The 66039-nt window shown below is 40.1% G+C and overlaps 1 protein-coding gene and 1 pseudogene across 1 annotated transcript; both read right to left on the bottom strand.

The window, feature by feature from the left end:
- Nucleotides 1-10213: 10213 nt before the first annotated feature.
- On the bottom strand, nucleotides 10214-48614 carry gfpt2 (glutamine-fructose-6-phosphate transaminase 2). The gene is made up of 19 exons (XM_052100214.1): nucleotides 48483-48614; nucleotides 46735-46842; nucleotides 44164-44259; nucleotides 41934-42059; nucleotides 40854-40912; nucleotides 38986-39120; nucleotides 28822-28883; nucleotides 19112-19191; nucleotides 18188-18308; nucleotides 17646-17809; nucleotides 16112-16207; nucleotides 15715-15812; nucleotides 15471-15591; nucleotides 15005-15162; nucleotides 13345-13459; nucleotides 13104-13231; nucleotides 12536-12703; nucleotides 12252-12413; nucleotides 10214-11636 (listed from the first exon to the last, which is right to left on the bottom strand). The coding sequence occupies exons 1-19, from the start codon at nucleotides 48487-48489 to the stop codon at nucleotides 11592-11594; spliced, it is 2049 nt and encodes a 682-aa protein (XP_051956174.1). The 5' UTR covers nucleotides 48490-48614; the 3' UTR covers nucleotides 10214-11591.
- A 10169-nt stretch (nucleotides 48615-58783) lies between these two features.
- Nucleotides 58784-66039, bottom strand: part of LOC127625375 (putative monooxygenase p33MONOX) — a 9434-nt pseudogene continuing 2178 nt past the window's right edge.

The raw sequence follows: 66039 nt of genomic DNA, 5'->3' as shown, positions 1-66039 counted from the left end.
CTCCACACTGCAGGTCATTCACTCATAGGCCATCATTGTAATCTGGGTTTGTTCTGGTTCCTCTGGGTCCATAACATCACCATTTGTAATGCGCAAATTGACCTCAACAAGCAATTACCTAAACTGAAAAGCATGAATTCAATTTTTTGAAATTATAATTCAAATACTTTTTTTTTATTTAAAATTCAAATACTTTAAAGTGAGTGAAAATACTTTCGCACTTACATATGTAATATACAGGCACAACAGTAACAGTTAGTTATAATAATTAAAATTATGTTGAATTGCATTTAGAAGCAACTCTCCGAATAGAAACTATGTGAACTTCTGTTGGGTATTCCTTGTTATAGATTAAGGTGTTCAACTCTTAAATCATAAACTAAACTAAAGTTTACAATTTCAGACTACTGTCCTTCTGATAAGCATGGAAGATAAAGACACTTTAAGAAATACAAAATTGTTGATTCATTTCGGCATATGGCAGTTCCTCCTTGCAGGTTTAACACATTGGCAGCATGCTAAGGCAGCTGACTTAATTGACTTCAATTCAAATTAATCAGTTAAAGGCCAGTGTTAGGTAAGTTCCTCAAAAGAAGAAGAAAAAAAGTAATTCACTGCAAATAACTGATTACTGCTCTAAAATTGTTACCAGTTTACTGACTTTACAGATTATTTCATTGTAAAAATGTACTTAATTGAAAAAGTTACATTACTAATTACTTTCACATTACTTTCTAAAAAAAAAAAAAAAAAACTTTCACAGAAAAGCTTTTGTTTTTCTGCTCAACAATTTCCCCAAAATGCCTTTGTTCCTCCTAGTTCATTTCAGCTGTCACAGAAGAAAACAGATGTAACATATTAACATAATTCATGTTTCAAATGTATTCTACATATATATTACATTGTTTTAGAAATATGCATAACCCTAGTAAATATACTGAAAATCAATAACTGTAAAGTGATTAAAAGAATCTGAAATGTAATGCTCACACAACCTTTTTACTAAGAAGTAATTATATTTCAGTAATTCATTACTTCGTAATTAGATTACACAAAACAGTTTAACCAACAGTGTTTTTGTATTAAGGAAACTAGTCTCAAAACTAGTCTTATTTTCATTCTACAGCCTTTTTCAGCTTTCGGATGCAGCCATAATCAACTAGTGGTTCTCCAAACACTAAAACTCTACAAAGAAACTGTGCCTATTTCTGATGGCAGATGGCAGTATGATATTGAGCTGTTGCACTAGGATAAGCTTGTGTTCACTTCACTTTTGACAATAAAATGTCTGTGTCAAAAACCTGTCATAATAATATTATATATTCATTTTATTTTCTATATTATTTTCCACTATCACTGAAAACCAACATCAGTCCTGATAACTACCAAATATTCATTCATTTTCAGGATTTTAACCATTTAAATGCCAGCTTGTTTACTTAATGCCACTGTTGTTTTTTTACAAACACACACACACACACGCACACACACGCACACACACGCACACACACGCACACAAATTTCTCAGTAAACACAGTCATTCAATCACCGATTTTATATAGGAAATCTTCCTGCACATCCCTACAAAGCAAACGCCATACACATGTAATTATTTATTTTTTTAAAGTTTGGAATTTTTCCTGTTTCGTGAAAGCCCGAGCGAGTAATGTATATAGTCTGTCTACTGTAGGCCTATATAAAACATTATACACCGCTAACAAATATAATTGGCGAACAAATCATCTTAATGTAAACAAGATAACTGAAACTGAGGTAAGATACAAACAAACATTTTCAGGCTTATTTATTGTGATAATCAAAGTGTTTTTCAGAGCTACTTGTTTTATGTTTTTATCAAAAAGTGCCTTGTTCTCGCGTTCACTTGAGCGCGCGCTCTCTCTCTCCCTCTATAACACGCGCAGCGCTTGAGAGAGACACGCAAAGCAAAATTGGTTAAAAATAAACTGATGACAGAGAGCACTTAAATGTGAAAACAAGCATATAACGGGCATTCAAGGATTTGGAAATTCCAGTTTGACTTTTTAAAGTCCCATTTGATAGTAAGGACGTATTGTCACCCTAAACAAGCAGATATTACAGCTTTTCTACATTACAACTTGTGGACAGGGGTCTGCACTGATAGACTGAACACCGGGGAAGGTGAATGCTCTGACATCGCGATCCACGCATACCAGACAGGGTTGCCCATAAATCCCTTTTTATTTTGTATTATACACAGATCCTAAGCTCAATGGTTAATCAAAATAAGGCTCTGAAAGTTATTCGAATTACAGATAAAGAAGTACAAATTTCCCAGTTTGCAGACAATACCACAATTTTCTTAAAAGATCAACACAAAGTTCCCAAAGTATTCAAAACTGTTAACGACTTTTCCCAAGTTTCTGGTCTTCATCTTAACATTTCTAAATATATTGATCGTTCAGTCATTTGTGGAATTCAGATTAGAGATGTAATTAATTATTTAGGAGCATAAATAAACTTAAATACAAATTTGGTCCTTACAAATATCAACTTAAACCCCATGATGGAAACCAATAAAAATAAATTCAATTCATGGCTTGCAAGAGATTTATCTCTTAGTGGTCGAGTTTTGTCGTCAAGGCAGAAGGTCTATCAAGAGTTTCATGTATCTTCTCTGAAGTGGATTGTCCCAAGTCATCATGATCTCTACTAGATAAACTTATATCATTTTATATAGAAAAACAAACCACATAAAATCAAAAAAGAGGTCTTAAAAAAATAGTATTAATGACAGAGGATTGAACTTTGTTGACTTTATGCTGTTCAAATGTTATAAAGTTGAATTGGTTTAAAAGATATATATATATATATATATATATATATATATATATATATATATATATATATATATATATATATATATATATATATATAAAGACTCAATATGGAATTTTTCACTGATTTTATATTTTAAAAACTTTATTTTACACACTCTGTTAAGTTGTCAAACTTTCACAAACAAGCTTTGTTGTTATGGTTATTAATTTACAAACATAATTTTTCACCCCATCGGTGCTTTATATTGAATGATCACAGCACTACATATATATATATATATATATATATATATATATATATATATATATATATATATATATATTATTATTATTATTATTATTATTTTTTAAATAGTATTAACAATGTTAGTCATTTATTAGATGACCAGGGTCAGTTATACTCCTTTTCAGATTTTTCAAATATTTTTAATTTTGGGGCTTCACCGTAAGAGTATAAAATTATAATAAAGGCCATCCCTAGTGGTATCAAAACTCTTCTGAAAGCAGTGCAACTTTCTAAATCCAAGTCTTTAAACAATACCGTTTCACTAGAAGGTGTAATGAATCAGGAGAAGGCAGACGGGGGGTGTGGATCCAAACGCGGTTTATTCAAGAAAGTAGAGGGAACAAACATTGGAACAAAATAAAAGGGTCCACAATGGGAAAAGGAAACTAAATACTAAATAACACACTGCAGGGGTTACACAGGTTGGGAAAGACATCCACGAAGGGCAGGGTAGAAACATAAACGGTAACCATGAGCGACGGTAACCATGAGCGACGGTAACCATGAGCGACGACAAGAAACATCAACATTAGTCAAACATCAAACAACGATCGACAAGGACTGAACAAAGAACCAGGGTTTAAATACAAAAGGAACAAACAAGGGAATAAGGGACACCTGGGGGGAACAATCAGGGAAGAAGCAATCAGGGGAACACCAATCATGAAAAGAAACTACAGAGGACTACAAAGACCAGACAGGAAACAGGAACTAAACTAAACTTCAACATAAAAACACAAAACAAAAGACAACAGTGAACATGACAGAATAAAAGAAACTACAAAAGGACTACAAAACCAAAACAGGAACTAAACTAAACTTCAAAATAACAATACAAAACCAAAAGACAACAGTGAACGTGACAGAATCCCCCCTCAAAAGGACCGGATTCCAGACGGTCCTAAGAAACAAGAAAATAGAAAAAAATAAACAAATTTTCAAGGAGAGAGGTGCTAGAAAAGGGGGAAAACAGACAGACAAAAGGGAGCACAAGGACAGTCCAAGGAGGCACAAGGGGAAATTAAGCAGTCCATGGGCATAATGGGGGCAATTAGGCAGTCCACGGGGACACAGGGGGCAATTAGGCAGTCCACGGGGACACAAAGGGCGGGCAGGCAGACCAGGGAGGCCAAAAAGGCGGGCAGGCAGTCTATGGGGGTGTGTGTAGGAAACCGGGTCAGGTGGCCTGGGGGGCGTCCACAGGGTAGGTATAGGCATAGCAGGCCAGGGAGGTATCGACCGGGCAGGGACAGGTTTAAGTGGTCTGGGAGATGGCCGTAGATCAGGGGCTGGTTCAGGGGGCCTGGGAGGAGGCCATCGGACAGGGACAGGCCCCGGAGGCGGAGCTGAGAGGGGCTCTGGAGACGAAGTTGAGGGAGGCTCTGGAGGCTCTGGAGGCTCAGGAGGTGGAGCTGAGGGAGGCTCTGGAAGCTCAGGAGGCGGAGCTGAGAGGACCTCTGGAGGCTTCGGAGGCGGAGCTGAGGAAGGCGGAGCCGAGGATGGCTCGGGAAGCGAAGCCGAGAGAGATCCAGGAGGCGGAGCCAAGGGAGGCGGAACCAAGAAAGGCTCTGGGACCTCAAGAGGTGGAGTCGAGGGAGGCGGAACCATGGGAAACTCTGGAGGCTCAGGGGGCGGGGCCGTGGGAGGCTCAGGAGGCAGAGCAGAGGGAGGCACAGGAGGCAGAGCAGAGGGAGGCACAGGAGGCAGAGCTGAGGGAGGCACAGGAGGCTCAGGGGGCGGAGCCGAGGGAGACTCAGGAGGCGGTGCCGGGGAACGCAGAACCATGGGAAACTCTGGAGGCTCAGGGGGCGGGGCCGTGGGAGGCTCAGGAGGCAGAGCAGAGGGAGGCACAGGAGGCAGAGCAGAGGGAGGCACAGGAGGCAGAGCTGAGGGAGGCACAGGAGGCTCAGGGGGCGGAGCCGAGGGAGACTCAGGAGGCGGTGCCGGGGAACGCAGAACCATGGAAAGCTCTGGAGGCTCAGTGGGCGGAGCTGAGGGTGGCTCAGGAGGTAGAGCCGTAGGAGGCTCGAGAGGTGGAGCTGAGGGAGGCAGAGCCCTGGATGGCTCTGGCGGCGGAGCCCTGGATGGCTCTGGAGACGGAGCCCTAGATGGCTCTGGAGACGGAGCCCTAGATGGCTCTGGAGTCTCTGGGGCCAGAGCCGTAAGAGGCTCGGGAGGTGGAGCCGTAGGAGGCTCGGGAGGCGGAGCCCTGGATGGCTCGGGAGACTTGAGAGGCGAAGCCCTGGGAGGCTAGAGAGGCTCGAGAGACGGAGCCCTGGGAGGCTCGAGAGACGGAGCCCTGGGAGGCTCGAGAGACGGAGCCCTGGGAGGCTCAGGAGACTTGAGAGGCGGAGCCCTAGGAGGCTCAGGAGGAGGAGCCCTGGGAGGCTCGAGAGGCGGAGCCCTGGGAGGCTCGAGAGGCTTGAGGGGCGGAGCCCTGGGAGGCTTGAGGGGCGGAGCCCTGGGAGGCTCGAGAGGCGGAGCCCTAGGAGGCTCAGGAGGAGGAGCCCTGGGAGGCTAAACAGGCTTGAGGGGCGGAGCCCTGGGAGGCTCGAGAGGCTTGAGGGGTGGAGCCCTGGGAGGCTCGAGAGGCTTGAGGGGCGGAGCCCTGGGAAGCTCGAGAGGGGCCCTGGAAAGCTCGAGAGACTTGAGGGGCAGAGCCCTTGAAGGCTCGAGAGACTTGAGGGGCAGAGCCCTGGGAGGCTCGAGTGACTTGAGGGGCAGAGCCCTGGGAGGCTCGAGTGACTTGAGGGGCAGAGCCCTGGGAGGCTCGAGTGACTTGAGGGGCAGAGCCCTGGGAGGCTCGAGTGACTTGAGGGGCAGAGCCCTGGGAGGCTCGAGTGACTTGAGGGGCAGAGCCCTGGGAGGCTCGGCAGGCCAAGCCCTGGAAGGCTCGAGAGGCCGGAGAGGCAGAGCCCTGGAAGGCTCGAGAGGCTTGAGGGTCGGAGCCCTGGAAGGCTCGAGAGGCTCAAGGGTCGGAGCCCTGGAAGGCTCGAGAGGCTCGAGGGTCGGAGCCCTGGAAGGCTCGAGAGGCTCGAGGGTCGGAGCCCTGGAAGGCTCGAGAGGCTCGAGGGTCGGAGCCCTGGAAGGCTCGAGAGGCTCGAGGGTCGGAGCCCTGGAAGGCTCGAGAGGCTCGAGGGTCGGAGCCCTGGAAGGCTCGAGAGGAGGAGCCCTGGGAGGCTTGGGAGGAGGAGCCCAGGGACGGTCGAGGCTAATGGCGCAGGCTCAGGGACGGTCGAGGCTAATGGCGCAGGCTCAGGGACGGTCGAGGCTAATGGCGCTGGCTCAGGGACGGTCGAGGCTAATGGCGCTGGCTCAGGGACGGTCGAGGCTAATGGCGCTGGCTCAGGGACGGTCGAGGCTAATGGCGCTGGCTCAGGGACGGTCGAGGCTAATGGCGCTGGCTCAGGGACGGTCGAGGCTACAGGTGCTGGCTCAGGGACTGTCGAGGCTACAGACGCTGGCTCAGGGACGGTCGAGGCTACAGGCGCTGGCTCAGGGACGGTCGAGGCTACAGGCGCTGGCTCAGGGACGGTCGAGGCTACAGGCGCTGGCTCAGGGATGGTCGAGGCTACAGGCGCTGGCTCAGGGACATCGGGGCCTAAGGGTTCTGGCTGGTTGGCCGTGGCTGAAGGGGGCTCAGGCTCGCTGACTGTGGCTGACGAGGGCTCTGGCTCGCAGACCGGGGCAGGCGTGGGCTCTGGCTCGCAGACCAGGGCAGGCGTGGGCTCTGGCTCGCAGACCGGGGCAGGCGTGGGCTGGGAGGCGGAAGCCCGTCTTCTCTTCCTCCTCCGGGCAGACGAGGTTGACCGTGTGGGTTCTGGGGAAGTGACTGGCGTGGGGGGGTTTGCTCACTGACAGGTGGAGCTGGTGTGACAGGGAGTGCCAGGGATGGCTGAAGGGTCTCCACTGTGGGTGGTGAGGTAGGGCCCTCCGCAGCAACGCCCACAGTGAGTGGTGAGCCGCACACCAATAAGGTCTCCTCAAGGAAGTCGTAGAGAGTCCAGCCGCGCGTGTCCTGTGGCAACCGCTCCTTCAAGGAAGCGTTCAAATTACCCCTGAAGAAGGCCACCAGGGCTGAGTCCGGGAAGTCCGAGACACTCGCCAGCTCGAGGAAGACGCTAATGTGGTCTTCAATCAGATGGTCTTCTTGTCTTAGGCTGAGTAGGAGAAAGTTAGCCTGTTGAACTGCTGGATCCATAGTGTGGTCGATCATTCTGTAATGAATCAGGAGAAGGCAAACGGGGGGTGTGGATCCAAACGCGGTTTATTCAAGAAAGTAGAGGGAACAAACACTGGAACAAAATAAATGGGTCCACAATGGGAAAAGGAAACTAAATACTAAATAACACACTGCAGGGGATAAAAGGTCCACAATGGGAAAAGGAAACTAAATACTAAATAACACACTGCAGGGGTTACACAGGTTGGGAAAGACATCCACGAAGGGCAGGGTAGAAACATAAGCGACGGTAACCATGAGCTGTAACTGCTACAAGAAACATCAACATTAGTCAAACATCAAACAACGATCAACAAGGACTGAACAAAGAACCAGGGTTTAAATACAAGAGGAACAAACAAGGGAATGAGTGACACCTGGGGGGAACAATCAGGGAAGGAGAAGCAATCAGGGGAACACCAATCATGAAAAGAAAAAACAGAGGACTACAAAGACCAGACAGGAAACAGGAACTAAACTAAACTAAACTTCAAAATGACAGCACAAAACAAAAGACAACAATGAACATGACAGAATAAAAGAAACTACAAAAACCAAAACAGGAACTACACTAAACTTCAACATGAAAACACAAAACAAAAGACAACAGTGAACATGACAGAATAAAAGAAACTACAAAGGACAGACAACAGGAAACAGGAACTAAACTAAACTTCAAAATAACAGTACTAAACCAAAAGACAACAGTGAACGTGACAGAAGGAATGTGTATTACTGATGACAAGTTTTACAATTGTTTTGTTCATAGTCTTCTTAATAGAAGGTTTATTCCAGCATCTTCCTTTCAATGGATGGCATTATTTGATATTAAATTGGACTCTAGTTTGGTCTCTTCCCCACAAATATTTATTAACTAATAAGATTAAAGTAGTAACATTTAAAATATTGCACAAATGTTATATTTGTAATAGTAAACTTTCAAAATATATTCAAACTGTGGAGAACCAAATTTACTTTTTGTGACAAGAAGAGACAGCTTTGTAGTGAATGTGTTTTAAAACATTTTGGAACAAGTTATGTACTCGCCTCTCAGAAAAAACAAAAAAATATTAACTTATGTATTAACACTTTCAGTATCATCTTTTTCTATCATAACACAAACCCTCAGATTCAGTATAATATTAATTAATTTATTATTCTTGGAAAATTCTTTATACATAAATGCAACTTTTTCTGTAAGACACCACATATTACATCTATGTTGGGCACAAATAACAAAAATAACTAACATTATACAACCTCATGTAACCTTATTGTTTCTCTCTGGGTTTTTTATCTTCTTCTTTTTTCTGTTATGTGATTCTTCCATCATCTGTCTTGTTAAACATTTTTGGCATTAAAAAAATACTAAATACTTGAGCATACTAAGATGGCCACTCAAACACTTCCGGTGGCTTCACATTCTACTGGCAGTTTACCATTGAGTCTGTGATCCAGTTCTATATATCAGTGGTATAAACTGTATATATCACATGGTAAGACCTGACTTGTGACTTCTACTGTGCTTGTAGGTTTTGGCAAGGACAGTATTCTTAATGCAGATATTATTAGGTAATAATTTAAAATCAATTTAAGATTTTCTAAATAATTTCTTTGTATTTAACCAATTCTATATTTTGTACAGCGTATCCTAAGAGTCTTCTTTTAAAATAGACCATTTTATTTTGAGGATGATCCACCAGTTAAACTAGTTATTCTAAAAATGTAAAATGTACTTTTACTCACTCATTTACTCACCCTATGTTGTTCAAAACCCAAATGCTGTGTTTTACTTGGAACATAAAAACAGATATTTTAAGCAGCTCTATTCCATATAACAGTTTATAGTGAGCAGGATCTGTTGAGTTTCAAAAAGGACAAATACTATAAAGCACTATTAAAGGTGCAGTATGAAGACATCATAACATATGACAAGTGAACTATATTCCAAGCTTTCTGGGGCCACACAACAGTTTTATGTTGTATGGACTACTTTTACGGTATTTTTATAATAATTTATTTTCTCTTAGGACCTTGAGAGGAGTGGTCAATATGAACTGTTTTTGAATGGAAAAGAGCAGCGTTAAGATTCTACAGGAAGAAAAAACAATGAGGAGAAACTTGAGGGCTGTAAATGAGCATTTTCATTTTGCTAGCCAGCTGACACAGACATGTCATTTTACAGATACATCAATGATGATGTATCTGTAATCCTTTCTTTGAGATAGCACAAAAAACGTAAGAGAAGATGACTGAAACAGGCAAATTGCTAGCAACGCAGACACAGAGTTTGTCTTGTACTGTGTGCAATTTAAAAATACATGTATCTTTTTGTGGCAGCGGGGGCGTGGTCAAGCGCCCGTCCGGGAGAGGAAAGCGGTAAGGGCGCTTACACCTGAGCTAAATTATGCCTAACACCTGTCTCTAATTCCAGTGAGCACAAGGTAAGCTTTTTAATTCCCTTAGTTTCTCACAGTATTACTTTCACACACAATACAATACAATACAATACAATACAATACAATACAATACAATACAATACAATACAATATCAAACACTGGGTTTGCTTGTCGTCTCTCTCTATGACTGGAGGCTCTGTGTCTGCTTTTATGCCGCTCTCCTCGTGCTCACTGGAATTAGAGACAGGTGGTAATTTAGCTCAGGTGTAGCGCCCTTACCGCTTTCCTCTCCCGGACGGGCGCTTGACCACGCCCCCGCTGCAATTTTTAAAGATTGATGTTAATATTAAATCGTGTGCTTTAAAATTTTACAAGCACCCTGCAGTTATTAAACTACATCTTTACCATCTTTAAAGAAATTAATGGATAAATCAAAACGAACAGAACATACAATGAAACTGGAGTGATTCAAGAAACTGCCTCTGCTGCTGGTTGTATTTCATTGGATTTATTTATTTATTTATTTTATTATTAGTGATCATGATAAAGAAATATAAGTCAATATGTTTCTTCATACTGCATGCATTCTACAAACCTCAACCCATAACTTTACAACTATAAAACTGATTTAAAATGGACATACAGTATATGACAAATACATATACTGGGAGAATTATGATTTAAAACCAAGCAGGGACAATCGTAAAGAGTTTTATCCCAGCAAGATAGTAAAAAAATAAGTTATGGTAAGGGTTTGATATCTAATTTCAGCACAACATAGATCATGAAACATAGCTGAAATCATAAAAAAAGATAATAATATAATCAATAACACAATGATTGTTCCCACAATGAGTACTTCACAGTAAACTCCAACAGTACAGTAAATCTTCCAGTAGACCCCAGTTATTTATATTATTATTTCTTTAAATCCATTGAATGCTTTAAATGAGTTAATGTGATTAACACTTCTTCGTTCCAGCTGCAAATCTGACATAATTTTCTGAAGTACAGAGAAATGTGTGCAATGTGCTAATGATAATGAAAATATGGAAAATAGCGCTGTGTGGTTTTAAACCGTAATTTGGTCCTTCAATAAAATGTAGGTTTAGAACAATTCATCCTTGACATTTGTCAGCATTAATTATACATAAAACATTCACTGTCTATCACTCCCTTACATACTCTAAATAAAAAAAGGTATTTGGTTCCCATTATTTCAGGTACATTTCTTGGACACACAGATCAATTGTGCAGATTAAAGCATTGCACTTTGCTTTGTAAGACGTAAACATCAGACTTGTGATCCTTCAGGCACAGTTAAGATCTAAGAGAGGAGGCTGTAAGGCACATTTGCATTTGAATACTCAGGCATTAGGCACATCTGGAGCAAAAAGCATTTCTCCCCCCACTGGTTCCATTTAGGTCTTGTGGCCTTTAGGGTTTTGGTCATAATTTATAAATACCCAAACTCTCACATTCACACACAAACACATTCACACACACGTTTGTGCAGCATTATGAGGACTTTCCATAGACATAATTATTTTTATACTGTACGAACTATAGATTCTATCCCCTAAACCTAACCCTCACAAAAAACTTGCTGCATTTTTACATTTTCAATAAAACATCATTTAGGATGTATTTTTTTAAGCAATTTGAATTATGGGGACACTAAAAATGTCCTCATAAACCACATTTACAGCCTAATTACCAGTTTTTGTAACCTAAAACAATAGTCTTCGTAAACCACTTAAACCTGCCCACACACACCCACACACACACACACACACACGTAATTGCACTTTGTTGGCAAGTCTTCTCCTCTTCCACGTTGGTTATTTCACATTTTTACAAAGAGTTACTCCACTGTCACAGATTTGGCCAGGTTTCTTGGACAGTCCACCTGAAAGAAAAAGGGCAATTTTTGTTGACAAAACGTAAACAAAAACTACATGTAAACATTTCCTTAACTAAAATAAAAATAAAGGTTTTTCAAACACAATTGGAAAAACTGAAAATAGCTTTTCAGAACGCCAAAACTAGCTTAAATAATAAAAAAAGGCATGAAATATTTTTTGTTTTAGATAAACAGTATATTATAAAATGTTTAACTTTTACAACCTGCCTTCATCCATAAACATGAAAATGGCAAAAGACAGTGATAGCACTGATGACCCTGAGAAATGTTACAGTATTAAACATATTTAAATGATTTCGGTTATGTATCTTTGGCAGCCATAAATACTAGCAGTCAGAAAATGAAAACAAGCTAAAACTAAACTACACTGAAAGGACTAATTAAAAATAATTGTAATAAAATAATAATAATAAATACAATAAATGAAGCGCCCTAAAAACACTCTCTAGAATAACAGATATGTTATTATAAATACATAAATACATTATTTTCAGTTTGAATATTACGTAACTGTATCTAAGTAGTTTAAAAAAATAATAATAAACGGATATCTCTGGATAACAAGTTAATAAATAAATAACTCTGGAGAGATAAGCGTACATCATATCCTCTGAGCACAGCCAGATGGAAAGATATGAGCTGCAGTGGAATGACACTGAGGATTCCCTGCAGACAGTCCACCGTCTGAGGCAGCTCAATGGTCTTATATGCCATTTTACTGATCTCTGGGTCGTCCTGGCAACATAGGATGATAGGCCGACCCTAAGAGACATACACAAGATATTAGTCATCATAAATTGATGAATGTTTGGACTCCTGCTGATATATTATATTTAGGGATTGGCTTTTATCATTACAGTATGTAAATTCCTGATGTTGGTTACCTGTCTGGCCATGACCTGTTGCAGGGCATTGTGGCACTTTTGATAGCAGGCATCTTTCATGATGATAATGATGACTGGCATGTGCTTGTCGATCAACGCCAGAGGGCCGTGCTTCAACTCTCCAGCCAGAATACCTTCAGAGTGCATATATGTGATCTCTTTAATTTTCTACAGGGAAAACACAGAACAGGACATAAAAAAATGAACACTATTTCACATTCTGCGAATGTTCAAAAGCTTAAAATGGATTTAAAGTGTGTAATTTTTCAGTGTTAAAATACATTCTCCTATCCCACCTAAACATGCAAATACAACTACAAGTAAGCCATTTGTGTGCTGAATTCCCAAAAAGTGTCTCTCTTGTGCAATCGAATCATTGCTTTCATGTTTCTTCAAGCATCTTGACCAGCCCAAAACAGCAACATTGGCTCAACCGCTGGTGTGAGTTTGGGAGCATGACTTTTTAACAGACGATTTGCAGATGGGGACATTATTTTTGCAATTGCGTATGGTGAAATTACACATTTCAGCTTTAAGTATTGACAACACTATATTACATTCTACTTACCAGTGCCCCCTCTAGACACGTGGCATAGTTGTAGCCTCGACCCATGACCAAAAGAGACTTCTGATGGTGGAGCTCCTCAGTTATGCTCTTGATCTTGTCATCAAGAGCCAGAACCTCCTTGATCAACTCTGAATGGCAGACAATGTCAAAATTAATATTATCTAGAGCTTCTTGTTGAATAAAGGCAAATGCTGAAAAATAAACATGGCTTATTACAGCATACGTGTGATTACACACCCACCTGGCAATTGTTTGAGGCCATCGATGATCTCCAGTCGCCTGTTCTGCTGTGAAAACCTGTCTTCACTCATTATCAGACCAAACATGATCAGAGACACAAACTGACTGGTGTAGGCCTGCAGTTGATCAAAACACAGAGTCAGTGTACAGTACAAGCAATAGATAATGCTGAAGAGACAGAGGAAGAAAGAAAGAAAGAGGTAGAGACAAACAACATGAGAAGGTACTAAACAAGTTTACATAGTCAGTGATGCACTCTCTTATTGTGGGCCATAACTACTATTAGAACTATTCTCATTTGTAGAGCATTTGGCAGGGTTCCTACACTTTTTTACCAATTAATTTCCTTTCATGGAATTTTTCATGACCTTCTATGTCATTTGTGAATACTGGATAAGAGTTTTAAAAATATTATTCAGATTTACAATTATTATGGGGTGTTTCCTCAACTTCAGGCCATTTCATATGCCAGGGGTTGATTTTCATTAAAACAAACAAAGATTTAAACCTTTTCTGTTATTTGAGGGTCTCGTTAAAACGGAGTTAGCAACTTTTCAAATGCCTTTCATGCACAAATTTGACAGTTTTAGCCTTGTCCCAAACCCACTCTTTCAATACTACATTTAGAAAATACCTTTGAAAATTCAAATTATTACATATTTAAAATTAAGCGTGAAATAAACACAAAGCCTTTTAATATTTATTGTATGAAAAATTATTTTTACCAATTTGTTTTATGACCACAAAAATTACGACCACATCAAACAATGTTGCCCCTTTTAAAGTTTTTATTTTTTTTAAGTGAATGTACTTGTTAACCAAGTTGACAAAACTGTCATTAAAGAGCATTAAATATGAGACAAGTGATGTTTGAAGAAAAAAAAAATATTCAAAGTAAATATAAATGGAATTTTAATATTTAATTATAATAAAATAAAATCCAATAACCAAATAAATCATAATAATAAAAAAATTATCTAAAAATGGCCAGTAGAATTACAGGCCTTACATATAAATTCCTCAACTTTTGTATCGAAGAAAAAAAAAAAAGAAAAATCACTTGTAATTGTATTAAATTGAATTATATTATTTTTAATAAATTATCATTTATTTTTAAATAATTATAATAAAATATTAATAAAAATAATAAGGTAAATGCAAATTTAAGGTAAAGAAAATTCAAGATAAATATCACTTGTGAGTATTTGTATTGGCCGTCATTTCCAGTCAAGCTATAACTTTGCCAAACTATGCAAATAGTGTGAAAATATTATTTAATTGTGTATTTAGGATACAAAAGCTTTGACGTCAGCTTTGAACTGAGCATTAGCAAGACAAAAAGGCTGCATTTTATTTAAATCAATCAGATATCACCATGGTTTGCAAGCGAGTTTTACTCTACACAAGCTGACATCTAGCTGATGACATATTTTAGAGCAGAACATAGCTAAAAAAATCTTTTATCCACTTTTAAAATTCTCATGACTTCTATTATTTAGAAGATTCTATTAATTAACTTTTTCAGGCCTTTAAAACAGGTGTTCCATGACTGTGGCAAACCTGGTTTTGAGACATTCACAATTTAAATATGCAACTCTTTTGTAGTTATGGAGAACAAAGAGTGGCCAACATGTTTAGTTTCATTTGGCTCTGTATAGTACCTTAGTGCTGGCCACTCCGACCTCAGGCCCAGCATTGATGTGAACTCCACAGTCTGTCTCCCTGCAGATGGAGCTGCCCACAGTGTTGGTGATGCCAACAGTCAATGCGCCACGCTGCTTACAGTAGCGTAATGCCATCAGAGTGTCCGCTGTCTCACCTGATCAAACCCACACACTCAATCAAATAACTTATCATAAAACCGATAATTTAATCAGCACTGCTGGCATGCAAGTGTTAGTCTCATCAATATTATAACCTGTAGCATCACTGGCTATTAACACTATTTTACTGTACTCAATAAAAGCAATGAGTTGTATTAATGTGCCACATGTATCTGGAGATTATCTCACATCATGCCTTTGCAGTTGTGTAATTCAGTCTAATTTCAAGCACAAATGTCGTCATTATTATCAATATTTTCTGAAATATGAAACATGAGAATGACAGTTAAGAGTTTTACTTTACCCGACTGGCTAATGAAGAAACAGACGTCATCTCTGAATACGGGAGTGATGCGATCCAGGAAGTCACTGGCCAATTCGACCATAACGGGAAGCTCGGTCAACTCCTCAAGGATCTGACGTGTCTGCAGAGAAAAATCAGAGATCATGTGTTTAATGAAAAATAACAATTTCGTTTTCATCCATGAAAGGAATAAAATGACAAGTATGTTGAGTTCCAGTCAGAAAAAACAAATGCAAAAACTCACTGCTACTCCTGCATGGTAACTGGTTCCACAGCCAATCATGATCAAACGTCTGCATCTCTTTATCTCCTTCAGATGGTCGGACAGGCCACCAAGAAGAACTACACAGATAATACAATTGGTTGAAAGCAAGCTGATTGACCAGGAATGAAATTAAGATTATTAGACCCAATCGTGTATGCCATATTGCTAAGATGAGGTAATTTCTATGCATTATAGCATCACTAAATGGAATTGCAAAAATAATGGTTGTTTTCAAACAGGTTTTCAGAACACTCTCCCCATCTGCGAAATTAAAGAGTCAGACAAATTCTAAATTACTGAAGCATATTTTAACTGTGCAGAATTTACAGCAGGATCTCCATGTAATGTTATGGTAAAATGTAAAGTCATTCTATACCTGTGTTGCTGTCAAAACATATTCTGCCTCTCATGGTGTTGAAGAGAGATTCAGGCTGCTCAAAGATCTCCTTCTGCATGAAAGCCTTGAAGTTACCTGAAGATGTGAAACAGTATTTGCACAAAACCTCAATTTGCTGAGCTAAGAAAGTCAAGTGGAGGTGAAGTAGGGTGCCATACAATGTCATGAAAATGAAAGACATAATGATCTTCTATGTCTACCTCGCTACAATAACCAAGGAATTTATGCAACACAGTGGTATATCTGATTCTGGAGCCCAAAAGCAATAGCTAAGTGGTTTCTTAGTTTAAGAAGGGTTCTTACACTGTCATGACTGTCAGAGACATCTTAATGGCCACTTGGTTTCTATTTATGTTGTGTCGCCCTAGGCAGTAAAATCTCACTGGATCAAAATGTCACTCCTTATTGATATTTTAAATATCAATAAAAAATATTTTATTTGTTGTGATTTTATTGCATTTCGGTATTCCGCATCATTCGCACAAACGTTTTCATGTGAATTGTTGTTTCACACCGAGTAAGAACAAAGTATTAATTTTACAGAGTTATTGTTATACATTTTAAATGGGTAGTTCACCCAAAACTGAAAATTCTCTCATCATTTACTCACCCTCATGCCATGCCAGATATGTATGACTTTCTTTCTTCTGCAGAACACAAATTATGATTTTTAGAAGAATATTTCAGCTCTGTAGTTAGTGAATGGGTGCCAAAATGTTAACACTCCAAAAAGCACATAAACGCGTCATAAAAGTAATCCATATGACTCCAATGTTTAAATCAATGTTTTCAGAAGTGATAAAATAGTTGTGGATGAGAAGCAGTTTAATATTTAAGTAATTTTCGGCTTAAAATTCTTCTCCCTGCCCAGGAGGGGGCGGTATGCATGAAGACTGTGAATCACCAAAAACACAAGAAGAAGAATGTTAAAGTAATCCGTTTCTCACCCACACCTATCAAAATGCTTCTGAAGACATTGTTTTAATCACTGGAGTTTCCTGGATTAACTTTATGCTGGTACATGTGATTTCTGGAGCATCAACATTTTGGCACCCATTCACTTGCATTGTATGGACCAAAAGAGCTGAAACATACTTCTAAAAATATTTTTTTGTGTTCAGCAGATAAAATAAAGTTATACACATCTGAGATGAAATAAGGGTGAATAAACTATGAGATAATTGTAATTTTTGGGTGAACTAACCCTTTAAAATGTACACTACAGAGTTCACTATCGACATCTGTGGTTGAAACTTTGCAAGTTACTCGCAAAGACACATTGTTTTCTGTTTTATGTCAATCGTGCTTCAGCACTTATCTTCTGCGTGGATGAATCTGATGGTTTGAGATTTAAGTATGGTTGCCTGTGATCACCATATCAAAATTTGACTAGCTACACCAAGAATCACTGACAGGTGTGGTACTAGGATGTAATCCTTGGGCAACAGTTTATCTCTTTGTTGTATTTTAGGGGTGTTGTTTAATGGTGATGGTGTTTAGTGTGATTTGGGACCTTTCATGATCTGCTGGAGCTCCATCTGTAAAGTTTGAATTGCACGGACGGGGTCCTCTCCTGCTGTACGCTTAATTCGGTGCACATACAACTTCCCCTCCATCACCACGGCTACATCATCATCCTCCAGATAGATCACCTTATTGGTGTGCTCAATGATAGCACTGAGAGAGAGAAACCACAGAAATCGATATACAAGCAAGATAAAGCACCAAAAACAGAACAAAACTGATCATGATTACTTTTTTATACCAATTCTGTGTGTAGTGAATTTTGTGACCACCAGGGTGCAGTGCTAAGCTGACAACATTTTTAGCATAATTTAATCACAATTTCTGTTTCTGGTATGACTGGCATGACCGGTTTAACCTCCTAGACTTCTGTTGCATCACTGAATTTCTATCAAAAAATATTTAGGCTGTGTGTAAAAATAACGTCAATTAGTGTGAAACAATGACGTCAATTTGCTCTAGAGTCTAGTGTTACATACTGTGTATATATATATGTGTGTGTGTGTGTGTGTGTGTGTGTGTGTGTTTTACCTTGCATCAGATGCAAAGTAAAACTCCACTGCCATTCTGTCATGGACTGAGTGCAGGGCATTGGTGCTGCCCTCTTGGTTACGGAGGTTTTTCTCCTGGAGTCCATCTCTCCTGGAGTCACCTATAAAAAGAAAATAACATGAGTGTCTTTAACTTTTAAATATTCATTCAGTCAAATATTCACATCTAGAGAATGACTGCTAAGAGCAAATAGAAAACAAAATGCTGTAAAAAAATTTTTTTTTAAATGTCAGCATATTTCAGTTTACACAAAATTTCAATGTAACCACACCAAAGAAGTGTTTAATCTTCTTATACTAAGAGTTTTAAAAATGTACCACTTACCTGTGAAAATAGTTCCAAAGCAATTAAAAAGAAACAGTAAACAGAAACAGCTGTCTTTGCCAAATAAATATTGTCTATAAATACAAGTACACAATATAATACATCATAAATCATACTTTTATTACATGTTGCCCGATTCATATAAAGAGATAGTATCAGAGGATTATGATTATCAGAACTCAGCCATTACGATGACGTCTGTCGCAATAACTGAACTGGATTTTTGGCTGATACTATAGTTCTATTTCAAAGAACCACATTCCAAAGTAAGGCTTGGGCTAGATGCTACATTCAACCCACCTTTAAATATGTTCCCTTGTTCCCTTCAACCTTGTTAATTTTCATACCTTTTCAATACCTCAGCGCAAACCATGCCAGAGGTCATTATGGTTACATCAATGCTGTCTTTTGTCATTTTTCTACGCTTTTATCAAACAACAGAGGCCTGATCATATTCTTTGCTTTTGGGGCAAAATAAAAGAAGACACAAAGACAACACACTCACTTCCAGTGAGTGGAACTGGTTTGGGGAGATGTACAAGCGACAAACTGAATGGGAAAATCAAAGGCTGAACTTACCGCAGTTGTACTGGACAGGGATTTGTTCTGTGGAAAGCTCATACTGACAGCGTACACCGATTAGCAGCGGACTGCCCCGCCTGTTTGAAAGAGGGAGAATTAAGGGATAGATTTAATTGTATTTAAAGGTTTTTTTGTGTATGTACATATGAACAACAAGATGAAATAAGAAAAAGGATAGTAATCTTCCAAATAAGACACTCAATCTTTCTTTTCAGAGGACATGGACACATATCACCAAAAAAATGACTCATTCTTGTTTCTACAGGACAACAGCACACCTGCAGGACTTTGCCCCAGTTTAAATCCAACTGTGGCTGCTTGCCCGTTGGCTCGCCCATCTCTCTCTCTCTCTCTCTCTTTCACTCTAATATCCTTGTTGAGATCCGTCCCCCTCCACTCTTGTTGAGGAAACATTTCAGACCTATATTTGCATGCACCACCTATCTTGCTTGGCTCAGCCTGTGATCCCTTGTGCTAACGTGCCAAATAGGCACATTGGAGCAGCTTCTCAGTGTTTGCTTTGTTCAAATTGCTTGGGCAGTTGCCTTTCAGTGTGCAAAGCCAGCTAAATGTGCACCACCTGTGAAGTGTATTTTGGATTGGAACTATGTACAGATTTCATAAAAAACGAATGATTTAGCTTTAGTCTCACGTGCAGTCAAATGATAAGCAAATGAAGTTAAGTGTGAAGATAGACAGGAAGTATGAGAATATAGAAGTGATTTGAGTTTAATCTTTTGTTAATACCATTGACAAATCCCTTTGGGATGAATTCTTCAAAGAGCACATGAAAGACACACCCTTGGAATTTAGGAATGGCCAAGAAAAAATAATGGCTAAAAGTCAAATTGGATTTTGAAGAGAATGTAAGTGGTGCATGCTTTATGTCCAGCTGCTGCCACAATGCTAAGGTGTTAAGAGAGATCAAGGAGAAAGTTTCCAGAAGAAATATCTACACATCATTAAATCAAGATTTAAATGATTGAGTAAGATAAGACTGGTTCCCCTTCTGTCGCTCTCTCCATGTTGTGTCGGAGAAGCGACACTAGGGGTCTCTCTTGAGCGCCGATATCCACCTCTGATCTATGAAAAAAGGCCAATGAGAGTTGGCAGCCAGTATTTGCATGTCCCGCCCCCTGACATACGGGTATTTAAGCGGCGCAAATACGGGAGTTCATTCAGAAAATTTCTTCGGAGCCGATGGTCTGTCTGCAGTTTGCTGCGAGTTTACACACCACTATTACGTTCCTGTTTCCTCTGACGATCTGCATGCTGTTGGATTTGACGGCGCACAACAGCGGCTTTCTCCTACTTTGCACGGCGTGCATTGTTGCCCCTGAGCGCTTCGACAGCGCAGACTCACACACATATACTGTGTATTAAAAGAGTTATTTCCCTTAAAAGAGTGAATTTCTCTAAAAGAGCAAAACACAGCGGCGTTGAACGTCCTTTTCAGGCCGCGTCTTTTTCAAGATGCCCTTCCGCCCCTGTGTTGTTCCTGGATGCGGTAGAGTGCTCTCCGTTTCAGACGGCCACAGGCGCTGTCTCGTGTGTTTGGGCCGCAATCACACCGAGGCGGCGTTTGTGGATGGCTCATGTTCTCACTGCGAGAACATGACCATGACCACGTTGCGGTCGCGGCTTGCTTTCAACAGAGAGCAAGCCACCCCAGCTGCACCCCGCATTGCTCCTTCTTCCCACGGGATTGAGGACAATGCGGTTGGCGCTGGGGGCGATTTGGGGTCGGCAGCGGGTGCAGTTTTGCCGGGTAGCCCCCCGCGAACCTCCCGTTCCCCGACACGCTCGCTGGTCCCCGTCCACGCTCGCGGCGATAGCGGCTCGCCTCACAGCCTGGCTGTCTATCCTCCCGAGCCCGAAGCAGATGAGCTCGCCGCTGCATCGGAGAGTGTGATGTCTGATGCCGAGGACTCCCCTGGACTGCCGCCTTCGGGCCAGCAGGCCCAGGCTGAGGCCGACGCTCAGATGTCTGACATGCTTTCCCGGGCCGCCGTGAGCGTGAGGTTGGATTGGAACCCTCCATCCTCCCCACAGCCTTCACGGTTGGATGACTGGTTCCTGGGGCAGCGCACCGTTCGCGGCTACGCATCCCCCCGGTCCCGTTTTTCCCGGAGGTGCATGACGAGCTGACGTCTACGTGGAGAGCCCCGCTCTCCGCTCGTCTAGGTGCCACCCGCTCCACTCTCACCACCCTCGACGGCGGAGAGCGCCACGGATAAGGGGCAATTCCCCAGGTCGATAGGGCAGTTGCGTACCATCTATGCCCCGGTAGCCCTACCTCCTGGCGTGGCCGCCCCATACTCCCATCCAAGCCCTGTAGGACAACATCCTCACTCAACGCGAAGGCCTACAGTGAGGCTGGACGCGCTGCCTCCGCCCTGCATGCGATGGCCCTCCTGCAAGTCCACCAGGCCAAAGCACTCAGAAACATGCACGGGGGTGGACCTGATCCTGATGTGCTGCAGGAACTGCGCTCAGCGACCGACCTCGCCCTGAGAGCGACAAAGGCCACAGCGCAGGCACTCGGACAGGCGATGGCCACCCTAGTGGTCCAGAAACGCCATCTCTGGCTCAATCTGGTCGAGATGCGTGAGGCTGATAAGAACCGCTTCATGGACGCACCTGTCTCCCAGATTGGCCTTTTCGGTGACACCGTCGAGGACTTCGCCCAACAGTTCTCCGCGGTGAAGAAGCAGACGGAGGCCATCAGTCACATCATGCCCCGCCGCAGACCTGCCGCTACGGGCCCCGCCCCGTCTGCCCGCCGAGGGCATCCCCCTGCGAAGAAACCAGCTCCTGCTCCGACTCAACCCTGGCCCAGCTCTAAGCTCCAGCGTCGAGCACCCCGCAGGCATCGCACGCCCCGTCTCACGAACCCCCTCTAGGACCCGGAAGGCTCCCAAGCGTTCCTGAGACAGCCGACCCAGAGCCAAAGACGTTAGCTCCGGAGGTGGTAAGACCGCTCCGTCCCCCAGTGGAGGGCCGGGAGGAGAAACCTTTGTTTTTTCATTTGCCACACCCCCTAACGGGGGCTGTTTTACCCACATTCTCAATAAAAGAGCTATTTCCTTTGCCTCTGGGTCACCTGGCCCGCAAATGCCGTTCTCACGGCAATCTGCTTTCAGATTATGACAGTCCCGGTACACCGGATGCGGCGATCCCGCCTTCCGCCTGCCCACGACTGTCCCCCGGCCGGCCGGTTCAGACGAGTCCAGAGGACGCCAGCATCAGACCTCCTCCTCAGTCACGAACCCGCCCCCTGCCGGGTGCGCGGAGCAAGGTAAGTGCTTTGAGTCTATTCTCAGCACCTCAGCATCAGGCCGCAACGAAGCAGCCCGACGCTGCACTACCTGTTCCGCCCCGCTGCGAGGCCCCGCCGGGTACGTCCAAAATACTCGTCCCTTTGGTGCTCCTAGCACAGAGCTGGGAAGCGTGGTTTTCGCTTCCCAACGCATCACGCTGGCTGCACTGGACCATTCGACTCGGTTACGCAATTCAGTTTGCCCGGCTCCTGCCCCCCTTCAGGGGCGTCCGCTATTCCGCAGTACACGGCGAGCATGCCAGTTCCCTGCGCACGGAAATCGCGACCCTCTTAGCCAAGGGTGCGGTAGAGCCCGTCCCTCCAACCGAAATGAGGAAGGGTTTCTACAGCCCTTACTTCATTGTACCCAAGAAAGGCGGCGGCTTACAACCAATCCTGGACCTGCGAGTTTTCAATCGGGCCTTGTTAAAACTCCCGTTCAAAATGCTCACGCAGAGAAATATTCTGGCTGGCGTTCAGCATCTAGATTGGTTCGCAGCGGTAGACCTGAAAGACTCGTACTTCCACGTCTCAATTCTGCCACAACACCAACCCTTCTTATGGTTCGCATTCGACGGCCAGGCGTTTCAGTACAAAGTCCTCCCCTTCGGCCTGTCTCTGTCCCCTCGCGTCTTCACGAAGGTCGCAGAGGCAGCCCTTGCCCCGCTACGAGTAGCCGGCATCCGCAGAGACCAGGTGCTCCGGCAACGCAGCCGTTTGGGGCTTCAGGTGAACTGGGAAAAGAGCAAGCTCACTCCGGTTCAGAGCATCTCTTTTCTCGGTTTGGAGTTAGACTCAGTCTCAATGACAGCACGTCTCATGAGCGAGCGTGCTCAGTCGGTGCTGGACTGCCTCGCTTCCTTCAAGCCAGGCACAGTGGTCCCTCTAAAACTTTTCCAGAGGCTCCTGGGGCATATGGCGTCCTCCGCGGCAGTCGTGCCGCTGGGGTTGATGCATATGAGACCACTCCAGCACTGGCTCCAGACTCGAGTCCCGAGACAAGCATGGCACCACGGCACGCATCAGGTAAGGATCACCCCCGCCTGCCTCAAAACACTCCGACCCTGGACAGACGTGCTTTTTACGGGCAGGAGTGCCCCTGCAGCAGGTGTCCTGACGCATTATGGTCACAACCGACGCCTCCCGGTCCGGGTGGGGTGCCGTGTACAGCGGGCACGCAGCAGCGGGCCATTGGAAAGGGGCCCCGCTGCGTTGGCACATCAATTGCCTGGAGTTGCTGACAGTCCTTCTTGCTCTCAGGAAGTTCCTCCCGTTAGTTCGGGACAAACATGTCCTCATGAGATCGGACAGCACCACGGTGGTGGCATACATAAATTGCCAAGGCGGCATACACTCCCGCCACATGTCACAACTCGCCCGCCGTCTCCTCATATGGAGCCAGCAGCGACTCAAGTCGCGTGCCACTCACATCCCCGGCAAGCTCAACGTCGTAGCGGACGCGCTACCATGACAACGCGATGCCCGGCGGGGAGTGGAGGCTTCACCCGTAGTCGGTCCAGATGATTTGGGAATGGTTTGGCAAGGCCCAGGTAGACCTGTTTGCCTCCCAGGAAACCTCCCACTGCCCGCTCTGGTATGCCCTAACAGAGGCTCCCCTCGGGACAGACACGCTGGCACACAGCTGGCCCTCGGGGCTGCGCAAGTACGCATTTCCCCAGTGAGCCTTCTTGCACCGGTGCTGTGCAAGGTCAGGGAGGACGAGGAGCAAGTCACGTCAGTGGCCCCCTACTGGCCCACTCGGACTTGGTTCTCGGAACTCAGTTCTCGCGAAAGCTCCTCCCTGGCAAATTCCCCTGAGAAAGGACCTCCTCTCTCAGGGACGGGGCACGCTCTGGCACCCGCGCCCAGACCTCTGGAACCTCCACGTCTGGTCCCTGGACGGGATGCGGAAGAGCTAGCCGGCTTACCGGCGACCGTTGTGAATACAATCAACCAAGCCAGAGCCCCCTCTACCAGGCACCTTTACACCCTAAAGTGGGGCTTGTTCGCAGATTGGTGTTCTTCCCGAACTGAAGACCCACAGAGATGCGCAATCAAGTCAGTGCTCCTGTTCCTACAGGAGAGGCTGGACAGGAGGCTGACCCCATCCACCCTCAAGGTGTATGTTGCCGCCATTGCCGCCCACCACGATCCTGTAGATGGCAAGTCTTTGGGTAAGCACGACCTGATCCTCAGGTTCCTGAGAGGCGCCCGGAGGTTGAATCCCTCCCGGCCAGGCCTAGTTCCCTCCTGGGATCTCTCGGTAGTCTTGGCAGGACTCCAGAGACCTCCCTTCGAGCCGCTTGAATCAATTGGACTCAGGACCCTCTCTCTCAAGACGGCCCTGCTGATCGCGCTCGCCTCTATCAAGAGGGTCGGGGACCTGCAAGCGTTCTCTGTCAGCGACACTTGCCTGGAGTTCGGTCCGGCAGATACGTCTGTGATCCTAAGACCGCGACCGGGCTATGTGCCCAAGGTTCCTACCACACCCTTCATAGATCAGGTAGTGAACCTGCAAGCACTGCCCCGGGAGGAGGCAGACCCAGCCCTTTCGTTGCTATGTCCAGTGCGCACCCTGCACATTTACCTGGACCGCACACAGAGCACCAGACGCTCTGAGCAGCTCTTTGTCTGCTTTGGGGGACGGCAGAAAGGGAATGCCATCTCCAAACAGAGGCTCGCTCACTGGGTTGTCGACACCATCACACTGGCTTATCACACCCAGGCCGTGCCGCTACCCTTGCGGGTCCGAGCTCACTCAACAAGGGGTGTTGCGTCCTCGTGGGCACTGGCCAAGGGCACCTCCCTAGCAGACATCTGTAGAGCCGCGGGTTGGGCAACACCCAACACCTTCGCGAGGTTTTACAACCTCCGCGTTGAGTCGGTTGCGTCTCGTGTTTTCTCAGGTCCGAGCCCGTAGAACTCGGTAACACGTAGACCGACCGGCCGGGTGGATCGCTTGCGCCCAGCGCCCTTTTCCTGACGTCAAGTTAAAGTAGTGCGCCTTCTTCCCAGGGCGCCCCACTCCGAGTTGGGCCCCTGGTCGATTCCTCCCCAGCCCTCCGGGTCTGCGGTTCAGCGGAGGAACTCGCCGACCCAAGCCACTGCGGGTACCCTGATGGCTACCCTGTACTGGTATAGGTGCTCCACAGGTAAGGCCTCCTGCGCGGACTCCACCTGTGTGTAATTCCACGGTTCTGTCCCCTTACGAGCGGACCCCCGTGTCTCCCTTAGGCAGTTACAGCTGCCCCGGTCGCCGTGCTGTAGCAACTCCCCCCTTTCGAGGCTGGATCTACCACCGCACCATACTTTCCACACGAGCCCTAAGACGGCTGTGTGACGTGTCTACCACTTTTCCTCCCCAAGAAAAAGGGCAGGTGTGGTCTCCGCAGGGTCTGGGTAAGACCCCCTTCCCTACATGCGTGTAAGGGCCCCGGCCGTGATTGCTCTATGCAAGAAACATATAGAGAAAAGAGGCCCAGCCAGGCTGGCCCGTTCCCATGTTGGCAAACATCGCCTTGTTCCCCTCCCAGGGTAACTAGAAGGATTCCGATGTTCTTATGGGGCATTGGGGAAGGGTACGTGCAGCCAGGTACAGACGATGCACGGCACTGGATGAAATCCCTGCCCGCCTCTGTATCGGCGGTTCACGTACACGGTTCAGCGCATGGCAAGATTGGATTGGGTCCCCTAGTGTCACTTCTCCGACACAACGTGGAGAGAGCGACAGAAGGGGAACGTTTGGTTACGTATGTTCCCCGAGGGAGGGAACGACACGTTGTGTCTTTCCTCCGCCATGTCGCTGAACCGAGCCACTGTTGTGGCCGGACCATTTCCGGCTCCTCAGAAAAATCCTGAATGAACTCCCGTATTTGCGCCGCTTAAATACCCGTATGTCCGGGGGCGGGACATGCAAATACTGGCTGCCAACTCTCATTGGCCTTTTTTCATAGATCAGAGGTGGATATCGGCGCTCAAGAGAGACCCCTAGTGTCGCTTCTCCGACACAACGTGTCGTTCCCTCCCTCGGGGAACGGAGGTTACATACGTAACCAAACGTTTTCAAATTATTTTTTCTTGAATTAAGCATTTTTTTTATGATTAACAAGTTTATTTTAAATGTAAATCGAACACAATTTAGTAAGGTTTATGCTTTAAACAACAAGAAGAAGAAAAACAATTAGCCAATAGCGTAAAAACCTTAATATTTTATGCTATTTGCTTCTCAAGTAAATATATATTGCTTTAAGACTGTTTAGATATTTATATTAGAAAAAAAGAGAAAAGACCTGATTAAAAAAAAGATGGTTTGCCAATTATGTGTTTGTTAGAGTGTTCTGGATAGTTGCTAGGGCATTGATAGGTGGCTGCAAATGTGTTCTGGATAGTTGCTAAGGCGTTGCTAGGTGGTTGCTAGGGTTTCTTGGGCAGTATCTAGGGTGTTCTGGGAGGTTTCTAGGGTGTTATAGGTAGTTGCTAGGATGTCATGAGTGGGTTCTAGGGTGTTCTTGGTGGTTACTTTAGGGATAGTTCACCCAAAAATGAATGTTCTCTCCATTTACTAACTCTCATGCCATCCCAGATAAGTATGACTTTCTTTAATCTGAAAAATATCTCAGCTCTATACAATGAAAGTGAATGGTGACCAGATCTCAAAAGGCCAAAAAAGGATATAAATGCAGCATAAAAGTAATCCATAAGACTCCAGTGGTTAAATCTAGTAGTATGCTTAAGAAGCAAAATAAGTGTGAGTGAAAAACAGATCAATATTTATGTTCTTTTTTATTGACTTTTACAGTCAGCCACCTACTGGTTGGGGTTGGTCAAAGGTGGAGATTTTTAGGAAAAATGACTTAATAATGATCTGTTTCTCACCCACATCTATCATATCACTTCTAAAGACATGGATTTAACCACTGGAGTTGTATGGACTTTATGCTTCCTTTATGTCCCTTTTGGAGCTTCAAAATTTTGGCATCTATTCACTTGCATCGAATGGACCTACAGAGCTGAAATATTATTTTAAAAATCTTGATTTGTGTTCAGCAGAAGAAAGAAAGTCAGACACATCTGGGATGGCATGAGGGTGAGTAAATGTTGAGAGAATTGTAATTTTTGGGTGAACTTTCCTTTTAAGGTATTGGTAAGTGGCTTCAATAATCTTTTGAGTGGTTGATAGGGCATTGTTAGGTGGTTGTTAAAATGTTGTGGGTGGTTGCTAGAGAATTGGTAGGTAGTTGCCATGGTGTTCTAGATGATTGATAGAGTATTGGTAAGTGGTTGCTTGGACATTCTGGCTGGTTGCTATGGGATTAGTAAGTAGTTGCTGGGTCGTTCCTAGGGGGTTGGAAGGTAGTTGCTAGGGTATCCTTGGTGGCTGTTAGGATGTCAGTTGGTGGTTGGCTGCTAGGTTGTTCTGGAAGGTTGATAGGGAATAGGTAGATGGCTGTTTGTAGGTGGTTGCTAGAGTGTTATGGGTGGTTGCTAGGGAATTGAAGGTGCTTGCTAGAGTATACTGGGTGGTTGCAAGAGCATTGGTAGGTGATTGCTTAAGTGTTCTGGGTGGTTGATTTCTGAACCAAGATAAAAAAGATCCCTAATTCTTATATCTTAGAAAAATGCTCTCCTCAACAATCAGCTCAATTTAAATTATCATTTATGAACATGGCACAAATGGTTAAGTAGTTAGTAAAATTGCTCCAATACCAAAAACCAATATCATCTGACATATTAATGTAATTTGTAAAGTTAAATAATAGGTATGAGTAACTGAAATTGCCTTACCAATCAGCTTAAATAATTATTCCAAAGCTACTTGCGCAATTTCATTTTTAGCAACAAAAAGTTCCATGAATAACTTTTTTAAAAAGTCTATTCGATGGGTCTAAAAACAAAAGCATGTTTAGTGTGTATGCAGTAACCCACACTGATGGGTCTTGCAACATGTCCTGACTTAAGATGTTCTCTTCACAGCAGGACAGAATTTACAAACGCCAACAACACATTTGTTAACAACCACAGATGGGCAGATGGGAATAATTAACTTTGGTCTTGGCCTCAGTCGACTCAAAATGACATATACTAGGTCAGAGTACGATCCAACCATGCATAGCTGAATATCCCTTCATAAATATATTTATTATACACTTATTATATTCTTGTCTTAAGAGGTGCAAAGTGTGACAAAAAGTCAAAAATCTATTCTGGCAGCAGATCACGGATAGGGGACTGTACCCCTCCTGCTTCTGTTCATTGGCACAAAAATAAATAATGGAGTGAGACTGGAAGCTTTCAGACAACAGAGAGAACAAGTGAGAAATGAGAGAAGTAATAAGGAACAAGGAAACTTTAGTTTTTACAGTTCTGAGAAATCTTAGCTCTTGCTGACCTGGTGGCAACAGCCTCTCCTGGGAAATGGATGCTTTTGAAAACCAGAGCAAATGCCCCTTCCTGAGGAAAGATCAAGAAAGAACAGTAAATGATATAACATTCATATACTGTAGATTTCTCAGGCACTCCATTCCCAAACCTACTATGCTAAATGACTGTTTACTGCCTACATAGTCTGCCTTCTATAGCAGCATTCTAACTGATCAGGAAACTCAACATTTAGAATAATTTAGAACACTCCACATAAAGAGCAAATCTGTACGTTATAAAAATAGCACACATAAGACTCAACTCACAATTGATTTTAATCCAGGTGATGGGAGAGGTACAATGTGAAACTAATACTTAAGCATAAATATACATTACACACACAATTAAATTTGTTTTTAAATTGTTTATATTGTCTATACTTTTAAGTATCATATTAATACTTTTATAATAAATTATTATCTTAAATGCATTTTTTCAACTTGTACGTTTACATGCACTTGAAATGTTTGATTTCAGTCGAACTAAAACAATAATTCCTTTTTATAATGTCATGTAAACCTATTAGTCTGACTGGAAATGTACCAGTCTCGTTTTTCTGAAGTTGGACAAACAGACCTAGATAATGCGACTGTAGCTTGGCTATTTCCAGCATGTGTATAAGAAAATAAGACCTGCGTTGTATGCATGATTCAAAAACCTGAGATGATGGACGATGTATTTAACAGCTCCTCAGCTGATGTCCCTACTTTAAATATTCAGTAATGCATTGCATTATGTATATTTGCACAGACAGATTAAGATAGATTAAGACCGTAGCTCGATTATAATTTAAAACAAAACAATGTATCTTAGGAGGCAGCATAATTAAGTTTTAAATGAAATACCTTTTAAAAATAGCTTTTTCATCAAGCGCACATAAGATGCCTTAATTGCTTCATTCTGTTGAATGGGCAGATTTAAAGTCTTGCATTTCTTCTTCAGCTCCCCTCTTTAATGCCCAGTGGAGCTCAGGATCAGGCTTGGAGGTGAGGCCCAGAGTGGTAGAGTGGCACAGGGGAGCTAAGAGGAACAGAGCCCCACATTGAGGGATGAACTGAGGGGAATAGGGGCCCTCTCTGTGTGCTGCATAAACCAATATTTGCCCCTGCTCACAAACATGCTAAAATGTGTGTCTCCTTAAAACACACACACACACATAAAAAATAAATGCTCCTTAATGGTTCTTTACAGCGGCTTAAAATCTCATTGAGTTCAGTAAGGAACCCTCTTCCTATCAAGAACCGTTTTTTTTAAAGTGCAGACTATTTCTAGGACTATTCAGACTGGTTGCACTGTGATGTGTATTTTAATGACAATTAATTTCCTTGTTAAACCCTCTCTGAGTTATTCACCTTGTTTACATAGACACCAGAAAGCTGCTTAAGACATGAAAGTGGTGTTCACGTTTACTCACACTGTGTTAGTGGCTGCTTACTCTTCATCCCTGTATACATGCGCCTCGGTAAGTAAGCTTTCTCCACAATGTAATTTCCCCATGAAGCTGGTTCTGTTCCGGTTGCTGCCAGCACGCTGCATGAGTCTGTGTTTGTAGCTTGCTAGCCTGCTTACATTTTTTCCACTTGTCTACGTCTTGCATCTCGACTGTGAACATTCATGTTATCCTTTGTGTTTTACACAGATTATTGCATCAATCTCAAACATCTGCTGATCAGGAACCACATCGGACCACATCGATCTCAAACCCTCACCGCTCAAGAACAACCATAACTTGGTAGCTCAGTGAGTAAAGGTACTGACTACCACCCCTGGAGTCATGAGCTCGAATCCAGGGCGTGCCAAGTAACTTCAGCCAGGTCTCCTAAGCAACCAAATTGGCCCGGTTGCTAGGGAGGGTACGGTCACATGGGGTAACATCCTTGCGCTCGCTATAATGTGGTTAACTCTCAGTGGGGCGCGTGGTGAGTTGTGCGTGGATGCCACGGAGAACAGCGTGAAGCCTCCACATGCGCTATGTCTCCGCAGTAATGCGCTCAACAAGCCATGCGATAAGACTGATGGTCTCAGACATGGCAACTGAGATTGGTCCTCCACCACCTGGATTGAGGCGAGTCACTACGCCACCACGAGTACTTAGAGCACATTGGGCAATCCAAATTGAGGAGAAAAATGGAGAGAAAAAAGAACAACCATAACAACAACAAACTGTGGTAGGTCATGGCATCTGCTCATGCTATTTCTTCCTGCACTGCATGCAAAATATTTACTATAGCTTCTTCCATCAGCAGTGAGGGATTCACATATGATAAAATAGAATTATTCAGGCATTATTCTTATAGAATTAGTCAGGCTGACGGAGAAGATTAATGAGTTAGGACACGCATTCGAACGCTAGTGGAGGCCAGTGAGAAGCCTGTAGATATTGTTTTGGATGCGGGTAGAACAGTGAGCAACACACACACACACTTTGGTTTCGGATGTAGAACCCCCGAAGAAGGGCATATGGGTGACATCTGCAGCATACTTATAGGGCAAAGTGCCACCAATCTCCCATTCCTGTTAAGGTTTCCAATTGATTCTCCCCACTCAGTGATGCACTCTTTGAGAATCATGTTGAAAGAGCCTTAGTAATAGGTGATTCTATTGTAAGGAACATGGAAATAGAGACTCCAGCTACTATTGTTAAATGCATTTTGGGGGATCGGGCATCTGACATCAGATAAAATTTACAAGTGCTGGCTAATGCTTAACATAGATTTTCTAAAATTGTTCTTCATGACGGCTCTAACGATGTTTGGCTTTACCAGTCGGAGGTCACTAAAGAAAATGTTAAAGAGGTGTGTGAACTTGCATAGATTATGTCAGACACTGTAATATGCTCTGGCCCCCTCCCTGCTCATCGTGCTGACGAAGTTTATAGTAGATTAGTGACACTGAATGGCTGGATGTCTGAGCGGTGTCCGGAGAATAGCATTTCCCCCTCCAGGGAAGGTGCTGCTCTCCTCTCAAGTAATTTGGCTCATAGTCTTAATAGTGATAAGTAATCATAATTTTTGACTAACTGGGGCCCAGGTCAGGAAGCAGACAAACTGGTTAATCCGAACATCTGCTAGCTGTCTTTAGATGTCACACATGTCACATAAACTACAACACATAGAGACTGTATCACCTAGATATCATATAGAGACTGTGTCTGTTCCCAGAACTACCAAACACAACCCCTCACTAAATCATTTAGACAAAAATTTGATTAAGGTCAAACTTAAAAAAAAAAAATTAAGATATACCTCAAATAAAGGTAGGGTTACTAACATTAGATCTCTTGCAAACAAAGCACTAATTGTAAATTAAATAAAACCTGATGAATATATTAGTTTAAATGAATTTACTCCCCCAGGTTATTGTTATAAATATAAGCCTCATCTGAAGAGTCAATGAGAAGGAGGTGTTGCAACAATTTACAGTGAAGTTTTTGGTGTTACTCAAGAGGACAGGATATATGTTTATGTCTTTTGAAGTAATAATGCTTAATGTGACCATCAGATATAAATAAAAAAATCTCTGTTGTCTTTTGCCCTTGCTACAGTATATAGATCACCCATGCTGTATTCTGATTTCCTTGGTGAATTTGCTAAATTTCTATCAGATCTAGTATTTACTGTAGATAGAGCTTTATTTGTTGGTGACTGCAACATTCACATAGATAATGAAAATGACACATTGGTATTAGCATTTATCGATATTCTCAACTCTCTTGGAGTCAGACAATATGTGACAGGACCAACTCATCGGCATAATCAAATGCTAGATTTAATTTAGTCATATGGAGTTGATGTTGATTCTATAGCAATTCTACCGCAGAGCGATGACATCTCAGATCATTACCTCGTCTACACCATGCTATCATTCAGGTAGAACTGTTCTTTTGTCCACTAAAGATAGCTTCACTAATAGTCTTCCAGAATTGTCTCACATACTGAATAAGCCAAAATGTCTAGAAGAACTTAATGTAATAAAAGAAAATATAAATACAGTCTTCTCTAACATTCTTGTGTCCATAGTGTCACCCCCCTTCGATTAAATACAATTAAAGAAAAAAGCCCTGCACCATGGTACAATGATTACGCTCATGCTCTCAAGAGAGCAGCTCAGAAAATGGAAGAATACAAAACTAGAAGTATTTAGAGGTGCATGGAAGGATAGTGTCTGTAGCTACAGACGGGCACTAAAAGCTACAAGGTCAGCATATTTTAGCAAACTCACAGAAAATAACCACAACAATCCTAGGTGTTTATTCAGTACTGTGGCTAAATTGGTTAGGAATAAAGCCTCGAATGAACCTGATATTCCGTCACAGCACAATAGTAATGACTTCTTTGCTGATAAAATAGAAATCATCAGAAATAAAATTGGAATTATGCAGTCAACTGTGACAGCACCTCAGAAAACAGTGTCTCATAATTTTCCTCACGAGCAACTTCAATCCTTCTCTGTCATAGGTAATGAAGAGCTAACAAAACTGAACAAAAATTCAAAAGCCATAACATATATGTTAGATCCAATACCAAGTAAACTCTTAAAAGAAGTATTCCCTGTAATCTCAGAACCTCTTCTTAAAATTATTAACTCCTCACTATCCTTGGTGGTGGCGGCGTAGTGGGCTAAAGCACATAACTGGTAATCAGAAGGTCACTGGTTCGATCCCCACGGCCACCACCAGTGTCATTGAGCTAGGCACATAATTCCAGGTTGCTCCGTAGGGATTGTCCCTGTAATAAGTTCACTGTAAGTCGCTTTGGATAAAAGCGTCTGCCAAATGCATAAATGTAAATGTAAATGCATGTCCCAAGAAACTTTAAAATGGCAGTTATCAAACTGCTTATTAAGAAGCCACAGCTTGATCCTGGAGAATTGGCTAATCAAAGACTGACTTCAAATCTCCCATTTATTCAGATCTAGCTCTGTTCCTGCTTGGTGTCGGACACCACATCAATGTGTCGCTGAGTGATGATGACAAACTACAGCCGGTGCTAGCCAGACAGCACTGCAGTCTTTTATGATGGACCTCAGAGTATGAACTGATGCCAACTCCAACTGTAAGACATCAGATACTTCATATGCCACTGCCTGAACCTTGGACATAGGATGGACCGCACTGAACCTCACCGAAATTACATGCCGGTTGAACTGAGATGCACCTCATTGATCTCTGCCCGCATCACCTTTGTCTATTGATGGACTACACTCTTGAAATGGAATACATAGGCTATCAATAAACTGCCAACAAAAGCCTTCATCAGCCAACTAAAAAAGGACAATACTTCTATGTGAACTTCTGCAGTTAATCCAGGATGGACTTCAAAGACATTAGTCATTAATTTTACAGTTCATACAAACTCTTTGTTTAAACACTGGCCCTTAACACTTACTTAGTTAATAAAATGTAAACCATGACGTTCACTGTACATAAATAACTAATATTTTTATTATATTCATCCTGTTTAGCCATAGAGGAACTGGCCCCCACATTGAGCCTGGTTTCACCCAAGGTTATTTTCTCCATTAACCAACGTCTTATGGAGTTTTGTGTTCCTTGCCACAGTCGCCTTCGGCTTGCTCACTGGGGTTCTAAATACAATTATTATTGAACTACTTATTTATTTATTTTTATACACAATTTACAATTACACAATGATGACTCTATAGATATTACAGTTTAATTTTCTGTTAAAGCATGACTTTCTGTAACTAAAAATAAAAATGACTTGACTTGGTCTGAATAAAAACATGCCATCTGAGAAAGACTTTATTATTTAATTTAGGGATATCTCAATATAATTTTTGAGAACAAGTAAGAGTGCTGATACTTCCTTTTTTGGTACTTGCCAATACCGATTCCAATACCTGTTTGTTTTATTCTGAATTCCATATTAACAGTTTATTTCAATTTTATCATTAAAATGGTGTTTACATAAATTAATTAATTAAAAATGTAATCAAATAAAAATATAACAATACATTTTCAGCATAATATTCTATTATTTTTATCAAATAAAGTGCTTTTATACAGAACCTCACAGAACAATCCAAAAACAAACACTGGAGTTATTTTTGTCAAATAAAGTGCTGCATCACAGATAGAAGATATTGCTTTAATATAATATGATTATTATTGATATATTATTAGTATTAGAAGTATTACAGTGAATATTACATAACTATACAGTAGTGATCTATTTCTGTTTGACTTTTTTCCATTTAAATTGAAAAAGCATCTTAATCCAGATAAGCCAGTCGCTACTTGACTCAAAGTTATTATTAAACTGCAAAAGTTTGCTATTTAATTAATTAAATATTTATTTAGTATGTGTCTTATGCTAAAAAGTGATGACCCAAGGATCTCTAAATGTTATGGGCTCTTTGTGTCTTTATGTCTGCACAAAACCGGCTCCACACAATAACAAGCACTCACATCTGAAGCTTGCAGCACATGCAAACTATATATTTGTCTCATTAAATCAGTGCATTTGTTGTTAAATTATCTCACTAGGACATAACGATTTTAATTTGTGCGCTGAATGTTTACATAAAGACACTCATGAAGATACTCAAATGGTATTGATTTTTGGTCACGGATCATTTTTACAAGCATGAGTACAAGTACATGAGTGTGCTATCAGACCCGATTCCCGAGTATTCTGTGTATCTGTCATTTTATTGTTGTTCGTTGCTCCGCTTTATTTCTAGATGTTATTTACAATTGCTTTTTTGATATGATGTAGCACTACATCCACTGACGTTACTTTAGTTAAGGCTGAGGTATTTTATTTTTCTGCATTCCAGATTGGATCGCGCCTATTCGACCGCATTGCCTTTCAAAGTATACTCTTTTGACGGCGAGCAAACACGAACAGGTTTGACGCATGTGCAGGGACGGATTAACCACCGGGCCGATTGGGCCATTGTCCAGGGGCCTCTAAACTCAAAGGGCCCGAGCTCTAAATTATTTTTCAACACTTCCAAACACAAAGATAAGGTGCAGTTTACCCTGGCTTTGTACAAATCTGATGGTTTAAATTCATATAAGTGACTGAATTCATGCAACAGTATATAGGACTTTAAAATGTTTAAGTCCTGCATGCATTTAATATTTAATGATAAAGAGAAATGTACCTTAATACCCTAAATATGTGCACGGTAAACTTTTGTAATATTTAGTTAACCTTGAGAGTTAAGAACAGTTATTCTGTTATTTGTCAGGAGACGGGACTCTGGAATAAAGAATGTTTATTGCCAAGGATGCGTCAAACACAATCTCAGATAGCAGGGAATAAAGTGCACAGTGAGCTAAGAGCCTAAATAGCACAATAAGCCTACCTAAATCTTCAAATGATAAAATTACATTCAAGTCGAACAAAAATAATCTCTGTCACTAACAAATTAGGCCTATTCTTAATCAATGAAAAATGCATAATTCTGCCCGGGCAGGTTCACTTTCCATGAGGCAGCGAACACTACATATTATAGGACTTCTCGGGATGCTTTGATTTTTAAATGATTCAGCATTTAACTTGTGTAATTATTGTCTGCACACCAGAGCAAAAGGGATAAAAACACTGGTTCACCATTTATCAAGCGCTGAAACTTTGCCAGATGAAAAACAATCTGAAATCATATGAAACAGTCACATTAAGTCCTCTTTGCAACCTGAACTTCATCAGAATGTCAATTTGTGACACCAGCACTGATAAAGCTTGAAACAGACCGCAGGTGTCTTGAGATGCATTTATAAATATTAAAGTTCTTTTTAACTTTACAGTGAGTTTTGGCACAACGATCAAAGACATCCATCCAGTGCAAGTTTACATATATAGCCTCGACACATGTGTGAACAGCCTAGAAAAACTGACCCGAACCTGGCTCAAAACCTGTAAGTTTGTAGGGTACCATTGGACTCAGATCGGGTTGAAGACCTCTAAACTCGTATAATAACCGAATAGTGATTCGGCAAGTGGCCTGTAGCGCATAAAAGTGAACATAGTCATGTGACATGTCACGGAGGGCCTCCATGGTGAGGGCCTAATCAAGCCTCAGAGAGGAATAAAAGCCGACTGGAGACTGCAATGGAAAAGAGAGATTTCCGGACAGCTGTATGAAAGAAAGTAAGTCATAGGAGTTTGAAATGACATGAGGGTGAGTATGGTAAATGACAGAATTACAATTTTTGGGTGAACAATTCCTTTAAACACAGCCTCAGTCTGTTTTCAATCAGCCTTAGGGTAAAACTTGTTCCTTTCTCTTTAACTCTCCACTCTTGTTCCTTTAAAAGCAGGATGGGATGTTGATGTTTCAACCCTCCTCCTTTAGCTGCATAGATTGCCACAAGCTTTGAAGCCTGTGGCAATCCCATTAGAACCAAATGCACGCCTTAAATATTATAACCTTTTATCGCCCATCCTTCCACCACCAAGATGGTGGAGGCTACCATTGCAATTTAGAATGTGTAATTGATTTACCGAAGGTGCCATAAAAAAAGAGTCTCATGCTGAAAAGAGGATAAAGTCACACACTTATTGTCCTGATAGGATAGCTTGGTCTTTTATAAAGTTATGATAAGGACTGAACTTCTGTCAAGATTATTGTAAAGGGCAAGGCCCCAGCGTCGCTGATGAACAATGTTTGAAGTGAGCTGAGAATGTTATTGCCATGGGAGTTGTTCAAAGGTTCTGACAACGACTCATAAAATAAGGTTCAACTGTCCTGGTTTGAAAATCGATCTAATATTTATTACCTGGAGACAAGCGAGAGCTAGCATGCTTCCTATGCTGATAAATGCTATTTGTTATATAACTGATATAGTGAAGAAAACCAAACTTTAACTATGTGATCGACATACTGATGGCCTTGCAGATAAGATGCTGACTATGACAAAAAAAAATGTAAGCAGACTAAACTCTATTATTATACAGCTCTCTGGAATACTTGATTCTGATTGGTCAATCGCATTTTAATGTGGTATTATACAAAAATATTTTTGTATAATGACCGCTAAACTTTGGAACTGACTTGGCCCAGGCAACCAATTTCCAACACAGTTGTGCTAGTTTCATGTCTCTCCTATAACTCTGAGGTCTCTTTCCCACATAATAAAATCATTAGATCTCAAATCAATATTTCATGTCCTTTTGTTTATTTATCTTCTTCACGGCAGGGTCCAGATCATACTGTGTGGATTTTGCCATAAAGGCCAACTGATTGTACATTATCCTGACTTATCGTGCAATATTCTGACCCTGCCCCGCCCCCCTCCGCTCCACACAACCATTGCGCTCAAACAAGAGTTTAACCTTTGCCGGTTACGAGCATATTTAAAACGAAATAACAGTCCGGTCAGACAAAATTTTAAAAAGCTAATATATACACAAGCAAGAGTACTTCACTGATCTTCTTCAGTGTGTCTGATTTCAAAATGCAGTGACACAGATGAAAAGCACACACAACTGAAGCTAAGCTAACAGGTTCTCCAAAAAAATAACTAAGAATTCAGCTCGAAATGTTGCTTTTGTGCTTAGACTGAATTTCATCTACATCTGATAGAAAAAATGAAAACATTTTCCTTGTCTTTTATGAATTATTTAAAATCACACAGTAACATGCTGACATTGTTTTTAATGTATATCATCGCTAACCTCGAAATCTGAACACAAGTGGTCACATTTGAGCGACTAGGTGTAAAAAGCGCTGTCTCGTCTGACCACATGTGATCAGATCACCCAAAACTTAATACAAGGTGTAAACAGGGTCTATCAGTCTGTCCTGTGACAGACAGGCTTAACTATGCGCAGATTCAGAGAAAACGGGTGTGAAATCTGCACTGACTACAAATTCAACACAAAAATATGCAGCCATTTTTTTCTATCAGTGTTGGTGTAGTTACTGTGTTTTGCCTTTGTTTGGCAGCATGAGAAAGAAACAAAAATTGTATACCATGGGGATGAAGCAACATGTAATGGAGCTCTACCTCTGAGCTCTTCTCTCTGTGTCTTTAAGACGGCTGTAAATGAGCAACAACTGGCCTTTAACTTACACAATACGGAGGTTCCCAGAGGCATGTGAATAAGACCACCCTCTCACTACACACAAAAACACACACACACACACACATGATGCTTACCAGCTGCTGGATGACGCGCTCCACTAGGGTGGAGAAGGACACATAATGGCTCTCGCGGTTGTCATAGAGATATTTGGTCAACTTTGGGATGACCTCTGTGTCTGTATCCGACTCAAACTCATAGCCTTTGGAAACCTATCAATGGGTTGGGATGAGAAAGCCATGGTTACAGACGCAAGCAGTTGCAAAACAAAATATGTTTTTCTTAGAGTAAAGGGGCAAAGACTTGGAAAGAGAGAGAATAGAAAGTGAAAGAGAGTGGAATACTCGATGACTCAAATATATCCTCAATGCTAATATGATGAGTATTACGAGACATATTGAAATAAACTTTGAGATGTTTACTGTGCTGCTGATTACAATAAATGTGACGTACGCCACTGAAACGAGATAGCCGCACTTTTATCTCAAACAGAGTCATTTAATTACCTTAATCAACTATCTGTGGGCTGAAATAAACCATGTCAGAAATAATGAAATGTCATAAACAATTTCTGGAAAAGTGATCCCAAGTTGTTCCAACAAAACAGTTTTCCTTGATCTTTTGCAATAAAAGGGTTGATTGCACTATTAAAACACACTTTCAAACTGAAAACTGAACTGCTAAAATGGTTCGTTCAAAAATCCTGTGATTTCTGAGGTAAAAAACCTGAAATTTTAACATATAGCTGCCCACATTAACATGTCAACACAATGCTTCTTTGGTGATCAGAAACTTGTCCCGGCCAAGACCAGGTGAGGTAAAAAGGATGAAGTAGCATAGATACTATTATTTCTAAACAAAACAAAAAATGCAAAAATGTGTTCAAATCTGCCAAAGAGTATATTGTGTTTCCTGGATGTGTGTAGATTTATTTAATTTTTTTTAACAGTAAACTTTTAATTCACTGCTATGTTTAGTACAATTAAGGCTAATACTATATTCTACACTTTGTCCTAATATGCATCTTGTCTTGGAGTCCACACCCTTATAAAATTATTATCACATAAATTATGACACCAGAAGGCTAGGCTTGCGACACTTAAAGGAATATTCAGGGTTCAGTGCAAGTTAAGCTCAGTTGACAACATTTGTAACATAATGCTGATTACCATAAAAATTAATTTCGACTCATCCATCCTTTTCTTTAATAAAAGTAAAAACCAAGGTTACAATGGAAGTGAATGGGCCAATTTTTGGAGGGTTTGTGGCAGCCAATAATGTAATAACTACTGATATTGTATTGTAATGTATACTACCAATAATGTATAACAATAATGTAATATATTTTATTACATTTTTTTTTTTTTTATTAACCCAGTCAATAAAGAACTTATTACACTATGGGCAAAAAGTTATTACGTTATTGGTTCAGATATTGTATTACATTATTGGTAAGTTATTACATTATTGACTTATTATTAAGATTAAGAGAATTATTATTACATTAAGAATGGAGAATTTATTACGTTATTGGCAGTTATTACATTAACGGTAATTATTAGCAGTATTAGCTGCTACAGGGTTTAAACAGAAATGTGAAGCTTATAATTTATAAAAGCACTTACATTAATTCTTCTGTTAAAACTTGTGTATTATTTGAGCTGTAAAGTTGTTTAACTGACATTTTTACAGTCAATTTAGGATTTTAGGTTTGGTTGACATTACATCGTCATGGCAATAAAGTTGTAAAATTGACTATACTGTTAGTCTTTACTGTTTACATGCATACTGTTAATGTCTTGTGGCTATACTTTTGAAAAAGTGAGTATTTTAAGTCAAATATTGTTTTTGTGGTAATCAAAACTGTCTGTTGATTGAGCTTAATTTGTATTGAACCTGGAACATTCCTTTAAACTACAGCGATGATGTTAAAAATAGTACTTACCAGGTACTTTTTCAGCTCCTTGTAATTTGTGATGATGCCATTGTGGATGACAACAAACTCTAGAGAAAAAAGTTAAAGAGAAGCAATTAATGAGTGATTGGGTTATCTTGTCTGATCATTCAAGATATAAGTTCACTGAATATCTTCTCTCACACCAACATAAATGCTACATTAGAATGGCCATTGACATATTGATTTTTCGAGCACTTGAACAATAGAAGTCAGACGTAGCTGGATGTGCCACATTTCACTATATAGCACATTCACATGTAAAACATGCTGTCTGTCAAACCTAAGAGTGACTGATTAGACAACAATGGGTGCTACTTTCACAAATCACTAATGGCATGTCAAGCATTATGTTCCAGTGTGAAATAGACTTCAATAATGGCTGTTTGACAAAATGATCAATGCAGTGTTCGTTATGGGTAGTAATTTTAAATATGCTCTATTGTTTGAAACCATTTCTACTTCTTGAAAGAATAGTTTAGTCAATAGTTTATACACACCTGATTGAATATTTTTTTCTAATTACCTTAAAGACTTGACAAAAGCAAAAGGGGGGCAAAACATGTACTAAAACGTTTAAAAATTCATCTTTTTGCTCAAATTAATTAATTAAATTAGAAGAGAACTTTCACTAGAAGAGTTCTGGACCGCACTGCACATGCTTGTATTATCGATTCTATTCAATGACTGTATGGACTAGAGGAGCAACCTGATCCAGGAACAGTGGCACACCAAACAGACTCTGCTTATTGCTGCTGTGGGGTTGAAAGGAACCTCCTGTTCTCTGTATTTACCCCATACTAAGGTGTTTATTTTCAGTTGTGAACTTTCACATCTGCACTGTTATTCACAGCACTAAGGCCAAGGTTTTCATTAGTTTGGAAAACTTAATGGCTTTAAAGCATCTGTAGGCTTTTCTTGGAGTTTTAGAGCTTGTGAACTGACAGCAACCACAGCTGGTTTACTAATGACTGGAAGTAAACCAGATGACCACCATAACACGGTATTCAGGCTCTGACTGATGTCAGTCAATTGAACTTGTGCTGTCTCACATCTCTCTTAATGTTTTACCGTTGTTCTTGTCTGATCGATGAGGGTGGCTGTTGACAGCACTGGGCTCTCCGTGCGTGGCCCAGCGAGTGTGTGCAATGCCAAAGTGTGTGTCCAGTTCTGCATCGAAATCGATGGAGTCACTCTCTAATGATACAAATAGGGTAAAAGCAAAGATTAATCATTAGAAACAAAGAAAACATACAAATAAAGACAAAAGTGACAAAGAGAGAAGAGAAGCGACAAGATGAAAATAGAAGAGAGGAGACAAGACAAGACGAATAATGAGACAAGAGGAGACAAAATGAGCAGAAAAGAGATGTAAATAGATGAAAAGAAAAGAGAAAAGAAGAGATAAAAAGAGAACAGAAGAGATGAGACGAGACAAGAATAACAAGAAGAACTAGATGGGTACATTTCTGAAGAAAATGTGAGTGGTGCTTGCCGTGGCAAAACTCGTCAAACAGCATGTTATAACTTGAAAAGAACAAAAATCACGGTCATAAATAAATCAACCCAGAAGTCTGTACGATTTTCTGGTGCAGAAATATGTGATTTGTTACTCGGTTGCTAGGGTAAGCGCATGTGGTTGCTATGCAGTTACCAAGGTAATACAATACATGGCTCCTTTCCATCCCGAGTGAAATAAGTCAACCCGGAAGTCTCTATGTTGTTCTGATGCAGAGATATGTGATTTGTTACTCTGTTGCTAGGGTAACCCCATGTGGTTGCTAGGCAGTTACCATAGTGATACTTATCAAGTCTCCTTGCCATCCTGATTGAAATAAATCAACCCAGAAGTCTCTCTGATTTTCTGGTGCAGAGATATAGTTATAGCTAAACGGTTGCTAGGGTACTCTGTTTAGTTGCTAGGGAGTGGCTCTGCAGCTGCCAATCATGAAACTGCAAAGGCTGCTTGTCAGTATGAATGATATAAACCAACTCCCATGCCTCTGTGACATTCAGAATGGAAGATATCCCTGTATGGATTTTGGTTGCTAAGGTGCTCGACAATGGTTGGTAGGGAGGGGCTAGGAAGTGTTGAGGTGATTCATGATTGGCTGTTTGCTGCCCAGAGTCAAACGAGACCACACTTGTGTTTCTATGACACTTCTATCCGTAGATATCCCTTTGATCTCTTTCATTAGAAGTCTATGGGACTTGTTGCTAAGGTGCTCTAAACTGTTGCTAGGGTGTGGCTTGATAGATTCAAAATGATCCTGAGAGACTGATTGGTCGTCTGAGTAAAATGAGCCCGCCCCCTTGTCTCTATGACACTGTGATCCAGAGCTATGTTCAATACAAAAGCCCTATGCAATTTCATTTCATGGGCCGTCCTACACCATTGTAAGTCAATGGGGGCAACTTTGGGCAGCTCCTGCCCCCCAGGGGTGCAACATTTACCCCATATTGAGGTATGCTCTTACAGAGCCTGACAGCCTCTTCAAATGTGGCAAATCACACGTTTCTGCGAAATCCTCGCTCGGAGCTGTGACGCGTCAAAGTTTGTCGCAATGTTAAGTCTATGGGATTTCTCGGCCGCTTTTTTGCCCCTGGGGCAAATACCGTACCCCGATAAGCTTATAAAAGTCATAGCACACGTGTCCTCAATAGGCCGTTCGATTTGACACCTCATTCGTGGGTCTACGCCAAACGGTGCGGGACGAGTTAGGTGCCGAAGTTTTGTACGGAGAAAAATAATAAGTATGTGAGATTACAATAGTGATGCTTTGCAAGCACCACTAATAATGAGGACAGAGAAGACAATATGAGAGGAGAAATGATGTGAACAGATAAAAAGAAGAGACAAAAAGACAACAGAAGAGACGAGAGGAATAACGAGAAACATGAACTGACGAAAAGAGAAAAGATGACAAGACGAGAAGAGATGAGAAGAATAACTAATAAAAAAGAGACAAGATGAGAATAGACGAGAAGAGATAAGACAAGACGAAACAAGAAGAGTAGAAACAAAATGAGAACAGATTAGAAGAGACCGGAATAACTAAAAGAAGAGAAGCGATGAGAAGAAACAAAAAGAGAAAATAGGCGAGATGAGAGGAAAAGAGAAGAGACGAGACAAAACAAGAAGAGAAGAAAAAAGATGAGAATTAACAAGAGAATAGACTAGAAGAATAACAAAAAGAGAAGAGATTTAAAGAAGATTCATGAATAGATGAAAAGACGAGAAGAAACAAAAGAAACGAGAAGAGGTTTAGAAGATGATTTATGATATAGCAGGTTAACGTACTATAGATTTCTTCATCAAGAGCTTTCACTTTCCCCGTCTTCTTAAAGAGACTGATTTCAGTTGTTTGATCTTTTCCTGGACCATCTACTGCAATACCTGCCCAAAAATCAAAAGACAAGTTTATCAAGGTATTCAACTCACAGAAACCTTCTCGCACACACAAAGCCATGGCACAAGCGTCAGTGAGGTCAGATACTGATGTTGGGCAATGGGGTCTGACTTGCAGTGTTCAGCAGACCTTATTTACAGTAGAGGCATATTTGATAAAAAACTAAGATGGCTCTACAGTGGGGGCCTTGTTAGCTCAGCGAGTACTGATGCTGACTACCACACCTAGTGTCGTGAGTTAGAATCCAGGACGTGCTGAGTGACTCCAGCCAGGTCTCCTAAGCAACCATATTGGCCTGGTTACAACGGAGACACGGAGGCAACTGAGATTCGTTCCCTGCCACCCGGATTGAGGTGAGTCACTATGCCACCACCAGGACATAGAGAACATTGGGAACTGGGCAGTCCAAATTGGGGAGAAAAAGGGCTCTACAGTGAGTAAGTGGGGGTACAGATCTGGGCTTTGTTGCCAGTCAAGTTCAGTTCCCTCCAGATGCAGTAAACCTGTTCTTTATGGAATTCACTTTCTGCACAGGGGGATTTTTATGTTGCAACAAATAAGGGCCATCACCAAAGTCCCTTTCAAGGCAAATCAGTCCACTCAGCAACGATCTTGGGAATGCCCGGGGCAGCTATTTTCTATGGATACAAGTAGCATAAAAGTACAACCCCTGTCTACTTGAATGGGGAAAGACTAAAATCTAAAAATTATGATCAAATAACATCTGATGATAATGTATCATAAATTACTAGGGATGTGCCAGAAGACGAAAACCTTATTTGAAATGGCATGAATAATGACTTCAAAACTAATAACAAATTAATTTGAATAATAGAAAAACTATTCAGAAGAATAATCATCCCACGAACACCGGTACAAAGTGCTATTTTAATTAACATATCGAAAATTACAAAGCAATGACGAGTCCGTGAAGCCAGTATTACTACATTGTAAACCTGTGAATAAAAATGTGCACAATGTGAATTCAGAATGGATGGCCGTGTTCTCGACTCCTTTGCAGTCTCTGCTAACTGTGTACATCTTAGAATGAACGTACTAAAGACTTATAAACCATCCTGAGTGCTGTTGAATTCCTGAACAGAGAAGTGATGATTTTATAGTGGAGCTCGACTGTAAGTTGATCACATTTATATACACATTACTAATTAATGTAATTATATGGTTAATCGTTTATTCCAAAATGGTTTCAATGCTTTATAGAGGTTTAAATACTTCATAGAGTGTAAATCTATTCAGAATATTCCTGCAAATGTTGGATTGTGGGGGAAAAAACATGACATTTTTCTCTCTAGAAGTACAGTATATAGAGGCTTGATCTTGCAATGCATTCCACTGCATTTGACTAATTCTGCACATGTAATTTAACTAATTAATTATGTACCCCCCCAAAAATATGTCATAAAACTTTCTGATAGAGATTTATGGTGCTTTCAGTTTGTAGGCTATATTAATTTATTCTCATTTCTTTTAATAATCATATTTGTATTAAATATTTACTGCAAAATTTGTGCTTCGCATTTTATAATTGCTTCACACCTCATGCCTCCAAAATAATGTTGTTAAACATTAACAGCTGCACAAACATAAACAACATTTCTGTTTCAGCCAATATTAATGTCTGAAATACCAGGAGAAAACACATTTAACAACATATTCCACAGTTTATGTAGCCTACATATTTAGCTTCATCTGGTGAGAAAAAATAAAGAATACATCAATAATATAATTAAATAATAATAATGAAAATAATAATAATAATTTTTTTATTATTATTAATATTTAAATAGGCCTATCCGAGGCATACTTTATATACAGAAGCTATAGCCTAAATGTAATAGAGTTACATTTAAAAAAGTTTTGACACACTTCTGGTTTAAGCCTCGCTCACATCCGGTTCTATCCGAATACAGATACAGATAATTTTGTCACAATGGCTTTGCTGCACAGTGCACACCCATATAAATTACACTTTTCTGCTCAGATGAAGAAAACAAATACACACTATTTTTCAAGCTGGTCGAGGTAATGCACATGCGCATTCTCAAGTTAAGTGACAGATGTCTATATCTAAAATGTGATTGGCTCTTTTACCTGAAAGGCGGGACGTCATTTACTACATCTACCGTAATGGACGTTCCAATTTCTACAATGAATTTTACTACAAGTGCCAAGTCTCTGCCCTAACCTACACAATTCTCTACAATGTCACTGTATGCCGTAGCACTAAGATTTGTCTTCAGTGGAATTACTAGAATAGCCAAACCTGTTCATAATCACTTTCACACAAGAATTGCCTGACTGCTTCGACAAGAGTATTGGAAGAACTGACACTCTGGTTCTCTGTGCTGCCAAAATGCAAGAAAAAAGGCCACAGTTTTCTGTCTTGAGCCATATATGTTACCCTCACAGAGTGGAAGTGGTGCTGGAAGTAGCGGTCTTACCTGCTGAGTCATAACCCCTGTACTCCAGTCTTTGAAGCCCCTTTATGAGGGTCTGAAAGATATTCCTCCTCGTTCGTGGCACTCTGTAATTCAGGTAGGCAAAAATTCCTATAATAAAAGATACAAGGTTACACAGAATGTTTGAAGATACTAGTGCAAGAAGACAAATGTTCTGACAATGTAAAGTGACCCAATGAGCCAAATCTATCTATCTGTCTGTCTGTCAGTCAGTCAGTCAGTCAGTCAGTCAGTCAGTCAGTCAGTCAGTCAGTCAGTCAGTCAGTCAATCTGTCAATCTGTCTGTCTGTCTGTCTGTCTGTCTGTCTGTCTTTCTTTCTTTCTAATGACCTTAAGTAGATCAATATATATATATATATATATATATATATATATATATATATATATATATATATAAAGTGAAGAAACATTGCGATTTGAGCTAATTAAAGGAATAGTTCACCCAAAAATGAAAATGCTCTCATCATTTACTCACCCTCATGTCATCCAAGATGTGTATTATTTTCTTTCTTTTGCAAAACACAAACAAATATATTTAGAGGAATATCTCTGCCCTGTAGGTCCACACAAAGCAAGTGAACAGTGACCAAAAATGTCCTGGGTGAGAACAGACCAAAATGTAACTCCTTTTTCACTATAAATCTTGACATTGTATCCTTGGCGATCATGACTTCAGGCTTTAAGATGTACAGTGAAAAAGGATTTATATTTTGGTTAGTTCTCACCAGGGCTGGAGTGCTCGCTGTCCTTTTATGCATATCGTGGTGCTGTTTTGTGGTCCGTTCTGAATAACATGGCCCATTCAGCATGTTTCGCGGCCAACCCCAACCTGACCCCACGGTTCTCCCGAGGGCCAGTATGCCCCTGACCCCAAAGTGCGTCGGCCCACGTATGTGCCCGGTATGCCAGATTACCAGTCCAGCCCTGGTTCTAACCCAAAACCACTTAGATCGTTTCAGAAGACATTGATAAAACCTCTGTTGTCGCATGAATTACATTTATGCTGTCTTTGTTTGTTGGAGCTTCAAAGTTTTGGTCACTATTAACTTGCATTGTATGAGCTGAGAGAAAATCTTAATTTGTGTTCTGCAGAAGAAAATAGTCATTCACATCTGAAATGGATGGATGGATGGATAGATAGATAGATAGATAGATAGATAGATAGATAGATAGATAGATAGATAGATAGATAACTATTAGTATTTTATTTAGTGTATTAGAATTGTATTTAGTGTGAGAAGTTTAGGTATTAGTATTTTATTTAGTGTGAGAATTTTATTAGTATTTTTTATCCACGTCGCCGGGTGAAATGGAGCCAGACTGTGTGTTGACTGTGTTTTAAAAATTAGCGAGCTACCTATCTAGACAGCATATTTAAGAATGAAAGGACCGTCCCCTATAATGTTCAAAAACTGCTTTTCAGGTAGCCAGTTCATCAGGTTTTGAAACACGTCCGTTAACCTGCAAACCGGATCTGTCTCCTGAGCTGTCACAACTCTAGTGAGTGATAATCAGACCAACCAAATATTTACATTTAAATGATGACGCTGCCATCAGCCTAATTTATCGCGTTCATTGGGACGAATAGTTTTAATGTCGGTGTAACTCTGACGGACGTTACTTCGGCAATCAAAATTTCAAACGAAGACACTTATCTTATCAACGCGGTTAATGTATTCCCCTGCTGTCCTATTCATTATATATAGTAATAGTATACAAGCCTAACTTACCGCACATCGTTCAAGTATCGTCTCTCAAGTTAAAGGTAGTGTGGCGGGTGTGGTGTTGAAGCAGAGCGGTGAAAATCACTAGATGACCCAAAGACTTCGAGTTGGAATTACAAACAGCCGCTTTTACTTATAACTTCGAACCTGCTCCACCTCTGGTAGCCAAGGCAACGGCAGCCCCGCCCACTGCTTGCTGATTGACAGGTGTGTGAATGTCCCGGTTTGATGCCAATTTTTCCATTAACCTAACTAACCGCTGCCTGTTCCTCAGTAATAACATTCTTATGACACACTCAATATAGGCAGTGATGTGTGATACACATATAACATTTATTTACATTACGAATGCATTTAGAATGGAGGACTAGTGATAGCTAAACGGTTTGTTCTAATACGTTATAGTTCTTGTAACTTTATAGTAGGCTATATATTTTAAAGGACTGGAAATAATAAACAGTTAATGTCATGCCTGCTCCAATTCAGTTTGCAGCTCCAACAAGAGCTACATATGTACACCCTTCACAAACCTATGAAAATGAGAACAAACACACTTGCCAATTGTTTTTTAATATAGATACTGATATTAAAAGTCTACAAACGAATCCCGCGTGCGTGTGTGTGTGTGTGTGTGTGTGTGTGTGTGTGTGTGTGTGTGTGTGTGTGTTTGTGTGTGTGTGTGTGTGTGTGTGTGTGTGTGTGTGTGTGTGTGTGTGTGTGTGTGTGTGTGTGAGGGTTTGGGTGGTGTACGAGGAATTTGTTTTTAAGGTTACAAACTGGTAATTTCAAGGGTATTATGCTATACATGAGGTTTATGAGGGCATTTCTAGTGTCCCCATAAATCAAATCACTCATAAGGATAGCCACACCAACATTTTACCACTTTATTAGGTACACCTGTACATCTACATATTCATGCGATTATCTAATCAGCCAATCCTGTAGAAGCAGTGTAATGTACAACATCATTCAGATACGGGTCAGGAGCTTCAGTTAATGTTCACATCAACCTTCAGAATGGAGAAACATTTTATCTCAGTGATTTCAACCATGGCATGATTGTTGCTGTCAGACTGGCTGGTTTGAGTATTTCAGTAACTGCTGATCTCCTGGGATTTTCATGGACAACAGTCTTTAGAATTTACTCCGAATGGTATCCAAAACAAAAACCAACCAATGAGTTATTTGGATGAAAACACCTTGTTGTTGAGAGAAGTTAGAAAGGCAGAAAGTCTACAGTAATTCAGATAACCCCTCTGAACAATTGTAGTGAGCAGAATAGCATCTCAGAATGCACAACACATTGAACCTTGAGGTATACTGTCCAGTTTTGGTGAGCCTGTGCCCACAGCAGCCTCAGTTTCCTGTTCTAAGCTGACAGTAGTACCTGGAGGTGTCTTCTGCTGCTGTAGCCCATCTGCCTCAATGTTCGATGTGTTGTACGTTCAGAAATCCTTTTCTACATAGCACTGTTGTAACGTGTTTATTTGGGTTACTGTCAACTTTCTGTCAGCTTGGACCAGTATGGCCATTCTCCTCTGGCCTCTGACATTAATGAGCTGTTTTCGCCTACAGAACTGCTGCCCGCTGGATGTTTTTTATTTTTTGCACTATTCTCTATACACTCTTGAGACTGTTGTGTGTAAAAATCTTAGGAGATCAGCAGTTACAGAAATACTCAAACCAGCCCATCTTGCACCAACAATCATGCCACAGTCCAAATCACTGAGATCACATTGTTCCCCATTCTGATGGTTGATGTGAACATTAACTGAAGCTCTTGACCCATATCTGCATGAATTTATAAATTGCACTGCTTCCACACAATTGACTGATTAGATAATCACATGAATAAGTAGGCGTACAGATGTACTAATAAAGAGGTGGCTGATTGTACATATACACTCACCTAAAGGATTATTAGGAACACCATACTAATACTGTGTTTGACCCTCTTTCGCCTTCAGAACTGCCTTAATTCTACGTGGCATTGATTCAACAAGGTGCTGAAAGCATTCTTTAGAAATGTTGGCCCATATTGATAGGATAGCATCTTGCAGTTGATGGAGATTTGTGGGATGCACATCCAGGGCACAAAGCTCCCGTTCCACCACATCCCAAAGATGCTCTATTGGGTTGAGATCTGGTGACTGTGGGGGCCATTTTAGTACAGTGAACTCATTGTCATGTTCAAGAAACCAATTTGAAATGATTCGAGCTTTGTGACATTGTGCATTATCCTGCTGGAAGTAGCCATCAGAGGATGGGTACATGGTGGCCATAAAGGGATGGACATGGTCAGAAACAATGCTCAGGTAGGCCGTGGCATTTAAACAATGCCCAATTGGCACTAAGGGGCCTAAAGTGTGCCAAGAAAACATCCCCCACACCATTACACCACCACCACCAGCCTGCACAGTGGTAACAAGGCATGATGGATCCATGTTCTCATTCTGTTTACGCCAAATTCTGACTCTACCATCTGAATGTCTCAACAGAAATCGAGACTCATCAGACCAGGCAACATTTTTCCAGTCTTCAACTGTCCAATTTTGGTGAGCACTTGCAAATTGTAGCCTCTTTTTCCTATTTGTAGTGGAGATGAGTGGTACCCGGTGGGGTCTTCTGCTGTTGTAGCCCATCCGCCTCAAGGTTGTGCGTGTTGTGGCTTCACAAATGCTTTGCTGCATACCTCGGTTGTAACGAGTGGTTATTTCAGGCAAAGTTGCTCTTCTATCAGCTTGAATCAGTCGGCCCATTCTCCTCTGACCTCTAGCATCAACAAGGCATTTTCACCCACAGGACTGCCGCATACTGGATGTTTTTCCTTTTCACACCATTCTTTGTAAACCCTAGAAATGGTTGTGCGTGAAAATCCCAGTAACTGAGCAGATTGTGAAATACTCAGACCGGCCCGTCTGGCACCAACAACCATGCCACGCTCAAAATTGCTTAAATCACCTTTCTTTCCCATTCTGACATTCAGTTTGGAGTTCAGGAGATTGTCTTGACCAGGACCACACCCCTAAATGCATTGAAGCAACTGCCATGTGATTGGTTGATTAGATAATTGCATTAATGAGAAATTGAACAGGTGTTCCTAATAATCCTTTAGGTGAGTGTATATACACATTCACACTGCCCATGATCTACCATCCGTTTTAGAAGGCTAATTATTAATACTTTACAAAAAGTTCACAATACAACACCCAATGTTAATGTATTCAACTTTTAATTTTTAATATGTATTAATGTTTTGAAATTAACATTAACCAAGATCCAAAAATGCTCTAAAACTTAAAAATAAGATTACATCAGTCAACAACATAAGTTAACATGAACTAACAATGAACAATACTTTTACAGCATTTATTAATCTTGTTTAATGTTTTAACATATAAAAACACATTTTTAAAATCCAAAGTTGTATATTTTAATATTATAAAATGCAAGGACATCAACTAACAATAAACAATTGTATATTTATTCACTTCTGTACATTAACAGGGGTTTAAAAATACTGTAAAAAATGTTTTGTTCATTGTTAGTTCATGATTCCTAATGCATTTGCTTATGTTAATAAATGTAACCTTATTATAAAGTGCTGCCATAAATGCTATAAAAGTATTTTTATTGGTAGTTTGTGTTACCTAATGTAGTTAACTAATTTTAACAAATGGAGCCTTTTTGTAAAGTGTTACTATTGTTGTCTATATGGATTCCAGAAAACAACCTCTATTTTAGTGTTAATGTTTTAAGCACTGGTCCTGCTAGTATACCACTGCCAACCATCTCTTGTCTACTGTAGAAATCTGTGTCATGTTAAGCTGATCAAGACACGGACCCTGTGAGGCCCTTATGTGTTCTCTGTGTGTTCCCCTTGTGGGGGGCAATTGTGTAGATTTGTGGAACCCTCCACCATGACTGCAAAGTGACCTGACACTCATTTTTCTCAAGCCATACCGGTGAGCAGAATTCAGGTGAGATGATATGGTGAACCAATGACAAAAACATTTCTATTTAGACATTTCTGAGGATTACAGTGTATAGTCATGATTTATTGAGGCCTAAAACATTTACAGATCATGTTAGTTGTAGACGATTCTGCACTGACTGTAACAAGTACGTTTTTTTTTCTTTTTTTGAATGACCTTTTTGCTGCAATGCTGCTAGCACTGAAAACAAGAGAGAGATCTTTAAAAGTGCATTTGAATCTTTCACTTTCTTGCCCCAGATGTTTCAGGGTTAATGGATTTTATTTTTTATTTTTTTAACAAACTTGGCCAAACGGGGTAAAAACCCAAGATCATTCAAGATGCTTCAACAATGTCCATTGTAAAGTGATTTATAAATTGAAAAAGAGGGATATGTTTTGAAATACACAGCTTGCTGAATTGTAAATGAAAAGCAGATGTATGTACTGTAAAGTATTGAATAATTCTCTCTCACAATACATCAAGTCAAGTCAAGTGGTTTTTATTGTCGTTTCAACCATATACAGTTAGTAGGCCTACAGCACACAGCGAAACGAGACAACGTTCCTCCAGGACAATGGTGCTACATAAAAACAACAAGGGACCAACACAGGACCACATGAGACTACACAACTTAATAAAATACCTATATAAACTACCTATATATACCTATATAAAGTGCACGTGCAAACATGTGCAAAAAGTACGGGACAGTACAAGAAATTTCTGACAATGAACAGGACAATAGACACAGTGCAGCGCCGACCAGTACTCAGTAGTGCAAAAAGATGACAGTTTCTAAAAACGTAAACATAACATACTATGAGATAGTGTTCTATGCACATAGCAGTAATTGAGGTAGCAGACAGTTATAAAGTGACAGTAATTAAAGTGCAACTCGGGACATGTGTGTGTGTGTGTGTGTGTGTGTGTGTGTGTGTGTGTGTGTGTGTGTGTGTGTGTGTGTGTGTGTGTGTGTGTGTGTGTGTCAAACCAGTCTCTGAGTATTGAGGAGTCTGATGGCTTGGGGGAAGAAGCTGTTACACAGTCTGGCCATGAGGACCCGAATTCTTCGGTATATATATATACATAATGAAACCTGAATTGATATAGGGCCTACAGCATCAGATTAAGAACAAAACATTTTGTTTTCCATTTAAAGAGATAGTCGTGTCCCGTGTGGTGTGAATTACAGTAAATACTGTAATTTTGTGTATGCTGTCAGGGCTGTCCAGTGTCGTGAGTGGGCAGTTAGTGACCACTAAAAGGGTGGTACGGAAAACGAACAGTCACACCCGCAAATAATTCTTTGAAGGAGCCAAAGTGCAGCTAGTGTTGCAATTGCATGTCCATTTTTTCACTCAGCTCACTGATATCAGTTTATTTCCTAATCACGCTATCTTTAATTTGACTGTTTATTATACTGGCACCTATTCAGTAAGATACAAAATAATGAATTATTGAATGAATTGGGTAGCAGTTTATGGGTGATTCTTCACACTACATTTCATCTTAGTGAAAATCACTCAAAATATAATTTTAAGATATATGCATTTAAAATTTAAAACAAAATTCCATCAAATTGAATTGAATTGAATTTTAAATATTTAAAGTTTTAATAATGTAATTTTGTAAAAAAATATATATATATAATTTTAAGGAATTTTGTTATGAAATTGAAATGCATACTTCTTAAAATAGGCTATTTTATATATATATATATATTAATATTGAATGCAGTAACATTAAAAACATCAGTGTATAATCTAAGCAAATATAAAACAGATTAAAAATAATTAATGAAGTAAATAACACAAATCTGTTTTATTGATTGACTAATATAAATAATCAGATTGAAAGAGAAAGTTTAAGGAGACTAATTAAAAAGTGTAGCTGTACTATTTGTGTTCCTTTTATTAACAGAGCCTGAAATGCTCTTTTTATTTGAACTTTCATCACATTTAGACATTGGCAGTGCCTTTTACAGATCAAGGTGTCTTGGATGTCAAAAGCATACTTTGAAACTCACCAAACATCAACACATTTTAGGTTACATATTTTGATATTCAATACAGTATTTCAACTTGGTTGTGTTTTGAAAAATGTGCCCATGGATAATTACACCATTGCATCATGGGAAATTATGCCTTGTAACAATTGTATGTGTTATTTTCTACAAGTACAGCAGATTAGATACTCTGCTGCAATACTAATAATGTCAAAAGTTGTGCTTTAGGTCAAAACCGAAGCTTCAAATTTGAAACCCTTATGCTATTTAAATACTGTATATAAAAGATTCAAACCAAATATATTGATCTTGAATACATATTTAACTCACCTGAAATGATACAGTCCATAATTACACAGCAGGACTCCATAAACAAGCCTATATTAAACACTATTTTATTTATGGCTGTTGAGTATGACAAAAGTTTACAGATATTTCAAGGGGACAGTGGTATATAAGGGGATTCTTGTTCTGTAGATTCACACATAGAATTATGTATGAGTGATTTCCTCCTCTCCTCCTCTTTGATTGTTAGTTAATCATTTATATTATCATTAATGCCATGCTAACAATATTTCAATATAAATTTCCCACATGCTCAATTTTCTGAACACAGACCATGGATTTAATAGTTGACTGGTTACAAACTAGGATTGGAAACATTATGACATCTGACCACTTTCACATAAACGATTGAATGAAGCTGTGGTAATGGACCCCTGTGTTCAAGTCCAACTGTTCTTGTTCTGTACCAATCAGACTGAAAAGCAACACTAAAAGCCTCTGCCATGTGACACCGGAATGTTTTGCCAAGAGTTTTAACTTACAGTAATTCACAAAATCCTCTCATTAATACACATTATTATCTCCCTCATCTACTGCGAATCATTTTCATTTACTGAACACTCTAAGTGCTCATTATTGAAAATTACTATCAGTCCCATTTTCCCACAAGTCAATCAGGTTTCTCATCAAAAGATGCACATTATTGAAAAACATTTTAATTTCTGCTTACAAAACATTCTAAAATATAATTAGCTAGTCATAATAAACACGATAAAAAGAGAAAATCCAAACTGTGGGAAAGAACCTTTAATTAAGACCCATCATTTTTTGCAAGGGCAATAATTAATCAATAAGAAAAACAAATAGCAAATAAATAAATTATATATATATATATATATATATATATATATATATATATATATATATATATATATATATATATATTACATAGAACAGGGCTCCATGATCGCTGTATTACTAATACATTACCAAAGCTAGGAAATAGCTTTAAACTGCTTTAAACGGACAACTTCAGGATTAAGGCTCATGCTGAGAGACACAACAGACTGATTTATTACAGAACTCAAGTGCTTACCTTTTATCTGAGTTTCCACAATGGATATATACAGTTTAAAATGGCAGAGGACATCACTGTTTCTATAGTGAATGACACTTGCACACCGGCTACTGTGAAATAGGGAGGAATACCCCCACTTGGGCATCTATTTTCCACAGAAAAAGCTGACAGCATCTCTGATTGGGTGTGGCAACAGGTGATTGCACACGCTCCATCTCTCTCTCTCTCTCTCTCACTCACTCACTCACTCACTAACTCACTCTCTCTCTCTTACACACACAGACACACACACACACACACACACACACACACACACACACATCCAGCCATCTATCCTTGTTTATCCAATGCACTGCTGCATTTGTTGGTAGATGGTAGGTTGGCGGAAATTGAAGGGTTAGGAGGGGAAAGGAGGAGGCGAGAACCGGCTTGAGAATATAAATAATAGTTTCATATGAAACTCAACCAAAAAGACAAAAATATACACACAGGTGTCGGACAGCTGTCCGTAAATCTCTCTCTCTGTCACACTGCCTTCTTTGGCCCCACCCTCCGCCCTGCCACAATCAATCAATCTATCTATCTATTAATCTATCAATCTATCAATCAATCAATCTATCTATCTATCTATCAATCTATCAATCAATCAATCAATCAATCAATCAATCAATCAATCAATCAATCAATCAATCAATCAATCTATCTATCTAATCTATCAATCAATCAATCAATCAATCAATCAATCAATCTATCTATCTATCTATCTATCTATCTATCTATCTATCTATCTATCTATCTATCTATCTATCTATCTATCTGTCTGGTGATGTCATCGCCTATAATTCAATGTCTAATATTTTAAATACCGAAGCAGCACAAAATAAAACATAGTATAAAAATAAAAATAGGTGACCTCAGAATGACCTATACATATTATTTTAATATATAAAAAACCAAAGCAACACAAACGAAACTTTTCACAGCACAAACGATTGAGACTATTTTGCCAACATTTTGCGTTGGGTGGGGGGCCAACTTCACTAAGCTCCTAAAATTCTGCCTACATTTTCCTTTGTTTTTCACGGAAGAACAAAACCATAAAGGGTTGAAACAACATGAGGGTAAGTAAATGACAACTTAATTTTAATTTAGGGTGAACAAACCCTTTAAGTGTGTTCTCAATCATGATTTGTGCTCATGAATCACAACATGGAAGTCCGTGGGTGTTTTATGAGTAACGTCAGCAATGCAATCCCTACAGTCAAACTTTAGGAAAACAAGACAGAACAGAGCATGAGCCTCCCAATCCATGAGTTCTGAACCCACGTCTACATGTTGCGGTCAGACTGTGATCTCAGAGCTCTATATCACAGTGACTCATATACAAAAGAGCCCCTCACACTCACAAGGCTGCACATTAAATCCAGACATCCCAGTGGGACCGGCAAACATAGGAAATAACCTACCACGTCTCTGTGTGTAAAAGTACAATGTCGTTACAGAAAGATTGGAAGGGGGCTGTGGAAGGTGTGTGTGTGTTTGTGTGTGTGTGTGTGTGTGAGAGAGAGAGAGAGAGAGAGAGAGAGAGGGGGAGAGAGCGAGAGAGCAAGTTGGGAGGTAGGGGGTTTTACTTCCAGGAAAGCATGTTTACTATGGCAGCATCAGATGTGAGGAGACTGCCAATGAAGCAGCACATGAACTAGAAAAACCACAGAAAGAGAAAAAAGACTGTAATGGAGCAAATGTTGGATGGTATCATGTGCTATTGTTTGTAAGAAAGATCTACTGGCATTAAATAATTGCCGTGGTTATGATCAAGTTGGAGGATGACATTTTCAGAAGAAAGCTAGTTATTTTCATACGGTATTCACTTTACCACTGAAAATCTATTCCCATGATGATGAATGTAGCTCTATGAAACGAGTATCTATGAAATAATTTTGACAGGTTACTGCCTTCTTGTGGCAGATATATATATTGCATGAGGCAGGAATATTGGTTGTGTCTCGTTTGGAAGGATGTGTCCTCCGGCAATACTAACCAAGTGCACAGCCGCAGAACCGGAGGTCGTCGCATTTGTCTCGTTTAATATTTTGTTTAGCCTATTTTATTTTTTTATTGGGGATGCAAAAAAAGTAAAAAATTGCATAAATGTAAGTGTATATACATAAAAGTCAATAAGAAAAAGAAAGGCAAAATAATAATAATAATAAATAAATAAATAAATAAATAAAAATGCCTCGATGCGGACGACAATTGCGACCTCCGGAGGACGCAGTTTCCAAATGAGACACAGCCATTGTATCCTGTGGCTACATCATACAGCCATTCACCCTAAAACAAATAATGATTTAGACGTCTTTTTCTAGACCCAGCCAGACCTTAAAATGATGCAGCAAATACAATTCCTTTTCCTTCTTTAAACATTTACTAAATCACCATAATAAAGAATTGACTCTTTGAAAAGACTTTAAAAGATAAATATGTTCTGCATTCAGTATGTCAATATGTATTTATGCACAATAGCTTTATTTGTATTGTATTAGTTGGTTTGGTAGCTTAATTTCTCATTGTCTAATACACTTACTAAAATTAACGATTGTTTTACTATAGTAATATTGTAGTTTTATGCATGTAGTAACCTTTTAATTTTATTTTAAACTTGGTATTACTACAGTAAAATCCATAATATATTGTTCATAAACCTAATTATAGATAGTTTATGGTTGCCTTGCCACATTAATGGTGAAGTGTCATTTTTTCCATGTGAAAATACTTTCTCCCAGCATAATTTGTAACTAATAAGTAAGATAGGAGTAATGTAGAATAGCTAACTACCATAGGCCTACTGTGATTACGAATGTAATGCATGACTAACAGCAAAATAAATAAATAAATTAAAACTCGCTATGTGGCAGTCGTGGCACAGACAAATTTCAAGAGCAAGATGCCATTTCTTATGTTTATTCATGTTTTGACAGATCCAACAGGATCAAAGCAAATGCATTTAACCTTTTGAGAAATGTAAACAAAACAAAAAAATTCACTTGTAAAAAAAATATAACAAATTCTGTTTGCAGAGCAGCTACATTAAATAACATTTCAGCTTTCAGTCAATTTAGTGCCCTCATTATTTGTCAACCATCCTTAACATGACCGCATCAAAAGCGATGCTTTAAACGTAACAATTCACAACAGCTAAGACTTTAAGTTATCACTGAACCCATTGTGTACTGATGTTAAAAGGAAACCACAATTTCATTAATGAATAAATGTGCTTGTTAACAAGTTCCAGCAAAAGTTGCCACTAAGTGACATTCTGCACATAAAATTCAACACTTTAAAACAGTCTGCATTTGATCGGTGTTCAAGTTGAAGTAAACAAATAGCCACACCACAGGACAGAAAAACATCAAGGCACACACTCTTTCACATCCTAAATAATGCAACACTTTTAATGATAAATTAAAAATGCAAAGCAAGAAAGAGGCTAACAACAAAAATGGCACCAACACAAGTGTCCGATCACACACGCATGCACATAACGTCTTTTGAGGGCTAACAATTATTAGACAGTAAACAAATGGTGCAATAGGAAATGTGGGCATCATGTCCTCTTTAATGGGGGTAGGGCATTTAGAACTGCAGTAGCCCAACTGCACAGAAGATAAAGAGGTTAGACCAGCAGGTTCACAATGTGTACAAGATGAGGTGGGGATTAGGAGTTCTTCTCAGAATCCTGAGGGCATAAGCACATTCATGTCCCGGTGTTTGAGTTTGTGAGGTCGGGTCGTCTGTCTCTTCTCCTCCATGGTGGGAATCTCCATCTTGGGGGGAGCTTTGAAGTTGGAGGGGTCCTCGGACAGGCGGGTGGCCTGGGCCTTCATCACTTCCATTGGGGTTGGTTTCTGAGCACCCTTATAGGACTGCAGAGCAAAACCGCCTGTGGAACAAGGAGTGATGGTTCAGCCTGAGAGTCTAAGCACTACACAGTTTCGTGATGTAAAGTGAAGTGCAACATCTGATTTTTTAAAAACTAATTTTTGAACTTTAAACATTATTAAAAAATAAGCGTACGCATCAGAATAAAAAGCTATGCAGAGCTTTATACCATTCTATTGCATTGGAACTTGTGTCTGTCTGACAATTCTAGAACAGGTTTGTTCCCTGAATGGTTAGTAAACACAGATAGGGCTTTGGATTAACATGAGGAGGAGCTTTGGGATCTAAACAATAATGTAGAACAGGGCATAAATGATGTGTTACAAAAGATCACATTCCAGCTATTCCAGCTTTGGAATGCCAAAGTCCTTGAATGAACCAACCCTCTAAACAGTTTTATTAATAAGGGTCTATAAAAGCAATAAACCACTTGAGGCTGTGCATTAGTTATTTTAGTGTGCAAGGGATGTTCTTGTCTTCTAAAAAGTCTTACTGCTTTTATATATCGGCAGCAACAGCCGAATGCCCAATACATAGATAAACATATTAATAATAATAAAATAACAATTCTTAGCTCAATTTCCATGAAAAAACACTATCCCTTTGGTGCTGTAAAAATTAGGGCTGTTTTCAAAAGTACTGGAATTTTGATACACCAAAAAGCAGATAAATGCAGCATAAACGTAATCCATCAGACCGAAGTGGTTAAATCTATATATTCAGAAACGGTATGATGTGTGTGAGAAACAGATCAATATGCAAGTCCTTTTTTACTACCTCCCTGCCCAGTAGGTGTGATATATAAATGAAGAATGCGAATCACAAAAAACAAAAGAAGAATGTGAAAGTGGAGATTGATAGTAAAATAGTACTTCAATCTTGATCTGTTCCTCACCCACACCTATCATATCACTTCAGAAGATATGGATGTAAACACTGGAGTCATATGTATTACTTTTATGCTCCCTTTATGTGCTTTTTGGAGCTTACAATTTTTGGTACCCATTCACATGCATTGTGGGGACCAACAGAGCTGAGATATTATCATGTGTTTGGAAAATTGTTTTTTTTGTTTTGTTTGGTGACGCTAATGGTGTCATGAGAGTAAAAAGCACTTTAGCTTTAATAGAATTCAACTGATATGATAATAATAATAATAATAATAATAATAATAATAATGGTAACATGGGCATCATTTGTGTAAATTACACTACTTATTTGTATGATTCTTTGCAACATACTGTACATTGTTAAAATAGATTATTTGAACTTATAGGGATAGTTTACCCAAAAATGAAAATTCTCTCATCATTTACTCGCCCTCATGCCATCCCAGATGTGTATGACTTTGTCTTTTGCAGAACATAAATTAAGATATTTAGAAGAATATTTCAGCTCTGTAGGACCTCACAATGCAAGTGAATGGGTGCCAAAATGTTGAAACTCCAAAACCCACATAAAGGAAGCATAAAAGTAATTTATAGGATTACAGTGGTTAAATGAATGTGTTCAGACAAGAAATTATAGGTGTGGGTGAGAAACATTAATATTAAAGTACATTTTTTTGTCATAAATTCTCCTCTCTGCCCATTAAGGGGCGATTTGCAAGGAGGATGTGAAATAGTATGAAAAGATGTTTCAAGTGCTTAATTACAATTAAAAGAAAATCAGAGTTTAAAATGTGTCTGTTCACCAATTCACACACACACACACACACACACACACACACACACACACACACACACACACACCTGTTAAGGCTAGATCTGTACCTGGATCAGTGGTGGACTTGCTGACTTGAGGGCGAGGTCCAAAAACACTCCAGCACTCAACAGCTCCATCACCTGTTGCCAGGTCTATACTGGAGCTGTTGCTCATTTCAGATCCTGCGAGGGAGGCAGTAGAGCCTTGACTGTTGAACCAGCCCCTGTCTCACACACACACAAAGAAAAATCCCACCTCACGTCAGCTTAAATGATGCATTGATGAATATAACACAAATGTCACTGTCAAGCTGTTGACTTCATCATTACCTGCGTTTCTGTTTAGGTGATGACTGAGGGGTCCCGGAGGGTGTTGACTGACCAGAGGAGAGCTGTTTCTCTTCCTTGACATCCACACTTTGCACCTGAAGTTTCTAAAACATCCCAAGCACACAGTTTACAATTCTAAAATTAGGAAAACTATGATTGGTTGAACTTCAGACAGAAACAAAAAGGTGTTTCCCTCCAGTGAATTGTTTTCACTCTAGAAACAATTAAATTTTTTCAAGTAATAGTTCACACAAACATGACAATTCTATCACCATTTACTCACCCTCATGTTGTTCCAAACCCATTTGACATTTTCTTCTTCGGAACACAAAAGGAAATAATTTATTGAATGTCCTGGCTGAATTTAATACAATGGCAGTACTAAGTGACTTGGTGTGTATTGTCTGCCATTGTACTGAATTCAGCAAAAAGTATATTCATTAAATTATTTCCTTTTGTGTTCCACAGAAGAAAGAAAATCATATGGGTTTGGAATGATATGAAGATGTGTAAAAGACATCTTTTTAATATTTTGGGTACACTGTTTCTTTAAGATGATAATGCTGAGTGAAGCAATTATGTTTGTGCAATTCTTAAAGTTTGGAATTAAAGTTGTGATTGCATGGAATATAAGACCATTTAAACATGTTGCCATTTGAAGTCTGCCTACATGCATTGACTCTGCCAAACGATGGTAACGGGCCTCCTCAGCAGTCAAACCTTTGTGTGGAGTATAGCCTGTATCTGTCAGTCCCACCTGCTTTTCGAACTTGAGTATGCTCTCCTGGGTCTGCTCTACAACACAAATCAACAGCTCAAATTACGATGACCTCCACAAAAACAGCATTTCACACCGTCAAATATGGTCAATGAGGCAGAGTCTTCATAAAGTTCTTACTGATGATGAGGGAGTTCATGACAGACGAGGCTTTGGCTTTCACAACAGGAACTGGAGGTTTAAAGGATTCAAAGTTTTTTTTTACCCCTCCTTCTGATACATCCTCCTACACATATACAGGGGATACCAGAGAAAATGTTGGCACTAGGCTACCAAATCAAATTGGATTGTACTATATTTTTTCTCAATCGTGTTAGGTCAGGCAAAAAGTGAGATAAACACTAGCAGAAATTGCATATTGAAATACGTCTACTGCAGCCGTCAAAGAGTCAAGAGTTTCTTTATGGAAAGAAAATTTACTTCTGGACACTCAGTTTGTGCGTTCCCACAGGCGAATCATAATACAAACACACCTCAGCCAATAGTGTAAACTTCCTCTCAGGGATAACAGGTTTCTTCCACAGGTTGTTAATATTAATGTTGGAGGCGGAGACATAGGCCTCTCAAGATTATCGTCATAGCTGAGAGCTCGGCGGGTCATCGCAATAGGGATGGACATCCCTCCAAGGAGACCCTCGGTGATGCATGAACCTGCTTCCAGGGCTGAGGTAAAACAGCACAGCATTGTGTCAACAACATCTGCTCAGACAGACTCAGACTACTGCATTTAAAAAGAGGAACAGACATTAAAATAGACTAATTATGATTAAAATAATTCAAAACATAATGTTCAATTGGTATAAACATTTGACAGGTATCATAAAAGTTAATTTTCTGCATTGCAAAGTGGCAAAGAAACTGGCCTTTCTACTTTACCTGGAAGGTCTCCAGGTCTAGACACCATGGTTACTGAATGAAGTGTTTGAGTTAGACCAAAATTAAAGGCTGGTTAACCCAATCAGATGAGAGACTGGATAAAATCTGTAGAGGGAATCAAGAGGAATAAGTGACAATTTAACCAAGCAATATTTCAGACAAGGGGCAACGAATCAACCATCAGTCTCTGTTTAATCATTAATGAGACATAGTTCTGCAATCCTTCAATACAGCATTGAATCCTCTACGTTGGTTTGAGCACATGGTCACAAACCACCAGTACCATAGAATGAATGGCCTAGATACAATTATCTGCTATATTATTATGCATTCTGGTACAACTTAAGACTTATTTATAATGTTTCCAAAGTGGTGGCCACTATCTAACCATATGTTCAGAAGTCAGTGTTAGTATTCTTTAGGAAGTATTGCATTGCAAAGTGCAATGACAGTAGAAAATGGGCAAACTTTAATACCATTTAAATATAATAATATTCATACAATGTGTATTTAATTGTTTATGGACTGGCCCCATTCAATGGCATAGTGGCATTGTAAGTGCCTTAATGTAACAATGCAATTTTTTTTTTTAAATAAACAAGGGATTATTTAAATTGTAAAAATATATATTGGAGTAATCAACACTGTGCCACAAATGATGTCAATTGAGCTTAACTTGTATTGAACCAGGAGCATTCCTTTAAAGGTATTCTGGGTGGTTGTTTATTGGCCCTAAAGCAAAAGAGCCCACCCCAGGACTCTATGATAATGGTCCTTAGGTATGGCTCAGGGCCCTCATTTCAATGTAAGTCATAGGGATTTTTTTCACTTGTTTTATCCGTTTCACCAGGCAAAAAGTTGTAAGTCGGTTTGTTTATCAAATTATCATTACCACACATCACCTCAAAAAGCAGAACAATTTGCAGTATCACTCATATCCTTAGCACAAATGGATTAGGTGTTGTAATAGTAATTTAAGCACCACTTAGCAATTTTGAATATGAAAATTCTCTTATCATTTACACACCCTCACGCCATCCCAAATGTGTGACTTTCTTTCCTCTGCTGAACATAAATGACGATATTTAGAAAAACATCTCAGCCCCAAAAAGCACAAAAAGGCAGCATTAAATGAATCCATACAACTCCAGTGGTTAAATCCATATCTTCAGCAGCAATATAATAGGAGTGGGTGCAAAAATGTTGAATAACAAAGTCCTTTTTACCACAAATCTACCCTTTCACCAGTCCTCCAATGCGTATTCACGAGAGAATAGAGTTCTTCTTTTTTTAAGCGATTCACATTTGTGTATATCTCCATCTTCTGAGCATGGAGGAGAAAAACAAAAATGGAAGCATAAAGAAAAGGAAAATAATACATCATATTTGCGCAATAGCCCAGTAGTTGTCGATTTGCATGAAGAATGCAAATAAAAAAAAAAAAGAAAGAAAAGGAACTCTCGTGAACGTGCATAGGAGGGCTGTTTGAAAGTAGATTTATAGTAAAATAAAAAAATAAACAGCTTAATCATTGATCTGTTTCATAGCCACACCAATCATATCTCTTCTGAAGATATGGACTGGACTGGAGTCGTATTGATTACTTTTAAGCTGCCTTTATGTGCTTTTTGGAACTTAAGACCACAATTCACTTGCATTGAATGGATCAACAGAGGTGTAACATTTTTCAAAAAAGCTTCTTTGTGTTTTGCAGAAGAAAGAAATTGATGTACATCTAGGATGGGATGAGGGTGAGAAAATGATACAAGAATTTTCATTTGTAATTTTTTTCAACTATTCGTTAAGAAAAACAGGCTTGATGAGAATCCACAGTCAGTGTCATTTCAGCATCACAATGATTTAATTTGCCATGTATTTGTTTTGTTTTTCCTTCACAAACTTAACATTACTTACCAGTGAAGGGTGATTGAGGTGCCGGAAACTGACCTTCACAAACTGAAGATTGCTCACTGAGCATTGCGGGACACCAGGAAAAACACAGTCAGTAAGAAACGAGCTGAAGAAGAAACAAAACATGGAACTGTTATGACTGAGGTCAAAATAAACAAGCAGACTCAGAAGATAAATATCAGACTCTTAGCCACTTTGAAAAATGAAGAGGAAGAAACACTGCACAATTTTACATTGGACATTTTGGCAGGCAAAGTTAGGGAGTGTCTCTAAAGTGTGAAATGGACAAAGGCTGGTGAAAAACAGATTACTCAGTGGCTATAAAACTTGGATGTAACTTGATATTATCAAATAAGTCAAGAAGAAATATCTGGTACAAAAAAACAAGATTTTAAAGCCATAAATGGTTTATTCACTAGGACATGTAATGATGTTACAACAATGTAATGTAACTGAAATTGCATTTAATTATAGCTAACAGAAATAGATGAACATCAAACCTCATGTAGCAGATGTATACACAACACATTTTCACCTTACATGGCTTTTGTTTTGGAATAGTAACTTTTATAAATTATGATTCAAAAATAAAACCTGTGTGTGACCTGATGATGTCAGACCACCTGTTATATATTTACAAACACCTAAAGCACATCAGTGATGTCACACCACATTTAA

This window comes from Xyrauchen texanus, chromosome 31 (genome assembly GCF_025860055.1).
Source record: "Xyrauchen texanus isolate HMW12.3.18 chromosome 31, RBS_HiC_50CHRs, whole genome shotgun sequence".
NCBI classification, from domain to species: Eukaryota; Metazoa; Chordata; class Actinopteri; order Cypriniformes; family Catostomidae; genus Xyrauchen; species Xyrauchen texanus.
The sequence above is the reverse complement of the archived record's forward strand: the minus strand, read 5'-3'. Positions and strand labels throughout refer to the sequence as shown.

What these genes read in the sequence shown, in the direction of transcription:
- gfpt2 (XM_052100214.1), bottom strand. An exon ending in CCCTGTCCAGTACAACTGCG is followed by an intron (nt 18,309 to 19,111) that starts GTAAGTTCAGCC and finishes TTCTTTTTATAG; the next exon opens with GTGACTCCAGGAGAGATGGA. An exon ending in TGGCCTCAAACAATTGCCAG is followed by an intron (nt 13,232 to 13,344) that starts GTGGGTGTGTAA and finishes TCTGCCATTCAG; the next exon opens with AGTTGATCAAGGAGGTTCTG.